Source organism: Lynx canadensis, chromosome X, assembly GCF_007474595.2.
Source record: "Lynx canadensis isolate LIC74 chromosome X, mLynCan4.pri.v2, whole genome shotgun sequence".
NCBI lineage: Eukaryota > Metazoa > Chordata > Mammalia > Carnivora > Felidae > Lynx > Lynx canadensis.
The window spans coordinates 95,068,979-95,129,926 of NC_044321.2; the positions used below are offsets into that span (position 1 = coordinate 95,068,979).

The 60,948-nt window shown below is 45.5% G+C and overlaps 2 protein-coding genes across 3 annotated transcripts in view; one reads left to right on the top strand and one right to left on the bottom strand.

Moving 5' to 3' along the window:
* Positions 1 to 2,346, top strand: part of PGRMC1 (progesterone receptor membrane component 1) — an 8,501-nt gene extending 6,155 nt beyond the window's left edge. Inside the window, exon 3 of the mRNA XM_030305302.1 lies at positions 985 to 2,346. Within this exon, the coding sequence (XP_030161162.1) occupies positions 985 to 1,088 (104 nt within the window). The 3' untranslated portion in view covers positions 1,089 to 2,346. The remainder of the gene's footprint in view (positions 1 to 984) is intronic.
* Positions 2,347 to 5,573: 3,227 nt separating this feature from the next.
* LOC115507115 (A-kinase anchor protein 17B) lies at positions 5,574 to 58,698 on the bottom strand. Of its 2 annotated transcripts, none has more exons than XM_032592163.1 (7): positions 58,575 to 58,698; positions 37,564 to 38,038; positions 32,163 to 32,228; positions 16,517 to 17,285; positions 14,900 to 15,030; positions 12,494 to 12,728; positions 5,574 to 10,192 (listed from the first exon to the last, which is right to left on the bottom strand). In XM_032592163.1, exons 4-7 carry the CDS (start codon positions 17,267 to 17,269, stop codon positions 8,552 to 8,554), a joined length of 2,760 nt encoding a protein of 919 aa, XP_032448054.1. In that variant the 5' UTR covers positions 17,270 to 17,285; positions 32,163 to 32,228; positions 37,564 to 38,038; positions 58,575 to 58,698; the 3' UTR covers positions 5,574 to 8,551. The 2 variants fall into 2 exon arrangements, with proteins under 2 accessions (XP_032448054.1, XP_030161159.1); XM_030305299.1 differs by having other exon boundaries at positions 12,461 to 12,728.
* Between the last annotated feature and the right edge of the window lie 2,250 nt (positions 58,699 to 60,948).

Consider the following 60,948-nt stretch of genomic DNA (forward strand, 5'->3'; position numbering starts at 1 on the left):
GTCTAAGAAGTGCTGGTCCCTAACCACTGCTTTCTGACTCCCAGCGATGCAGTTTCCGTCCCCACAGTCCCACAGAACTTCCCTTCCTGAAGGTTTCCAGGGACCTGCTTCTTGCCAGTATTAACTTCACTCCTCCCGCCCTTGTAGAGCTCCTGTCACATGCCCCCGCCCCCCGGGGGGGCCCCCTCTCCAGAGTCCCCAGCTCCCGTTGGAACTTCATTAACTCGTATTTCCAATTTTGCTTTAAAGTAGCTTGCATCCTTCCCTTTCCATTCCCATGGACGTCCTGCTTACTCCTGGCCCTTGTTCCTTCGCATACTGATCTGGCCGCCTGGGCTCCCTGCGCTGGGCCTCCTTGCTGTCATCTGCCTGGTCTGCCAAAGCGCTGGTTTCCCACGCCGTTCTTTTGTCATAAACCTTCAGTGCCCTTTGCCACCTGTAGACGAAGTCCAGACGCTTCGGGCCGGCTGTCCGCCACCTCCATCATATTCGCCCACACTGCTTAGCCAACCTTCCTCCCGTGCCGTGGAGCTCTCAACTCGGTCTCTCTGATGTTCCCCAGATGTGTGCAGCCTTGCCTGCATGCCTCCGTACGCGGCATTTTCATTTTCTGAAATCCCTCTTGCCTCACGTCCTCCTACGCGTCCTCCCAAGCATGTCGTCCTTCGTGAGGCGTTCTGAAACCCTTCCAACTAACTCCTAGCGAGCCCTGCTCTCCCGCTTGTGCACACAAACACGACTCTGCGTCAGCCTTCCCTTGCACACTCCTCGCCCGACACCGCCACCCCTTCCGTGTTTCTTCTGAACAAAACTCTTAATTCCCGGTCACCAAGGGCTGTGGCATAAGACCTTCCTAACAGAGACCTTCAAGAAGCCCGGCACATCGCCGCATAGACCGTAGGCCTCTAGTGAATGTTTGCAGGTGGGAGGTAGTGGTTCTGGGTAAGGCACGAGAGCGATCATTTGTGTTTTCTTTGCCTCCAGTCAAGTATCATCACGTGGGCAAGCTGCTGAAGGAGGGGGAGGAGCCCACCGTGTACTCCGATGAGGAAGAAGCAAAAGATGAGAGCGCTCGGAAAAATGACTAGAGCGTCCAGTGGAAGCATATCTATTTTTGTATTTTGCAGAATCATTTGTAACATTCCAGTCTGTCTTTAAAACATGGTGATTTCCGATATTTAGAAACGTTTCGAACTTGGCTGTAAGTTTTTGTAATTAACATCACTAGTGACACTGATACACAATTAACTCCCGTCTCCCAAGTGCATGATGCGTTTGTGTGTCGCAAATCCAGACCGTGAACTGCAGGGCCGTAATACAGATGTTATTACCGTTCCCTTCTCTCTCTAGTCAGTACGGGCCGACTTTCAGTTTGTTTTTCCTGAGACAGGCAAGACTTGGGTATTCCCTCCCTGCCCAAGCAGGTAAAGATGTTAAGTGTGCAGAGCCCTTCCAGCAACCGAGAACAAAGGATGAACTTGCAGTCCTGACGTTCTCAAGACAGCAAATCCCTCATTTCTCAATTGACTTAGCTGCACGATTTCTGTTTTATCTACCTCTAAAGCAAATCTGCAGTATTCCAAAGCCTCTGGTATTGATTAAAGAAAGCTGTCCATTAAAAAAAAATTTTTTTTTTTTTGAAATCTCAAAGCTGGGCTCAGTTGGGAAAAATACATTCGCTGTGTTTCTAGACCGCCTTACGATTTTTTTTTTTTTTTTTTTTTGTCCTCTGGACACTCAGATGCCCCCGCTAACACAGCGGTACACAGTGAGGCTTGAAATAGGATCTGAACATTAGAAGGGAAGCCTTGGAAGAAATCAGCCGGCTTGCCTGAAAAGCTAACTCGACGAAGAAAATGTAGGGACCCTCTTCCCCATCCCCACGTTCACGGTGGGACGATGGTTATCCGACCCGGTTTGCCGTGAGGGCGGGGGGGGGGGGGCGTGCCGAACAGAACACGCGTTTGCTCTCCCGGCAGCCCTCGCGCCCACCTCTGGGGAACGAAGAGAGTACAGGTCGCCGTAGCCACGCGGCTCTCAAAATCCATTCGTTAAGGTAACCGTCATTCTTCCGTCCCGACAAAAGTAGCCGCCACAAGAGGAGTCGGGCCGGGTGTCTAGGTCTCTGATAACTGGGTCTTTTCGGTTAACAATAAACTTAGCTTAAGTAGACTGTACAGTCGTATGAATTCGTAAAAGTATATGAACTAGTGAGGTCTCCAACCCTTGTAACTGTAGTTGAATAGTCCTTGTATTTTCTTGTGAACCGTGTTTAATGGTTTTACCTCAGATCAGAAAACAAAATGAAGTGCTTTGGTCAGTTAATAAAAACGGTCTTACCCAGTATAGTGTGGTGGGTTGTCTTTTTTTTTAAACCTCGGAAATCAGATTCGGTCATTTTACTTTAGCTTAATACTCAGTTTCGCTCCTGAGGTGTGTGTGTGTATTCAAAAAGAAACCCGTTAAGGGGCAAGACCTCAGACCCTCACACCACAAACCAAATACCAGCTTATCTTGTGAAGAAGTAGTGAATTGAGTGCCTGGGGGTGGCTCAGTCGGTTAAGCGCCTGATGGGTTCAGGTCATGGTCTTGAGGTTCATGAGTTCAAGGCTCACGTTGGACTCTGCACGGACAGTGCGGAGCCTGCTTGGGATTCTGTCTCCCTCTCTCTCGGCCCCTCCCCGGCTTGCTCTCTTTCTCTCTTTCTCAAATAAAAATAAACTCAGGGGCTCAGTAGGTTAAGCGTCCGACTACGGCTCAGGTCATGATCTCATGGTCTGTGAGTTCGAGCCCCGCGTCTGGCTCTGGGCTGACGGCTCAGAGCCTGGAGCCGGCTTCGGATTCTGTGTGTCTCTCTCTCTGCCCCTCCCCTGCTTGTGCACTCTCTCTCTCCCTCAAAAATAAACATTAAAAATAAACCTAAGAAGACAGTGAATCGAGATTAGCCAAGCTGCCTTAATTCCAACATACAAATGGACATTTTTTTAAAAAACTAGTGAATTTATTTTTTGTGACTTGTCAAATTCTGCCTCAGAACTTTTCTAAACTCCACGGCAGACCTCTGCCTTCGGGTCCGTAGCAAGGTTATTAAGGGGTAACTGCTGATGGCATTAGCAAGTGCCAAGGCACGGTTGGTTGTTTCCGTTTCCAGATACCATCTGACCAGGAGAATATTCAGGAATTCTTTCACGGTAGCTAATTCCCCTCCTGGCAAAAGATCAGATTTGCGTATGCAGTTGGTTGTATAAATACAGCCTATTAATATTAGTGTTTTGCCATTTTGACGTTAAAATTGGCAGAGTTTTCTTACGAGGGATGTACTCCCTGGACGAAAGAGGGCTTGCAGCTTTCCGGTTTTTCTGTTACCAAACATTGCCTATTTCTTTAAGTTTTTACTTATTTATTTCGGGAGTGGGGGCAGAGAGGGGGAGGGAATCCCAAGCAGGCTCCATGCCATCAGCACGGAGTCCGATGCGGGGCTTGAACTCACAAACCAGGGGATCATGGTCCGAGCCAAGATGGAGTCAGCTGCTTAATCAACTGAGCCACCCAAGTGCCCCTGTTTCGTTTTTAAATGAGCTCTTCCCCCCCCCGCCCCGCCCCCACTAGGTTTCATGCAACTAATACTCCAGTTGCCTGTTTCGTGCCAAGCACCCTATTACACTGTGTGCTTCTGGGAAGGGGTGGGAGGGAGAAGTTGGGCCACCTTGCAGCCTGAAATCTTTCACATGCGAAGATCAGGCTGCTCCTTTTTCTAAGCTAAACGGGTGTGTCCGATGCCAAGAGGACAACATCCAGGGCCCTGTTAAAGTTTCTATCTCAGATAGCCCGATTCCCCACCGTTGAGAATGAAATCAACATTGTATTGATTACATGTAAAAGGATATTACTAGAAGGCAGGACTTCAGTCTAGAAACTTCTCAAATCCAGCTAGCATATTCAGAAGCCACGTTATGTAAAAGGTGCCATTTAAGATGGGGGCGTGGAGGTTACAGGCACCCGGCCAGTGGGGGAGGTGTGAGGTGAACATCTGCTTGTTCCCCTGCCTTTATCCAGCCCCTGCAGAGGCCCTGCGCTCTCGGGAGTAGCGTCCTAAGCATTCTCTCCGTGTTTGCCGCGCCTCCCCATATCTGTGGCTTCTCTACATAACAACACGTTCACAACACGTCGTCGGAGGGCCAAACAGGCTAATCCTAGACCCAGAACAAGCATCCGGACAGCCCTTGCTGTTTCAGAGAGAGAGCTTTTTGACCCCCCCCAAAAGGGACCCTTTCAGCTGTAAAGCACCCAGATTGTACTAAGGTACAGGCAGCCTTTGTTACCGAACACTTCGAGGCAGCGTGCCGGACGCTTCACGTGAAAATACAGGTGACACCCGAACGGTCAAAGATTGACCAGTGAAGCCCCCGAGACGCCCCCACACCCCCACTTAGTCCCGGCTATTGTAGAACTTGAACACTGCCACCAGGTGCTGAAGGGGTGAGATGAGATGCCATGGAGTCCGTTTTGCTACCTTCGAAGATTGATAAAACCTTTGCCGGGACGCCTGGGGGGCTCAGTCGGCTGAGCGTCCGACTTCGGCTCAGGTCATGACCTCACAGTTTGTGAGTTCGAGCCCCGCGTCGGGCTCTGTGCTGACAGCTTGGAGCCTGGAGCCTGCTTCGGATTCTGTGTCTCCCTCTCTCTCTGCCCCTAACCCACTTGCATTCTGTCTCTGTCTCTCTCAAATATAAATAAGCATTAAAAAAAAAAAAAAAAAAAAAACCTTGCCGAAGGGAGGATAGTCTTAAGTCCAGATACTATCATTTCACCTTCTCCAAACTGAAGATCAAACTGTGATCTTCAGTTGTGTGAGCTCTGACACAGTTCCCAAACAGCGTCATAAAGGGAAAAATTGCATAGAAGCAAAAAGCCTCTTTTTAAAAATTTATTTATCTTTTCATGTTTCTTTTTGAAAGAGACATAGAGACAGAGCAGGAGTAGGGGAGGAGGAAGGGAAGAGAGAGAGAGGGAGACGGTCCGAAGCAGGCTCCAGGCTCTGAGCTGTCAGCACAGCCCGACTCGGGCCTCGAACCCACAAAACGTGAGATCACAGCCTGAGCCGAAATCGGTCACCTAACTGACCGAGCCACCCAGGTGCCCCTGTAATTTTTTTCTTAATATTTGTTTTTGAGAGAGAGTGGGAACAGGGGAGGGGCAGAGAGAGAGGGAAGCACAGAATTCAAAGAAGGTTCCAGGCTCCGAGCTGTCAGAGCTGTCAGCACAGAGCCCGACGCAGGGCTCGAACCCAAGAACTGCGAGATCCCAACCTGAGCTGAAGTCGAGTGCTCAACAGACCCCCACATAGGAGCAAGACTAAAACTGGACATGGATAGGGGCGCCCGGCTGGCTCGGTCGAAGGAGCGCGCAACTCTTGATCTCGGGGTCATGAGCTGGAGCCCCATGCTGGGTGTAGAGAGAACTTAAATGAGTGAACGAAACTTAAAAAAAACAACCCCAAAACCGGGCACGTAGATTTTCACAGAAAATGTAGATGATGCACGTGGTAAATGAACAGGCAGTAGGTAGTCACTATGACCATTTTATTTTTAATATATCTGAAAATTAAATATGTATTATTTCTCTAACAATGCAAATGAGGATTGACAACATTAGTGCAAAGCGGCATCCTACAAGTAGAAACTCACCCCGCCCCGGTGAAATTATTAGCGTTTAAGAGTTCACATTCTAAACAGTCTTTGCCACACAAAAAATGCGTTTATTTGGTTCTTACTTTCAAAATTACCAGGTTACATGGCTTTCTACCTGAGAAATTCAAACAAATTGAACAAAAATACATTGACAGGTTTTTAGTTTTCGTAAAGCACTATCAGCACATACGAGGAAAAACATGGAGATGTCTGTCTAAAAAGACAAAATTTAAAGTTCAGGCCCTTACTTACTTAATAAGACATAGAAAAAAGATGTGAGAAAAAACTCTTGCACCACTTAAATAACAGCACAACAAAGAATAACTAAGTAACTAGAACTAATAGAAAGTGATCACAATATTTTCGGTTCTATCTCATTCCTTACTAAGCCACTCACTCCATTGAAAAGTATAGGATAAATTGTTCTCTTCCTCATTTAAGGCCTATGCGCGCACACACACACACACACACACACACACACAAGAAGTTTATTTAAATCTAAAACTCATTACTATAAGACATATAAAAATTGAAGGTGGTACAGAAAGTAAACATGAAATCAGTATTTTTACTAACTTCTAGGTCCCAGGATGGTATTTAGCAAACAAACAAAACCAGACAAAAATATTAGATAGAAGTGACTTAGCACCGGTTCTATTATACCAAAAAAAAAGAAAAAAAATTGCACATGCTGTATTCTGCAATTTATTTTTTATGCCTGGTTACTGAGCAGCAAATTGTTTTCATGCCCCAAAATCTCTGCAAAGAAAAATTATCTAGTGACAGCAGACATGAAGATTTGTTTTCCAAACAACCATAACTGCTTTCCATTACGAACCCATAGTGTTCTTGGTTTCAATGGCATGGAGCATGAAAAAAGAAGGAGGCAGAGGAGGAGAAAAACACCTAGTTACCAAAAGCTGTCTGACAAAATACAAGCTCTTAGCACTTTAAAAGGCTACTCTGGACAACAGTACTTTGAACATTAATAGTCACTGCTAGTCTTCAGAGGAGAAAAGGCACTCACCCCACGAAACGATTTTTCAGATTTGACAAGCCAAACCTAGTTTTAACGGCAGAGTCACTAGGTTGAAAGTGGAACCGAATACAAGAGAACCAACGAACCGTCCGCTGGTTATCATCTCCTTAATGACAAACACAATCCGCTACATTACTTGTAAACTTTTGCACGTACTAGCGTAGCTCTCTTAAATGGGAGGAGAAGAGATCAATGAAACAACGTGTGGTTCTTACTTCCGGTAACTTAGAAGATCTTGTGGCCCCTTTAGAGATCAGGTTGCTCGAGTGGCTGGCTGGTTATGAGCACGTAACGTGCCTCGTCACTCGGGGCAACCACACTGACTGGCATTCCACCTTGGCTCTACCGGCTGGTACTTTTCCACAGAATATCAAGTTAAGACTGAAATGAATCATGTCACGGGGAGATGTTGCCTTCCACTACTTCTGTGAATGAAAATCACCCTCTCGTCCTGCCAGCCAGTCTGATCTCATTGATGTCTTCAACTGCCGAGTCAGGGATAGCTTGGCTGGGGGTGGGAAAAAAAAGGTCATCTACTGCCCCTGAGGGTCCTAAATCCAATATAAGGCGGAATGAATCAGCCGAGCTTTTAATAGAACATGCACTGCGTTAAGATGTAAGTCTTTATGAATCTATAAAATATCTCAATTTAAAAACATAGTCAAGAAGTCCAAAACCAGTAGGTAAAAAGAGAAACTGCTTATGTTACGAGTTTACAAAGCCTTCACACGTACCATTTTTCCCCAGCTAGAAAACTAGGGCTTTGCCCTCGACTCCTAACTCCATGGCGTTATTGAGGATTGGGGAGGCACTTGTTAACGTGTTATCAAAAGTCAGTTTGGGGATAGTCAGCGGCTTTTTACAAACTGATGTCACCCAACCCTGAGTGAAAGGATTACATAACCTGAAATGAAATACTGCCACGTCCTGTCCTCCCAAAGTGCTGGTATCGGTGCCCCAGGATCTTTCGGCATTTCCTTTTGCAAATCCCACTGGTTCTTTTATTTCCATTCTCTTGCTTCTCTAGGATGGAATGACGTGGGGTTCTTCAAAAAAAAAAACACACACAAAAACAAAAAAGAAAGAACAAAACAAAACTCTGCAAATGGTCCACCATCCGTTTAAACGTCAAGGGACAATCCGAGCCCCTTTTGGTTTCGTCTTCCAAATTTTGTTTCTAAAAGGACAACTCTGAGTACTATGAACATATTTAAAAGATTAATTTCCCTCTGGTGGGTGGTCACGTAACCTTCCGATGTCGTGAAGGAGTCTCTGGTATGTCCTTGCTGTCATCCCTTCTGTTACCTACAGCCATTTCTGGATAAAAGTCAGGAAAGTTTCGTCGCTGCACGTGGTGTTTCTGACCAAGGCTAAGAAGGTATAAAAAGACCTTATTTCATTCGCTGTTGTCCCTTTTGAAGGTAAATGACACTAAATGATGCTGTTAGAACAGCTAAAGAGCCACAGAGGGCCATCTCAACTCCTCTCAACGTTCATTTGCTCCCTCGCTGGCACCCAGTTAAAGTCGTGGCTGAACCGTAGAAATGTCTGTCCTCGGATCAAGAAGTTTTGCGGGCACACTGTTTTACCAACCTTCAGAATCTGGATGTTTTTTATTTCTAAAGTTTGCCAGCACACTGGCAGTCATTTATGCTTTATACTTTGGCAGGAGAAACAAGGGTTTTGCATTTGACCTTGCTCAAACTTCTAAGTGTCGCTCTCTTGCTCTGTAGTTGCCAGCTACATCGCTATATTTGGTTTTAAATTTTCTTCTTGCAATTTGTTTGCTGCGAATGAGAGCGTTTCCTGAACTGAAAGAACTTCAAAACATTTGATGATACAGAGGACTAGTGTAGCCGTTTTGTGAATAGCTTCCATAGTCCGCGTGCTCCTGACTGTTACGTCTAATATAATAATTATCAGAATTCAGCCTGAAATCTTTAGAATTCTCGTATCTTTTGAACCTTCTCACCTCCTGGTTGTAGTCTGGCCTCCAGGGGGTCTCTCTTCTTCGGGGGAAACCCCTCAAGTAGAAGACATCGGCGCTGTTTGATGATGTTATTGGCACATGAGGGGACCTATAGTTCACGTTCTGGCCGAATGTGCTATCATCGAACCTCCTCCTCTTTTTTACCATGTCGTCTAACAGATCACTGGGGCGGGATCCACGGTAGTCGCCTTCATCAAACAAATATTTGGGGGCCAGTGTTTCCCTGTTTCGGCTGTTGTTCTTCTCACCTCTCATGGAACCGTTTTCGCCTTCAAGCCATGGGCATGTCAACTCATACCTGGACCTCTTGACTGGTTTCCAAAGCTCATATTTAGAGTAGCGTTCCTCCCCCTCGCGGTTCCACTCTGAACACCAGGTCTGCGGACTTGACCTAACTTCTTGATCGCTAGTGATAATTTCAGCAGCATCAAGAGATCTTTTTTCTGGGGAGCTATCATATGTAGTCACAGATTTCTCATTGTCTTCTTTCTTTATGCTAAGGATTTCACTGAAGCATTCAGAATCACTACTAATTTCCTCTAAGAAATCGGTCAACTCCATTTCTACGTCTGCTGACCTGTTGGGTGAGGAATCCTGGCTTTGACTGGTGGATTTGGAAACTCTGATCTCGTAAGCATAAATCTCTTCCGACAGATGGCTCATTGCATCAGTTGGGGACAAATGACCACCAGCCTCACTGGCTGTGTCCTTGCAATGATTTAACTCCTTGCGACTTTCTTTGGCATAATCCACTCTTCCTCTCTTTTGTGGTTTATGCTCAGGACCCCGAGTACAAATCTCTGAGCAGCCATCATCTTTTTGAGCCTGTCGTCCTGTTGCCAGGGTTTGCACTGGGCTCGGGCTGGTGGAGTGATAGTTACGTTTTCTCAAAGTGACTCGAAATCCATTTCCCTTAGCATGGACAGCCCTCTGCCACTCACGCGTGCTTTCTGGGCCACTTGGTTCTAGGCAGATACGGGCATAGTTTGGAGGTTGATAGCAGTTTAACATGTAATCAATAAATTCATCTGTTTCATAGATCTTCTGTTTCCTGCCACGCCCTCGCTCAAACAATCTGTAGGAATCGGATTTATGAGAACTGCTGCGGTCTTCTTTCTCAAGAGGCTGACCTTGGACTGTTGCGTTCTGCAGAGAACTCTGGTCAGAGACCCAACTCTCATCGTATCCATTGGCTAATGATTTTCCAGCTCTTGCTCCTCTAGCTGAAGAGCTTATTTCTTTTCTCCTGAGGTGGAGGGGAGATGGAGGCAAGTGAGCCCTGTTGATTTTCTTCATTTTTTCTTTTTGTTTATGGTGTAACTTGGCAACCTGATATTTTGGCATTTCTTCTTGATTCTGAAGGTACTGGCTGTGTAGCTCTTCTTTCTTCAGAGTTTCCAACGTGTTCCCTGGAGTGTGGTTCGCGCTGGGGCTTGGATCGTCTACCCCCTGCGGGTGAAACTGGGTGGATTCCTTTAAAGAAAAAGGTTAAACATCTCACATGAAAACTGTAACGGTTTAAACGTTTCAAAGAAAACTGGGCTTTCTGGCATGGTTCTGAAGTGGTTTCTAAGCTGTAAGGTGGATCCAGACTAGGAACACAACATCGCGCTGAGAAAAGAAGCGGCACGAACGAAGCGTCTCGGGCTAACGCAAACACTAGGTCTGTGCTCGGCCGTTTACACGCCTTCAGAGCACACGACCCTTTTCTTTATATGTGCGCAAACTGGCGAGCGTCTACTGTTCCGGGTCTTACGCTAGGGGCTGGGGATAGTAAAAGAAGACATGCTCTACAGCCTTCCCAGAAAATCCTAGAACAAGAAGAGACTGATGGGTGAAATGTGTGTCTAAAAGGGAATCGCCTGGCCTAAAACATGAACCGCCTTTCTGTTTTTCGTTCCAGCCTCTTCCCGTGGATTGTAGGGGAGGATATCCCTGAGCTGTCCCCTCTCACCTGCTTCATTCAGAAGCAAGAGGACAGGTAGAAAACACGGCCATGCCAGTGGTTCTGCCTGTGTTGTCTGCTCTGCACAACCAAAGGGCAGGTTAAAGGTGCTGCCCACGGGCCCCACCCCTCGGGGAGAGTGTGCACCGTGCCCTCACTGACGGCTCGCGTCAATCGGGACAGTGCCCACCCGTTACCCGGGATCCAAACCTGAGGACCGCACGCAATCAGTATGTGGTATCAGTGGGGCCAAGAATTAGGCACCACACACGTGTAAAAAGGTAAATTCTTTTTTTTTTTTTTAATTTTTTTTTTCAACGTTTATTTATTTTTGGGACAGAGAGAGGCAGAGCATGAACGGGGGAGGGGCAGAGAGAGAGGGAGACACAGAATCGGAAACAGGCTCCAGGCTCCGAGCCGTCAGCCCAGAGCCCGACGCGGGGCTCGAACTCACGGACCGCGAGATCGTGACCTGGCTGAAGTCGGACACTTAACCGACTGCGCCGCCCAGGCGCCCCGTAAAAAGGTAAATTCTTAAAAAGGGGTCGCCCCCAGAGATCAGTAAGGTAAATTTAAAAGATTCAGCTAGCCTTATTAGAAAGTCTATGTGAGGGGCGCCTGGGTGGCGCAGTCGGTTGAGCGTCCGACTTCAGCCAGGTCACGATCTCGCGGTCCGTGAGTTCGAGCCCCGCGTCGGGCTCTGGGCTGATGGCTCGGAGCCTGGAGCCTGTTTCCGATTCTGTGTCTCCCTCTCTCTCTGCCCCTCCCCTGTTCATGCTCTGTCTCTCTCTGTCCCAAAAATAAATAAAAAAACGTTGAAAAAAAATAAGAAAGTCTGTGAGAGTTTTCTGATCTCGATTTCACTCGGGTCGGTTGTCCACACTAACGAGAGGCCTCTGATACTGAGGCCATTCACTCTTCGTCTTTAAAAACACTGAAGGGGCGCCTGGGGGGCTCAGTCGGTAAAGCGTCCAAATTCAGCTCAGGTCTGATCTCACCGTCCGTGAGTTCGAGCCCCGCAAGGGGCTCTCTGTTGTCACCGAGGAGCCTGCTTTGGATCCTCTGTCTCCCTCTCTCTCGGCTCCTCCCCTGCTCTCCCTCTCTCTCTCTTGCTCTTTCTCTCTCTCAAAAAAAAATAAATAAATAAAATAAAAACACTGAATATGCATTTTTAAATTAATAATTTGGGAACCTTTCTGACCTTCACTCCAGGATATCTGTGGAGCCTGGTTATCTTTAGGTCAGTAAAGTGGGGCAAAAACCAAAAACAACAACAACAACAACAACAACAACAACAGCAAAACCCAAAACTCCAAAACGGAAACTCTCCAAACAAAACAATTGCTCTGTGATGTGAGAAATTCCTTAGCAAATAGTTTAAGACTAGACTAACATGAACCTGCTACCCTAAGGTCTCTGTTCAAGGTTCTTCCTTCCCATCCAAACCTGTTGCAGATGAACGGACAAGTTAATGGAAGGCTACCCACCTAACACCCCTTCCCTCGCCCTGGCGCCTTCCGTTATATCCATGAGAAACTCAGAGAAGATACACTAGCTATAGGGCTCTGGGTCAGACCCTCCTGGAGTTCGGGAACACACACTGTGCCAGACCGTAAGGGTGAGACACAAGGGCTTTGGACAATTTGGGTACCTCTTTCGCAAATCCACAACTGGGCTACTGGAGATCAGCCTATTGAAAACGAATCCCAAGGAAGGCAAAGAGTCTTCCATGGAGTCGATTTGAAACAGGCCACTGCTTCGGCGTAGAAGTGTGCCTCACAGAGATCAGTACCTACCAAAAGTGATGGCTGATCGAGAAAGAGCCTTACTGCAATTTTCCTCAAGAGGACGCGTAGCAACCGAAGGGCCTCCCCCCTCCTCTGAGCCAGCAGGCACTTCCTCTCCTCCCACTCTTCCCAAGAGTCGGGCTCACGCGCAGCTTCAGCTTTGGCTGGCTCCTTCTGTTTCCTTTGCCGGTGTCTGTCTCTTTCCTTCAGGGCTCGCCGCCTGACCCTGGCCCTCCTCCTCTTTTCCTGGGCTCTCCTCTCCTCCTCTTTTCTTTTCCTGGACAATGATGAAGATTCAGTCATTCAGAAGGTATTTATTAGGCATTTGCTCTCCTTCCAGCTCCCTCCCCACTGCCCCGGGGAGGATGGATCATTTAGGTTTCCAGGAATCACTCAGTGCGAACCCCAGGGCCTGACACAGACAACTTAGGGAATAAGACACCACGCATGGGGCACCGGGGTGGCTCAGTCAGTTAAGCCTCTGACTCTTGATTCCGGCTCAGGCCATGATCCCATGGTTCGTGAGTTCGAACCCTGCGTCGGGCTCTGTGCTGACAACGCAGAGCCTGCTTGGAATTCCTTCTCCCTCTCTGCCCCTCCCCTGATCTCGCCCTCTCAAAATAAATAAATAAACTTTAAAAAAAAAAAAAGGCTCCATGTGCATCAGTCGAAACAGAAGGACACAAAATTGAGCTGGTTGGTTAGAAGCATGTACAGGAGAGAGTGTACAAAAGGAAGGCTACAGAATTCAAAGGAGGGGCTTCTAGAAGTCCCCACTTTCTCAAACCACAAGCAGTCCAGCTCGTGGACTCAGCTGTCGCAGTGCTGATTTCATTTCTCTTGAGACCAAAACCTTCCGTGGAATTGACTTCACCTTGGCTTATAAAACAGGGAAGTCAAGGCACTCAGAAAATCTTACGGATGAGAACTGGTACTTAACACAGTACACTATCATAAAAACATACTGGCTTAGAAAAATACAGGCTTTGGGGCACCTGGGTGGCTCCGTCAGTTAAGCGTTGGGCTCTTGATCTCAGCTCAGGTCAGGGCCTCACGGTTCGTGAGTTCAAACCCCAAGTTGGGCTCTGCGCTGATGGCGTGAAGCCTGCTTGGGATTCTCTCTTCTCTGCCCCTTCCCTGCTTGTGTTCGTTCTCTCTCTCTCTCTCTCTCTCAAAATAAATAAATAAACTTAAAAAAAAGAAGAAGAATATGGGCTTTGTTTATAGCTGTTCTCTGAAAAATGAAACTGTTTTGGTTAGGCCCTTATGGAAACGTGGGGAAGGAGAAAGAAGGGACAGTTACCTGAGTGAGGACTTAGCCAAAAGCTGAAGGATTATCTAAACTGCATGTTTTGTCCAGAAATTTGGGGCGACAGTTACCTTGACTGGGCTCAGTTTCTGGCCAAGTTTCACAGACATGATCTCAATCAACTCCTATTACCCCACCAGCCAAAAAAATGAAAGGTCCATGAAGGGGTACCCTTTCTCTCCTTTTTTGAACAGCTATAATTCACATGAAAGACTGCAAGAATAAACATGGAAGTGGAGGGGCCAAGAGGTAAGACTTGTTTGTTTTTTTTTAATTTTTTAATGTTTATGTTATTTTTGAGACAGAGAGACAAAGCGTGAACGGAGGAGGGGTGGAGAGAGAGGGAGACACAGACTCTGAAGCAGGGTCCAGGCTCCGAGCTGTCCACACAGAGCCCAGTGCGGGGCTCCAACTCATGGAACTGTGAGATGATGACCCGAGCCGAAGTCGGACGCTTCACCGACCGAGCCACCCAGGCGCCCCACGTAAGACTTATTTTGAGAGCCCTGTAGTTCCAGCCCATTTGTACCTTCTTGGCAAACCTTTGGCAATCCAATCGCCCTTTCTAGGCCCAAGTCCCTAATTTCAAGACAAGGAGAAGCTCAAAGAAATAAACATGGGGGCTCCTTAAATTCACCGAAAGACCTTAGGCCAACAGGAAATAGAATGCCAAGAAATACATGCCTTCCTGCCTGTCAGTTGGTTTGACTGCTGAGCATTTTGTGGAAGAAAATCTTTTCCAGTCCCAAAAAGAATTTGTTTTTATTTAAATTGGTAGGCAAGGTAAAATTTGGTAAAGTGGGGGGGGGGGTAAATTGGTATACTTGTTAATTTGGTGGGCTAGGATTTTCATTATAAAAGCCCCTGATCCTTTCTTTTTTAATCCTTTCTTCCCAGATATCTTAATCTAGCTCATTACTTGTTCTCCCTGAGGAACCTTCTTTTCAAGTTTCCTGTTTTCAGTTGTTTGGCCATTTTGATTTTGTAACAGCACAGTCGGAAGACTATAGGCTTCCACAGAATTTTCCAATCTGCAGCAATTCCTACTGCCCCCCACCTCATTGTCACCTATTCACCCAAAGGGAAAAATCCACTCATCGGAAGTGAAAAACCCTCTTTGTTAAAGTCGGTCTCCTCACCTCGCAGCCTCTTCCTCGTCTCTCCTCTTTTCTTTTTTCCTTTCTTCCTCTAGTTCTTGTAATTTTAGCCTTTCTTGATTTCTCCTCCTTATGGCTCCTTCGCTGAAATGTTTGGTCCTATCAAACATAACCTGCCCACAAACAATGCAGAGCTTCATTAGAAAAGTTTGCCAGCTGGCTGGGTATGTCCCAGGTCAGTGAGATGGAACGGGTATGTACATTACCATCCAAAACCCAAGGAGTTCAAAATGCCCTCTCTGCATCCCAGTGTCCAGATGGTTCCGCTGCTTCGTGGTCACCTGCCAAACAGCCCTGTCGAATTTCCTTTGGCAGAACCCTTGAGGAGCTCTAATATAGCTATAGATGACATCACGGTGTCATTTTGGGCACAGGGTCTGAGGGATGTGAGTATATTACCTCTGGTCTGTTATAGCAATCAACTGAGTTCATGTATTTTTTTTTAATCATCAGAGACAAAAATAGTCAAAAAATGGGGGGGGGGGGGCAGAGGGGGCGGGGAGCGAAGAGGCAAGAAAACTGACCTAATGGGATACAGACATCGGACTGTAGTGATTATTAAGCTACTTTGCAAATCTCAAAATACAGTGAAAGTCAGATCGAGGCACTACAAACACATTTGCTCGAAAAATAAAAGGAGACAGAAATAGCCCTTTAAATATACACAAGGATGATAAACACCAAATTCACAATCATGGCTATCTTTGAGGGGAGGAAGGGGAACGGGGTCTCATCTCACTGGTGATGTTTTCTTTTGTAAGCCGGGCAATGGGTACATGGGTGGTCACCATGGTACGTGTTATATCTTTTGTCTGGCTGAATAGCTCCTAATTTAAAAAGATATATTTTAGGGGTGCCCGGGTGGCTCAGTTGGTTGAACGTCTGACTCTTGATTTTGGTCATGATCAAAGGGTTGTGGGATCAAGCCTCAGGTTGGACTCTGTGCTGAGTGTAGAGCCTGCTTAAGATATTCTCATTCTCTCTCTCTCTCTCTCTCTCTCTCTCTTCCCCTCCCTCCCTCCCCCCTCCCTCCCCCCCCGCCCCTCTCCCCCACTTGCACGCACTCTCTCTAAGAAGATGGCCAAGCATTCAGACATCGATGAGGTGGCATGACTGGACAGACAGGATGATCTTGAAAGGTAAGCATCCAAGCTTGTTGAGGTTACGTTCCAACAATTTACCTGACAGACATCCTGCAAATGTAAGCTGTTGCCCCAAGAGGACAGAGGGAGTAAACCGCTCTCCTGTGGTTTCAAACTGCATGTATCCCTCTCTCTCAGCAACTCGTCAAATAGAACAGGCATACGAGACAGTTCCATAAGGGCCAGAGGAATTCTTCAGTGCCCTGGAGAAGTTAGGGCAGAACCCCGGATAATAACAAAACCCCAGCCAGCAGCATGCCTGCTAGCAGAGAATGTTCAAATCCGGATTATTTTTATTCCTAAACATCCATTTATTAGTGACAACACAAATCTCCACATTAGCTGTCAATCAGAGCCTGGTGGGGTCTAAGGAAATTTATTCTAGATGCTTCCTTCCAGCTTTTGCTCAGGACCACCTGGACAGTGGGGAATGAAAGAAATTCTGGCTCCTTCTTACCTTGATGTTACAGGCCAGAGCTTTCCCATCATCTCCTTTGAGCATTAGCTTCATACCTCGAAGGGACTCCATGGCTTTCACAAAGTCCGTCGACTCCTGGTACTGTATAAAGGCCTCAAACGTCTGCAAGCCGAAGCCGAAGCCCCCGAAGTTCCCACCAGTCGTCACTTCTCGGTAGGGGTCTAGCATAGGGATATCCACATTCTTGATCTTCCCAAAGCTTTCAAAGACCACCCGGAGGATCTCTTCACAGGGCTTCTCCCCGCTGGAACCTTTAGGTGCAAACCATTTGCAGGGCAAGCCTTCAAAATATATAGAGTCGGGGCTCTTATCCTGGTCCTGCTCTTCAGCCCCATCACTCGATGAGGCCTCCTTCTCCCTGGGGAAGCGCTCCCACTCTCCCTGGGCGTCCGTAGCCACTACTTTTAAGTCTGTTTTCAAACCGTTTAGCTTGATGATCTTTCCATGTAACTTTGCCTTCAAGATCTGAACCAGACTTCGCGTTTCGGCCTCCCCCTCGAACCGGATGAAGTCCTTGGTACTCTTAGAGAGCCGGACTGTGGTGAACTGATCAGGGCAAATTAGGCTCTTAAGCTGGTCGAGAACTTCCCAGTTGGAGAAGGGTCTCATGGGTTCTGAGCTCTCTGGGAGCAATACATTGATCATCAGTTTTGCTATGGGCTTGAGGTAGAGGTGCTGAGCTGCACAGAGCTCTGTGGCCTCAGAATTATCATACACCACGGTGACCGTCATGGTAGCCCCCGGAAACCTTAGAGGGTGAGAGAGAACATTTTCATACAGATGGAGCAAAACACGGATTTGCACTTCGAAGGCTGCTAGCATTCCTGGACTTCAGGTCAACTGATAGGGGAAAGCGCACTTTGGGGAGAATGAAGACAACAGCTCGCATTCGTTTAATGTGTTTTAGGGGTTTCAAAGTTTCCGTATACAGTTGGCCCTTGAACAGGACGGGGGTGAGGGGCACCAACCCCCCTCACCCTCATGCGGTTGAAAATCCACGCATAATTTTGGCCGCCCCCAAACCCAACTACTAATCGCCTACTGTTAACCAGAGCCTTACCGACAACAGAAACAATCGAGGGACACATATTTTGCATGTTATATGGATGATATACCGTATTCTTACAATGAAGTAAGCTAGAGGAAAGAAAATGTTCTTAAGAAAATCAGAAGGAAGGAAAAAAATGGGGGCGCCTGGCTGGCTCAGACAGTGGAGCATGCAACTCTCGATCTCGGGGTTCTGAGTTTGAGCACCGCATTGGGTGTAGAGGTTACTTTAAAAAGAAGAAGAAGAAGAAGGGGCACCTGGGGGGTTCGGTCGGTTAAGTGTCTGACTTCGGCTCGGGTCATGATCTCACGGTTCATGAGTTCGAGCCCCACGCTGGGCTTTGTGCTGACAGTGAGGAGCCTGCTTGGGATTCTCTCTCTCTCTCTCTCTCTCTCTCTGCCCCTCCCCCACTTGCGCACTCTCTCTCTTTCTCTCTGAGTGAATAAATAAACTTAAAAAAAAAGAAGAAAAGGGGCGCCTGGGTGGCTCCGTCGGTTAAGCGTCCGACTTCGGCTCAGGTCATGATCTCACAGTCTGTGAGTTCGAGCCCCGCATCGGGCTCTGAGCTGAGCGCTCGGAGCCTGGAGCCTGCTTCCGATTCTGTGTCTCCCTCTTTCTCTGTCCCTCCCCCACTCACGCTCTGTCTCTCTCCCTCTCTCAAAAATAAATAAACATTAAAAAAGAAAAGAAAATCATAAGGGAAAATACATTTATGGTACTGTACTGTATTGATCGCAAAGAAATCCGTGTATAAATGGACCCGCACAGTTCAAACCTGTGTTGTTCAAGGGCCAACTGTACTGTGTTTCAGTTTCCTTCACTGAAAAATTGAGATTCTAGGATTTCTGAGAGGATTCAATGAGCAAGTACATGTGAAAGCTTAAGAATAGTGCCCGGCACAAAGGAAGTTCTCAATAAACACAAGCTATGATGATTCTTTATTTGTGGCAAAAGTGTTCTTTTATCTCATTTGATTCACGAAGCAACCTATAAGAATTTTCATGCCTGTTTTACAGATAGGGAAATTCAGACGGATTCAGAAAAATTCAGTGACTTGCCCATACATTGAGACCCCAAGATTACAAATCTCCAATCTATTGCATGATTGATCTCAAAGGTCAAATCCCAGAAAAACTGGCTGGGGGTACTACAGAAACGAGGCAAGGGTAAAACACCCATAGCGCATTCGGGAACACGCACCTGATTTAGCATCCTTGGTCCAGGTTGGTTTCTAGGTCTTACGTGGACATATCCACTCGTATGCTCCCAGTCTATTGACATGAACTAAACTGAACTCTAAGTTCCAATGCAGAAGAACCATCCTCTTCTAATGAATGACCAAGTGAATTTGCCCTTGACCTAAAAATCCCCCAAACATGAGTGCCTGCTGGCATTTCCTATTAACAAACTCTTTTAAGCTGCCCAAGGTGCCCCAAGATTACAAATACTGGGAATCAAGGATTTCTGCTCCTATTTGCTGACTTCAAATAGCACTTTCCAATAAAGGAGTTTTTTCTAAAGTGGATATATCCAGAGTCTATAAAACCTGAGTTTCTCATGTTTTATGTCAACTTCCAATGTCAACTTCTGAGAGGTTTAGACTCAAGCATACATGGCCAGATGATAGAAATTCTAACACAAAATCCACTACTAAATCTTGGTTAACTTTGTAGGTACATAATTCTTTAATAACTGTCCATAAAGGACAGTCCAAGTCAATTTCCTTGAGGAGACAAAGTTTGCGTAGACTGTTTTTTTAAAGGCCTCCAAAGGTTATATCTAAGATATTAAGGTTCTTAGAAATTCTTATAATAGCAACACTGAACTGGGGTGTTATGAAAACAAACATGCTCTCTTTCTCCAAAAACATTATCTAAATAGCAAAATGAGGAAAAAAATCCAGTTACTTTGCTGCAACGTGCAACCTAAATGAGAGTCAACGCTAAGCTCCTTTAGGGGAGAAAAATTAATGTGATATTCAACTAAGATACACAGAACTCCCAAATTCATCTACAGTCAATAGGTATTTGTTTACACAACCTAATTCAAAGCAACAGCTTTCAAAAAACCTTCCAGAAAAAATACACACAGAGTAGTTAACCACTTCAAAGTGATCAGGTTCGTCGTGCTCTCCCCATTTATTCCAGTGACAAGCCTTTGTCTTAAACATTTCAGAATGCTTCCTTTTGGATTGATTTCAAAGTCTGGGTTACATTCTTTTAAATAGCCTTGACGGGGGTCAATTTTGAAATTCTTTTATCGTGGATTTGATATTTAGAAATTATCAAAAATTACCTAGAATTGGGGCGCCTGGGTGGCTCAGTCGGTTAAGCGTCTGACTTTGGCTCAGGTCATGATCTCACAGTTTGTGAGTTCGAGCCCCGCATCGGGCTCTGTGCTGACAGCTCGGAGCCTGGAGCCTGTTAGATTCTGTGTCTCCCTCTCTCTCTGACCCTCCCCCCGTTCATGCTCTGTCTCTGTCTCAAAAATAAATAAAAATTAAAAAAAAAATTACCTAGAATCAAGAACGTTGAATAAAATGGTTGACTATAAAGAACAAACTGATTTTCTTAACTGGCTTATAACCGCCTCCCCCCAAAAAAGGAGATTCTAATAAAGGCTCTGATTCTTGCTTTTTTAATTCGTGGGTACATCGTTGGAATGAGTGCAGAGCTTTGAAAGATGACAACTTTGAAGGACAACAGTCATTTGAATGTGGTGATATAAGAGTTGTAAAAGTAATCGCAAGTTTCCACCCAGCCCCATATCTACACTCTGCGATGTGACTTTGAGTTACTGCTATCAAGAGATAGAGTCAGGGCGCTTGGGTGTCTCAGTTGGTTAAGCGTCTGACTCTTGATTTCGGAAGATGTCCTAGACCAGCCAGCCCCCAGCCAACCCACCAACTGACCACTGACACGTGAGCAAGTACAACAGTCCTGCCAACCTATAGACTTGTGAGAAACAATAAATCCCTGTTGTTTAAGCCACTAAGTTTGGGGATGGTTTGTTATACAACAATAGCTAACTGATACATGTATCGAACTCTTAATTCGTTTCAAGATATACAATTACAAGGGCACCTGGGTGGCTCAGTCAGTTAAGCGTACGTCTTCAGTTCAGGTCATGATCTTGTGATTTGTTTTTTTTTTTTTTTTTTTTATATGAAATTTATTGACAAATTGGTTTCCATACAACAAACACCCAGTGCTCATCCCAAAAGGTGCCCTCCTCAATACCCATCACCCACCCTCCCCTCCCTCCCACCCCCCATCAACCCTCAGTTTGTTCTCAGTTTTTAACAGTCTCTTATGCTTTGGCTCTCTCCCACTATCTTGTGATTTGTATAAGTTCAAGACCCGCGTCGGGCTCTGTGCTGACAGCTCGGAGCCTAGAGGCTGCTTCGGATTCTGTGTCTCCCTCTCTCTCTCTCTGCCCCTCCCCTGCTCGCGCTCTGTCTCTCTCTCTCTCTCTCAACACTAAATAGATACACAATTCCATTTAATAGTCTTTACACAAACGAATAAAAAGTTATAAAAGCCAATTCCTGGGAGAGTTTTGGGAAGAAAAAAACAGGCATCTTCATATCTTGCTAGAGACCATGTAAATCATCTTTTTCTAGAATAATTTAGCCAAACAAACCAAGAATCATAAAAATTCTCATCTCCTTTATCAAGTAACCTGCTCTAGAAACTTATCCTAGAGAAATAATTTAAAATAAGAAAAAAGCATGGGCGTCTGGCTGGCTCAGTTGGTAGAGCATGCAACTCTTGATCTCAGGGTCATGAGTTCAAGCCCCACACTGGCCAGGGAGCCTACTTTAAAAAACAAAATCAAACCTGCTCAAAGCCACTTATTACAGTGTCATTTGGATATAATTTTGTGCAAATTATGTATGCACAGGAATAAAGTCCAGAAATTGAGTTATGAATTTTTTGGAAAGTAGTTTTTCTTTTTAATTTTTTTTTCAATGTTCATTTATTTTTGAGACAGAGAGAGACAGAGCATGAATGGGGGAGGGGCAGAGAGAGAGGGAGACACAGAATCGGAAGCAGGCTCCAGGCTCCGAGCCATCAGCCCAGAGCCTGACGCGGGGCTTGAACTCACGGACCGTGAGATCGCGACCTGAGCTGAAGTCGGACGCTCAACCGACTGAGCCACCCAGGCGCCCCGGGAAAGTAGTTTTTAATGAAACATTTACTGATTTAATCAAACTTTTAATAGATGCATTTTTAGTCACTTGTTTAAAATTATGACCAGTATAAATAGATCTTATTTAAAAATTTCTTCTACTTAAAATTAAATTCACAAAGATGACTAAAAATCATCACCGTTTTGAGATTTAACATATGCCTCACACCCCTCACAAGGATGATTTCTACATAACAAAACAAATTTCTATACTTTACCCACATCTCTCCACTTTCCTGAAGTGTAAAAAAAAAAGGCTCTTATCAAGTTTGGAGAGAAATGAGCCAAATACCATTTTAAAGTGTTTGATGAACCGTGTTTTTGACAGTTTTCAAAAAACTGGCTATCGCTTCCGTCTCACACTGAAGCAAAAATAAGCAGTAAATTCTACAGCAGAAGCCATAACTCGGATGACTACAGCCAACACCAAGACGGTCTCAGTGAACAAAGTAAACTGAGCAGAGACTGAGGAACGGGCCAATCTCAAAGGGCAAGTCCTCCTCAGCTCCAGCTGCAATGAGGGAAGAAGGGCCAGGACCGGCCAGAACGCCCGTGTTTTCCAGAAGCACCAGAAATCCAGGTCCTTACGTGAAATCTGATTTTCAGATGTTGGCAATCAATTTAAACGATTTAAAAGCAGTGCAGAGTACAAATAAACACATCTACAGGACTCTCTGGCGTGCTAGTCCTTGACCTCTCGGCTCTAGAGTATTGTTCTCAGCTCTTTCTCCAGGGATAAGACCCTACACCTGGATTAGGAAGCACCTAAGCTATTTTCTGACCTTCCCAAGATTGGTCTTAAAAACACAAACAAACAAACAATAATGACCCCCTTTAAAGTTCCCAACGCAGGCCCCCCCCCCCTCCGAGTCGGAGGAGCACGTGACTCTTGATCTCGGGGTGGTGGGTTCCAGCCCCAGGCCGGGTGTACAGATGACTTAAATAAATAAATAAACTTTTAAAAAATAAAATAAAATCCCCACGGCCAACTCCTGGCTCCCCCAAACAGTAACAATAATGAATTAGACAGTTGTCCTCATATCTTTCCCTGTTGTTCGTGGGCTTTAAAATTAAATGTTCATGAATATTTCATCTTAAAATACTCTCCCAGAATAGGGAGCTAATTTTCCAATCTTAATTTTTAAAAATACTGAGGCATATGTCAGTTCATAATGAACCTATGGTCCACTGAGGCACTAGATTTTTTTTTTTTTTTTGGTATTGTTGCCAGGTTCCATTTTCTTCTTGAAGCTGCTAAGGGATTAAAGCTGCTACTTTCTCATCTGTCTTGGGGACCATGTGATTTCTTGTCTGTTTCCCTTTGGGTTATTGTTCCACTCTACCGCATAGCCCTTTGGCTAAACAAGGACTTCCTTCTTTATAAAATTTCAGTGGCTCTTGACAGTCTCCCGACTGTACATCAGTGAACACAACTATTCACACAACTATTCACATCAGTGTACACAACTATTCGCTGTGCCTTGGGTTTTCCCTGAACTTTTGGTTGTGCCTTTGGGTTTTTTTTTTTCTATACGCAATATTCTTCAGCAAATAAATCATGTTTAAAATGGCAGGTGTAGGGGCGCCTGGGTGGCTCTGTCCGTTAAGCATCTGACTCCCGATTTCGGCTCAGGTCATGATCTCACAGTTGATGAGATCGAGACGGCGTCAGGCTCTGGGCTGACAGGGCTAACCTACTGGGGATTCTCTCTCTCCCTCTCTCTCTGCCCCTCCCTGACTCCACGCACACACACCCTCTCTCTCGTTCTCTCTCTCTCTCAAAATAAATAAATAAATAAACAGTTAACTCTCTCTCACAATAAATGAATAAACTTTAAAAGAAAAGGGGGGGGGTGCCTGGGTGGCTTAGCAGTTAGGCATCCAACTCTTGGTTTCAGCTCAGGTCATGATCTCACGATTCCATGAGTTCAAGCCCCGCATTGGGGTCCCACTGATGGTGTAGAGCCTGCTGGGGATTCTTTCTCTCCCTCTCTCTCTGACTCTCTCTCTTTCTCTCAAAATAAATCAATAAACATTAAAAAAAACAAACATTTTTTAAAAATAAATAAAATGACAGGTGTAGATGAGCTCCTCTGGGAATGAGAAAACACAGAACCAATCCCCATGGAAAATTAACATTTAGAAGTCAGCATGAGGAGGAGGTCTCAGCAAGAAGACAGAAGAAGCTGGGGCGCCTGGGTGGATCGGTCGGTTAAGCGTCCGACTTCAGCTCAGGTCATGATCTCACTGTCGTGAGTTCGAGCCCCGTGTCGGGCTCTGCGTTGACAGCTCAGGGCCTGGAGCCTGTTTCAGATTCTGTGTCTCCCTCTCTCTCTGCCCCTCCCCTGTTCATGCTCTGTCTACCTCTGTCTCAAAAATAAATAAACGTTAAAAAAAAATAAAAAAAAAAAAAGAAGAAGACAGAAGAAGCAGCCAGACATGTAGAAGTGTTTCAAGAAGGAGGATTAGTCAGTGGTGTTGACTACTCCTAAGAGGTCAAGTAAGGTACTGGGGGCACCTGAGTGGCTCAGTCGGTTAAGCATCCGGCTTTGGCTCAGGTCATGATCTCACGGTTTGTGAGTTCGAGCCCCGCATCGGGCTCCGTGCTGACAGCTCAGAGCCTGGAGGCTGCTTTGGATTCTGTCTCCCTCTCTCTCTGCTCCTCCCCCGCTCATGCTCTGTCTCTCTCTCAAAATAAATAAACATTAAAAAAAAAATTTTAAAGAGGTCAAGTAAGGGGAGAATAGAGAAGTGTCCACGAAAAATGTTTTTAAGATTTTATTCTTAAGTAATCTCTACACCCAACGTGGGACTTGAACTCACAACCCCAAGATCAAGAGTCACATTCTCTACCAACAAAGCCAGCCAGGCCCCCCAAAAAAGTGTCCACTGAATTTGGCAGCATTAGAGGCTGTTGGTGATCTTAGCAAGCATGGTCTTGTGGACTGTTGAGGGCAAAATCCAGATTGTATTAAGTTGAAGAGTTTAAAAGAAGTAGAGAAGCAGAGATGGTGTGTAGATTAGGATTTTAAGAAATGGAGCAGGGGCGCCTGGCTGGCTCAGTCAGTAGAGCATGTGACTCTTGATCTTGGGTCATGACTTCAAGCCCCACACTGGGCGTACAGCTGAAGAAGGAGGAGGAGAAGAGGAAGAGGAGGAGGAGGAGGAGGAGGAGGAGGAGGAGGAGGAGGAGGAGAAATGGAGCAGTATCTGGAGAATATTATAGGGTCAGCTGAGGCTTTAAGGATCAAGGGATATAATGTATGAGAAAGTGATTTGGAAATTGTAACTTGCCACATATGGGTAAAGAGAAATCCAGAAAGAAGATGGCTAAGGACACAACCCAGGGGGACACCCTCATTTAGAGAATGGAGTGAAAAAGACCTACTGAATCAGAATTTCAGGGCATGATGCCAAGAATTTGAATAGTCTTAAGCTCATGCTGTTTTGTTTGGAAATGTTTCGTTTACGAAGAACCTCACCATAACTGATAGAACCATTCCTCTTGTGGAGGGTCTGGGTTATTTTCACCTTGTTTCTATTGTGGATAATGCCTTTATAGTATACAGTATAGGGATAAGATTGTGGGTTCTAGAACCACACTGCCCGGGTTTACATCCCAACTCTCACCACTTACTAGCTGTAATTTTGGGCAAACTGTGTAAGCCATGCATATGTCAGTCTGCTCAATTTAGTATAAGTATCACCACAGTGTATCATTTCATTGATGTAAGGACCAAATGAGCAATTGTAAAGCGCTTAAAAACAGGGCCTGGCACACAGTAAACACTTAATAAACACGGGCTATTATTGTTAATATGTATCTTTGTGAATCTAGAGTCAAACTTCTGTTGAACTATTTCCCCAGGATAAAATTTCAGGTTGGGATTACTGCATGTGTGGAACTTGAGAAACAAAGCAAAGGAAAAAGGAGACAAACAAAAAACCAGACTCTTAAACACAGAGAACAAACTGAGGGTTGCCAGAGGGGTGGCAGGTGGGGGGATAGGCGACATAGATAATGGGAACTGACAGTGTACTTATGGTGATGAGCACTGAGCAGTGTATGGAATTGTTGGATCATTTTATTGCACACCTGAAACTAATATAACACTGTATGTTAACTATGCATCAATAAAAAGGGATGACAAAACAATAATAAAATAAAAAGACTGAGGCATGGAGAATATGGTCAATAAGATGGTAATAGCACTCTTTGGTGACAGATGGTGACCACACTTATCGTGGTGCACACTGAGTAATGTATAAAGTCATTGAGTCATTATGTTGTACACCTGAAATTAATACAACACTCTATGTCAATTATACTTCCATTAAAAACGTGTCTAAAAAACATATATCGGGGCGCCTGGGTGGCTCAGTTGATTGACCAACTGCAGCTCAGGTCATGATCTAGCGGTTCAAGAGTTCGAGCCCCACATCAGACTCACTGCAGTCAGCGCGGAGCCTGCTTCGGATCCTCTGTCCCCCTGTTTCTCTGCTTCTCCCTCCCTGCTCTCTCTCTCTCTCTCAAAAATAAATAAACATTGGGGCACCTGGGTGGCTCAGTCAGTTAAGTGTCAGACTCTTGATTTCGGCTCAGGTCATGAGCTCACAGTTTGTGAGATCAAGCTCCTATCTGCTGACAGCACAGAGCCTGCTTGGGATTCTCTCTCTCTCTCTCTCTCTCTCTCTCTCTCTCTTTCTCTCTCCCTCTCTCTCTCTCTCTCTCTCTCTCTCTCTCCGCCCCTCTCCCCTCTCAAAAATAAATAAATAAAAGCAACACTTTTTGTTTTGCTTCGTTGAAGGATTTCATTTTTAAGTAATCTCCACACCCAACATGGGACTTGAACCCACAACCCCCCAAGATCAAGAGTCACATGCTCGGCCAACCAAGCCAGCCAGGCCCCCCTAAAAGCAACACTTCTGAGACCACCTATTCCTTAACAGCTTTGCAGAGGCAAACGAGAGCTCCTCCAACCTTAAAAAATTGTAGTCATTCAACAATGTTTACACAGCATGCATTCCAGCAGTATCTTGTGTATACAGCTTTACCAAGGCATTTCACTCAACGTGCTCCCAATGCCAGGACATTTCTAGCAGATTCTCAGAGAAAAAGATTGCTCTCTCTAGTCATCTGTCCGCCTCTTTTTCCTTGCCTCTATACCCAGCGGCAAAGCTGACCAAATCGCAGTAGCATAAGAGAACGGACAAAAGAAGCCAGTCTTGAGATGCTCTCACGAGTGTAAAATGGTTGTTTTAACCAGCAGTGAAAATTCCAGAAATTCTGCATCCAAGGTCCCTCTAATACCTTCCTTCATCTCAGAAGATACTTAGAGAGATTCCTCTGCTACATCTCAGGGCTCTCAGATCAAAAGTATAACTTTACAACTTTAAAAGCATTTGAATCATAAGCATACGTGTCCATCATTCATTCTCTCTCGCTTTTACTCACACTCATAAATATTTGCTATCGGAGTGCCAGCAAAGCCATTTCAACGAGGCATGTTTTTAAAAACAGTGGGGAAAAAAATAGGACCATCTGCACAACTCCATATCCTCTTTCAAAGTAGTTCTTTGCTGCCTTTCTTTTTTCTCCAGGCCTTTGAACCTTGAAGTTAGTCATTTTGAAAGCATTTAAGATGTATAAAATTATATCAACATATTTATAGGCAGTGGGGCAGCCGAGACGCATATGGATCAAAGCAACCTAGCCAATTTCCAGGCTCCTGGCTAGTACACAGTCCCAGTGAGCCTTGACCAAATAGAAATATTCCCTGGCTCTCCAGCCAAGAGGTCATGGATAAATATTCACGTGTTTTGACACATCATTAACCCAAACAGCAATTTTAAAACCGAGGCTGACCATATGCTCTGATCTTGAAAAAACTAAAAGTCACGTAATTAAAATGAGTGGCAGTAACAGGAATAGAGCCAATATAGGACGCACAGAATGACTAAATTTCCAACTCGAGATGGTCCTAGAGGGCTTATTGGGGCACTGGGGGCTTTTGGAACAGACAAAAAGGGACTTTTGGAGAGCCACAGCCATTCAGCAATGATACATTAGTGGCCATACCGGAGTCCTGCTGAGGGAGAATCTCTTCTGCCAGCACTCAAAAGAAAATCTGTTCTAAGGTATAGGAGGAGAATCGTTTTATTCTGTAAGCTTCAGGTGTACAACATTGTAATTTGACATGCGTATGCACTACAAAGCGATCACTCCCAAAAGTCTAATTACCATCCAACACCCTACAATTGACCCCCTTTACCCCTTTTGCTCAACCCCCATCTCCTTTCCCCTGTGGTAACCACTGATCTGTTCTCTGTGTCTATGGATTTGTTTTTGCTTTTGTTTTGTTTGCCTGTTTTCATACGGTTTGGTTTTTAGATTCTACATATGAGTGAAATCATATGTTATTTGTCTTTCTCCTTCTGACTTATTTCGCTGAGCATAATACCCTCAAGGTCCATCCACGTTGTCGTAAATGGCAAGATCTCATTTTTTATGGCTGAGTACTATCCCATTGTGTGTGTGTGTGTGTGTGTGTGTGTGTGTGCATATACATATCTCCCACATCATCTTTATCCATTCATCTTTTTTTTTTTAATTTTTCAACGTTTATTTATTTTTGGGACAGAGAGAGACAGAGCATGAACGGGGGAGGGGCAGAGAGAGAGGGAGACACAGAATCGGAAACAGGCTCCAGGCTCCGAGCCATCAGCCCAGAGCCTGACGCGGGGCTCGAACTCAGGGACCGCGAGATCGTGACCTGGCTGAAGTCGGACGCTTAACCGACTGCGCCACCCAGGCGCCCCTATCCATTCATCTTTAATGGACGGTTAGGTTGTTTCCTATCTTGGCTATTGTAAACGATGCTGCAATAAATAGAGGAGGGCCTGTCTTTTCAAATTAGTGTTTTCATATTCTTCGGATAAATATCCACGGCAGACTAGCTGGGTCATATGGCAGTTCTAGTCTTAAATTTTTTTGTCCCTACTTCAAGAGGTCATACTAATGCGTCCTTTGTCTGATAATGTTTGTAAAAGCAAAGTGTTTCTAAAGCCACTAAAAAAAATCAACCCAAAGAAAGACTTGTAGCAGGCCTTTCCATGCAAATGGATTTACATAACTCTATATATTGGTGAGGACAGGAGCAAGGGAGCTTTTTTGGGGTGTGGGGAGGGGGGAGCTATTTTTTTTATTTTTTTTTAATTTTTTTTTCAACGTTTTATTTATTTTTGGGACAGAGAGAGACAGAGCATGAACGGGGGAGGGGCAGAGAGAGAGGGAGACACAGAATCTGAAACAGGCTCCAGGCTCTGAGCCATCAGCCCAGAGCCTGACGCGGAGCTCGAACTCAGGGACCGCGAGATCGTGACCTGGCTGAAGTCGGACGCCCAACCGACTGCGCCACCCAGGCGCCCCATCTATTTTTTTTTAAATAAGCACACAGCAGTGAGCAGAGCCAGCTGACCAGTCCTTTGGTCTTTTGCCCCCTTCTCAGCACCAGAAACATTCTTGAACACCCCTCTCCAGACGCTTCCAGCCAGGAACACAACTTTGTATCTTGGATTAATTTACCATAACGCTACTACAGTAGACTTCTTGCTTTCTCTTCTTGTGACACAATAAAAGCTACCAGGGATTTAAAGCAATGCGGCTGAGTAGCTTTCTTTTTGTCTCACTCACTGAACAGTCAGGACATTATCCGTGGGCAATGCGTTTCACGAAGGCACCCGGGTTTTACTTCTCAGTTTTACCTTCACTGTCTGAAAATTACCAGCAAAATCCCTGCCCGCAAGTCGCCACCTACCGGGGAAAAGCAACCTCTCCGTGAGCCGGTGCTTGGTACAACTAAGCAGTTTCTCAAAGCAGCAGTATTTCCCAACCTTTTGAAAATCCCAAGGCAAACTTATTTGAACACGAGTCCTATGAAGAGGATATCGCCCAATACCTTATGGCGAAAATGTGATCAAGGAAGGAAAGATTGGAGAAGCCACAATGCATGTGAACTCTTCATGGCGGCCTGCTGTGTCGTGGCATCTTGACCACAGAACACTGCCAGGCAGAAAGAAGTGCAAAGTCAAAAGAGGATGGAATGGTTTTAAAAAAATAAGACAGGGGCGCCTGGGGGGCTCAGTCGGTTAAGCGTCCGACTTCAGCTCAGGTCACAATCTCACGGTCCGTGAGTTCGAGCCCCGCGTCGGGCTCTGGGCTGATGGCTCAGAGCCTGGAACCTGTTTCCGATTCTGTGTCTCCCTCTCTCTCTGCCCCTCCCCCATTCATGCTCTGTCTCTCTCTGTCTCAAAAATAAATAAACGTTAAAAAAAATTAAAAAAAAAATAAGACAGCGGTATATTTATGACTTTCAGCATAAACAGCGAAAACAGGTGTCGAGGTGGTCAACACGTTGCTCATTTTTCGTGCCTACGGCAAATTTCTGTAGAAATTCCATATAGAGAGAAACCCTACACAAGTGCTAGAAAGACTGAGTATATATTTGGTAAGCTAGTCCCCTTCTCTAGGGATTTGCATTTTCCAATTAATCTTTTTTATTATTATTATTGAAAGAGCACTACACAGGGGCGTCTGGGTGGCTCAGCCGGTTGAGAGTCTGACTCTTGATTTCGGCTCCGGTCATGATCCCAGGGTCGTGGGATCGAGCCCCGCGTCAGTCTCTGTGCTGTGTGGAGCCTGGTAAAAATTCTCTCTCTCTCTCTCTCTCTCTCTCTCTCTCTCTCTCTCTCTCTCTCTCCCCCCCCCTCCCTCCGCCCCTCTCCCTGGCTCATCCTCTCTCTCTCTCTCTCTCTAAAAGAAAAAAAAGAGAAAGAGCACTACCCTTCCCAAAGGAGCACCACTACCACTCTATCTTTGTGCACGTTTTTTAACAAATTATTTCCTCAAAATGTGTTCCCACGTCAAGGGGCAGGAGTGAGCTTATAGGGCTCATGACAGATTGGCAAATTGTTCTTGTGAAGGATTACGACAATTTATCACGACCGTAACCTTATTAACGTGCCCGAGTCCCTTGTAGGCTTGCTGACACTGGATCGTTTCCATTTTTATTTGTGCTACCTTTATTGGTAGGTAACGGCAACTTGAAGTGGCTTGAATTCGCACCTCATTTTTCTTAAATTAAGTAAAAAGTAAAGGTTGGCTTCAGCTTACGCTGACGTCCAACAGCCTATCCAACGTCTCCAAGCTGAAGGTTTCGTTCGCATCCCCAGCTAACAAGTGCAACAGATCTCTTCATTTCCATGCCCCTCCCAACTGCCCCCCCACCTCAAACTTGACCCCCCACCCCACCCAGCGATTCCCATCGTCCTAAACACAGCCACCCACCTCCCAGGAGCTCAGGCTCAAAACCAGGACCTGTCCCTCCCTCCCGCTCACATTCAACCCTTCAGCAAGTCCTTCTGATCCCACCTTTTTTTTTTTTTTTATGAAATTTATTGACAAATTGGTTTCCATACAACACCCAGTGCTCATCCCAAAAGGTGCCCTCCTCAATACCTTTACCACGTTCCAAGGCCACCTCCATCACCGCTGCTGCTCTCCGGGTCCAAGCCAGCGCCATCTGGAACCTGGATGACTGCCACAGCCTCCCAACCAGTCTCTCCTTGTCGTCCTTGCCCCATAGAGTCTATGCTAAGTGCCGGTCAAAACGGTTTTTTTTTTAAACCTCAAGTCAGATTGTGTCACTCTGTTTAAAACCCTCCAGTGACTTTTCATCATGCTCTGAACAAAATTCAAACTGCTTACCCTCAAAACCCAGCCCCTGCCCACCCGGCTCAACACACTGCGTGCCCCTTCTCCCCTACTGCCCTTGTTCTCTCTCCATCCAGCCTTCTTACCGTTCCTCGCAGATCCAAGTTCACGCCACAGGGCCTTTGCACTTGCGGTTCCCTCTGGCTGAAGTGCTCTCTCCCCTAACATTTTCTCATGGCTGGCTTCTTCTCATTTCTCACATTTGGCTCAAATGCCACCTCCTCAGAGAAGCCTTCCCAGAACACTATCTTAAATAGCACGGCTCCCCCCCGCCCCCTGTCATGTTGAAGCATAGCACCCCATCTTATTTTCAGCGTGACACTGAAATGCTCGATTATCATGTGCGTTTGTTGACATGGTTTTTATCTGCCCCGCCCCCACCCCTAGTCTGGAAGTTCCACGAGGGCAGGCACCGGCCTCTGTCTGGGTCACCAGTTTATCTTCAGAGCCTAGAATGGTGCCTGGCACGTCGCGGGAACTTCAGAGTGCTAAACCTTAACCTAGGAAAACCTAAAGAGGAACAGTGAGATGCTGAAAAGCAGGCCCGTGTGCCCCTTCAGGCTCTCAGAGCCATCAGTGAGCGAATGTCGTCGAGATCAACCAAGTGTACCTACCAAGTGACGATTCCGTTTGAGACACTTTGGGGGCTACAGCAAGAAGTCGCCCTCGAAGATCAGAGTCTAGAGAGAAAAAGGAATGAAGACGATTAACTGGAAGCCGAGGAAGAAAACGGTGAGTGATGAAGCAGAGGATATTTCTGGGTCACCGAGAAGCAGAAAGGGTTCGAACAGCCTTTCGCTTGAAATGAGTGTTCGAATTCCTGGGAATACGCATCCAGGGGGTTTTGAACGTCCCGGTAACTGCTCCCTTCAAGAGTGTTGGGACACGCGTAGGAACAGCCGGTTGTAGTTGTCACAGGGGCTGGCACAGGGAAGGGCACTGCTGCCACGTGGCAATCTGGGAGTCAGGGGGGCTAGACGTCCTGCGGCGCCTGGACAGACCGACACAAGGGAGAACGCTCCACCCCAAATGGCAAGGCAGAAATGGCTCGCACCTATCCATCCAGAACACATGGAGTGCCTTTGGGGACTTCTCGATTAATGGGGTTTTTTTTTTGAAGGATGAAGGAGAACGGCAAGGCCAGCCCAAATGCCTCTTTGGGTCCCTAGCACAGCGGGATTCAAAACCCCAGCCCAGAAGAGAGGTTACCACCTCTGGATAGGGCTCAGAGTCTGACCATCAGACCGTCCCCAGTGACACCCACGACATCCCCGTGTGGCACGTTTATTCGCCTTTCACAGAGTCAGCTCTGCTGCGTGTCCAGCAATTCTCTAACTACACAGTAGGACAAGAAGCTAATCCTGAATTAGAATCTTCCCGAGGGGTGGCTTGTCTCCCTCAAGCGGTGGTCTGGGTCAGTGGTCCGGTAGGTCCCAGGACTGGGGGGATGTGGGACACTCAGACCCCCGCTAAAGCAGTTAGCATCTGCCTTCCGCAGGCGAGATGCAGACCAAGCCTTCTGGTGTTTCAAGAGAAACTGGAAATCCTGACTTTTATTGAAATCGTTCAGTTTTTATCTTTTAAAAAATTTTTAAATTTTACTTAAATCCAAGCTAGTTAACATATAGTGTCATAATGCTTTTGGGAGTGGAATTTAGTGATTCATCACTTACTGTAACACCCAGTGCCCACCCCAACAGGTGCCCTCCTTGATGCCCATCCCCCATTTAGCCCATCCCCCCACCACCTCCCCACCAGCAACCCTCAGCTTGTTCTCTGTATTTAAGAGTCTCTTATGGTTTGCTTCCCTCTGTTTTTATCTTATTTTTCCTTCCTTTCCCCTATGTTCATCTGTTTTGTTTCTTAAATTCCACATCTGAGTGAAATCCCATGATATTTCTCTTTCTCTCACTGACTGATTTCCCTTAGCATCATACCCTCTAGTTCCACCTTTCTTTTTCTTTTTAAGTAATCTCTACCCACAACGTGGGGCTCGAACTCACAACCCCGAGATCAAGAGTCACATGCCCCACCGACTGAGCCAGCCAGGTGCCCCAAGATCTTTTGGTTTTTCACTGTTGACCCCTGATTCAATGGCTTTCTAAAATATCGTGCAGGCTGAAGCACACCCCTCTAAGGCTGACCCAGGGACAGCCCTTGACTCACGGAAAGCCCATGACTCACGACAGGAGCTAAGATGGCCTCTGCAGGCCCCCTCCTCCCAGTGTTACTCCCCCTCAAATCAGTGCCATTCATTCTCTGATATGTATGCTAGCTGGGATTCCCTGGGCACCGGGGCCAGCAGGCTTATTCCACTGTCACTTTTCTCTGCGCTTAACAGGAGTCGGGGTAAAAACCCCTTCATGCAATTTACTCCATGCCTCCAGTGACTCCGTGCTTTGAGAGACACCCCCCCCCCCCCGCCCAAAAACAGCAGGGCACAGAAAAATGTGACTCCTGGAATGCCATAATCTTTAAAAAGCAACCAAAAGGGGGCGCCTGGGTGGCTCAGTCGCTTAAGCGTCCGACTTGGGCTCAGGTCATGATCTCACGGTTTGTGGGTTCGAGCCCCACATCGGGCTCTCTGCTGTCAGCACAGAGCCCGCTTCGGATCCTCTGCCCCCCTGTCTGCCCCTACCCCCCCCCAAAATAAATAAACATTAAAAAAAATAACGTGGGTGGGTACAGGGGCTTCACTTTAAAGTGGGTGGGTTTAGGGGCGCCTGGGTAGCTCAGTCGGTTAAGCCTCGGACTTAGGCTCAGGTCATGATTTCACGGTTTGTCGGTTCGAGCCCCAGCCCCCCACCTTCCCCCAACCCCCATCCTCCCCCACCCCACCCCCATCCCCCTTTGGGCTCTGTGCTGACAGCTCGGAGCCTGAAGCGTCCTTCAGATTCTGTCTCCCTGTCTCTCTCTGCCCCTCCCCCACTTGTTCGTTTTCTCTCTCTCTCTCTCTCTCTCTCTCTCTCTCTCTCTCGGAAATAAATAAATAAATAGCTTTAAAAAAAAGGAAAGGCAACCGAAAAACCAGAACTTGGGGGATCCCAACTAGATTAGCCCAAGGCGGGGATCTCCTCAGCATGAACGTCCCAGGCGCGCCGCCCAAGTTCACGCTAGGTCAACGGTACGAACTTTGAAAGTTACCTCAGAGGCCGGCGGGCAAACGGCCCCAAATGGGGGCCACCCTCGAAACCTTTACCCTCAAACGAGAAAAGACCCCGAGAAACCGAAAAGGCCCCCCAAGGCGACCCGCCCCGGCGCTGGGAGCCGCGCCTCAGGGTCGGCCGCGATCAAAAGTGCTCCGGGAACGGCCGCCTTCCGAAAAAACGGCAAAAAGGGCAGGACGCCACACGCAAAGCCGAGGGTCCCCAGGGCCGAGGCTACCCCGTCTCCCCCCCCCCCCCACCCCGCCCCGAGTTCGGGGACGGCAGTTTCTCCCACAGCTTCGGCCTCCCCACCCCGCTTCTTCCTCTCGCCGCGCCCCCTGCCCCCCCTTCCCTGTCCCCCTGCCCCCCCCCGCCCCCCCACCCCGTTCCCACCTCGGGACCCGGTCCCAGTCAGACAGGGGAAGGGATTATCCCGCCCGCCGCCCCGGAACACCTCAAGTGACACTCTTGACAAGTCCCTGAAGCCAAAGGGACCCGGTCACCCGCGGGGCCCCGTTAACTGGACGGGGCCGGGCGCGGGGGCGGCAGCGGGGGCAGGAGGGGGGGCGGCCCCGGCCCCCACCTCGAACAGAAGAGGGCACCTTCGGTTCCCAGAAGCGGGAAGCCGCCGCCGGCGTACCCCGGGGGAGCGCCTCGAGTGACCTCTGTCGGAGCAGCGGCCTGAGGGGGCCCCTGAGCGCCCCCTAGTGCGGCGCCGGGGCCCGGCGCGGTCCAGGGAGAAGGGAGAGGACCAGGGGAAGAGCCCAGGCGCATCTCTGGAAAGCCCGACTCTGTGGGGGCAGGTGGGGCGGCCCGGGCCTCCCGCGCCTCCCCTCCCCAATCTCCACCGAGGGTCCTTCGTGGCCCGGTCGAAGCGGTACCAGAGCTTCCCCCCCACCCCACCCCGCCCCCCCCCTCGCCTAGGCCGGGGCGGCCGGCGGGGGCCCGAGAGACGCAGCGGGACGTGGCTGCCTGTCAGCGAGAGCCGCGGAGGGCATTTACCCGGAGCCTGAGGGGCCGCTGCGCCTCCGCTCGGGTCTCCGCTGAGGTAACGGGACCGCCGCCGCCGCCTCTTCCCGGCCGCCGCAGTCGCAACCGCCAACGCTCTCGATCGCTCTCTGCGACTGTGGCCCGCGAGGCCAGCTGTTGAATGGCCGCGTCCAAGCCGGCGACGCACGCGCGCGCCCCGATGCCAACGCCCCGTGCGCCCCCTCGCCCCGCTGCGGCCCTGGCGAGCTCGCCGCGGCTGCTTCCCGACTCCGGGATCCCGGCTCCCGGCAGCGGGCTCGCCCACCCGCCCGTCCGTCCGCCGGCTCCCTCCCACCGCCTGGTGGGCTCTCGCCTAGCCAATTGCCGGCCCTCGCCGGCTCCGCCCCCTGGCTGCGATCCCTCAACTCGCCCTCTGGACCAATGGCAACGATGGGCTAGTCCCGCCCCTTCGAATCCCCCGGGGCCAATCGCCTTCTCCTGAGGACCCGTTCAAGTTAACCCCGCCCCTCTCGTGCGGCGGAGCTGCAGCCAAAGTTGATCCCACTGCGCGGTTGCTCCTGACGATTGAGAGGCTTCGCCCGGGCTCCCCCCACCCCCAACCTCCCCCCCCCCCCCCCCCCCCGCGCCAAGTTCAGTGATTTCAAGGCTGCAGCTCACCTGGTCTGCCGACCCCCACGCGACCTATTCTGAATAAGCGAATACTTAAAAAGCTAATGAGAGAGGTACCGTTGTCCATCTCATCCCTGAGCAGGGCCGCTGCGAAATGTACACCGTCCTGGCCACAACTCACACATCACAGGGTCAGCAAGAACCTCGAAGGTCATCCGCTGACTCTGTCCCCGCATTGCTGTGTGTCTTGCTTGTGTTTTGTTGTTGTTGTTGTTGTTTGTCCCACGTACAGGGGCTCTGCCCTCCAGGCTGGACAACTTCTGGTGACAAGCACTCACTGGCACCAGGGACCGCCACTTGGGTCGCGTGAGACTGAGTGAAACCGGCCCCCTGGTAACTTCTACCCCCTTGAAACCACACAAAGGCAGCTTGGCCCCTCTTCCCACGGGGGTCCAACAATTTGAAGGCAAATCTGGCCCCACAGTTCTTCCAGGCTCTGTTGTTACAAAGAACGGAGTTCAAGTCTCTCCTTCGAGTTTACGCCAATTCCTTTATAGCTTTCCCAAGTGGAAGGTGGGAAACGAGTCTCTCTTCCGCCCCCCCCCCAACCCCCAACCCCAGGGCACAGACCCTTCTGTACAGAGCAGACCAGGACAGTCACATCCCTTGTCTAGACACTAGATTTTTCTACTCAGAGCTCCCCTAAGATGGCATTTGCTTTCTTGACGGCTATATCACAGCCAACGAATATTAGATTTACTGTCAACTAACCCCTGGGCTATTTCTCACTGCTGCTGCTATCACAAGGCTCTGTTTTCTACTTGATTAGCTGGTAAATGTCATTGGGTTTTGCTGGGGGTGGGAGGGGAGTGCTAATTTCACTCTTTTCTCTCAGGACCTCTTCACTGGCTCATTCGGTACTTAACATCTCTCCATCTGTCTTGCTACCAACGCCAAGTTCAGGCCCTCATCCTGTGTGCACAACTGCCTCCCCACAGGACACCTTACCTCTAGGCTTGTCCCCTCCCGGTGGCCTCCCAATGCTCCTCTCCTCATCCATTTGACACCAGAAGCCACAGTCGTCTCTAAAACACGAAGATAATCCTGTTACCCCACCTGACCTAAAAGCCCACCCCAGCTTCAGATCCTTTCCTACTCCTTCTCTAACCCACCCCCCCCCCGCCTTCAATTCCAGGATAAGATCCCAAACCCCCGAATAACATGTGAAACCCTCGGTGATCTGGCCTCACCTGCCCAGCGTCTGTCTCACCTGCACCACAGAGCACTCTATACTTCAGATCCGCTGAGCTTCCTTCTGTTTCTCAGATGAGCCATGGTCTCGACACTTCTATGCCTCTGATACAAAGTCTGGAATAACCTGTCCCCTACCCTCCTAATCCTGACCTACAACACATTGATGTATTTTATTCATTCATTGAACACATATCCTGAGCACCTACGTGTGTCAGGTATGGGGGAGGGGGTATAACAACGTGATTTCTAAATATTTGATTCGATCCCTTCATCAGGTGCTTCCAGTATAATGATTCTACTTCCATTCACATTGCCACATAGACATCAGGCAGCTATTTGTAATGATTGGACTCCAGATTCATCCAGGCAACTGAGATTGGGATTTTCTTCCTTGTGAAGTATCAGCGAATAATATTCAAACTCAGTCCATTAAGGTTGGCATTTCCAAGGCCGGAGGTTACGGCCCTTTTCTTTCATTTCCTTCACCTTAACTTAGGAAAAAAAAAAACAAAAAAACGTAAGATTAATATATTCTGTATTTGAGAGAGTATGTGCTTATTGTGTATGTTGAATTCTTTTTGTCTTTTATTTGTCTTTTTTAAGATCAGGATAAATCAGAGGAGCTTTGGTGGCTCAGTCAGTTGAGCGTCGAATTCTTGATTAAAGTTCACGTCATGAGCTCACAGTTCGTGGGCTCAAGCCCAGAGTCAGGCTCTGCCTGACAGAGAGGAGCCTGCTTGGGATTCTCTCTCTGCCCCTTCCCCATATGTGTGCACACACACTCTCTTTCTCTCAAAATATACAAACATTTTTTAAAAGACCAGGGGGGCTCCTGGGTGGCTCAGTCGGTTGAGTGTCCGACTCTTGGTTTTGGCTCAGGTCATGATCTCTCAGTTTTGTGAGTCTGAGCCCCATGTCGGGCTCTGTACTGACATCGTGCAGCCGGCTTGGGGTTCTCTCTCTCCCTCTCTCTCTGCCCGTACCCCACCCGCACTGCCTCTGTCTCTCTCAAAATAAATAAATAAAAACTTAAAAAAAATAAAAAATAAAAAACATCAGAATAAATCAATCCAACACATTGTACACTTTAAAGTTACACCATGTTATATGTCAATTATATCTCAAAAACTTAGATGAACAATTAGACCCAGATAGCAATTTGTAACATACCATAGGCATGGATGTTTCTGGATCTGAAGAGAAAGGACATGAACAGGACTGACTGTATGTTATCAAAATGAAGCCATTGGAATCATGTAATTACAGAACTTCAGTGTTAGAAGGCACTTTTAAGTTAATTTAATCAAATTTCACCCTAGATGCTAGAAACTACTATGTGGGCAGTTTTTCAGGTTCTTTACAAAGTCCTCAGCTCCTTGGCCTCTGAAAGCAGGCTGTGTTCTTACTGTTCAAATATTGGCTCTGCACGACTAAGGGATTTGAGGGGCACCCAGAATGCTTCTCTGTCCATTTTTTTTCCCCCTCTAGGATTAGACGTGTCCTCAGGATCTCCTCTTTCAAAATGCAAATAAAACCTGGGCACCTGGGTGGCTCAGCTGGTTGAAAGTCCAGCTGTTGATTTCGGCCTGCGTCCTGACCCCAGGGTGGTGGGATCAAGCCCCACACTCGGCATGGAGCCTGCTTAAGACTCTATTTCTCCCTCTCTCTCTCTCTCTCTCTCTGCCCCTCTCCCCTGCTCCCACGCATGCGCTTTCTCTCAAAAAATTTAAAAAAAAATTTTCAAAATGCAAATCCCACTTGGAAGAGCCACATGCCAGTATGTGTTAGTGATTAACATTTAGCATAAGGAAGACAGCATAGCTCAATAGAAAAAAAAAACTTTTTAAGGTGCCTATCCCAATTTGCAGTTTTCAGAGTGGTTTCACTTACTTTATCATTTTTGATCCTCAGAGTGACCTGAGTAAATACCTCGTTTTCCATTCTACAGGGGAGGAAGCGAAGACTCATCGACTCATCTACGTTAAATCATTCCTTGAGGTATTCAAATTTCAGCTCTGCTGTTAACCTTGGGCAAGTGACCGACCCGGCACCCTAGGTCTCAGTTTCCCCATCACTAAAATCAAGTGAGATGCTTTGCAAGGTTTCTTTCAGCTCGGTCTGTCATCTCCCCCATCCTGCTGGCTGCGATCAGGACACTGGGGCCCTGGGCACTTTCACGGTCGCAGGAAATAATTTTGGACCAGAGGTACCTTTTGGAAAGGACGCGCATGCTCCAGCGTGAGAGCAGTGAACACTAGAAGGAGGAAAACCTGAGAAAGGACAGACCAGAAGCCCAGAACTCCAAACTTAACCTATGCCTCAGGTCCATGATGCAGTCGCTTCCATTAGAATTTTGAATTAAAAATTCCAACCCATCTGCCCTTAATGATTAAAGAACCGTCTATGTTGGGGCGCCTGGGTGGCGCAGTCGGTTAAGCGTCCGACTTCAGCCAGGTCACGATCTCGCGGTCCGTGAGTTCAAGCCCCGCGTCAGGCTCTGGGCTGATGGCTCAGAGCCTGGAGCCTGTTTCCGATTCTGCGTCTCCCTCTCTCTCTGCCCCTCCCCTGTTCATGCTCTGTCTCTCTCTGTCCCAAAAGTAAATAAACGTTGGAAAAAAAAAAAAAAAAAAAAGAACCGTCTATGCAAACCTTAATTAAAGTCTGCTTGGGAGGGGAAGGGGAAACAAAAAAGTTAGAGAGGGAGGGAGGCAAACCATAAGAGACTCTTAAAAAACTGAGAACAATCCGAGGGTTGATGGGGGGTGGGAGGGGGGGGAAAGCGGGTGATGGGCATCGAGGAGGGCACCTGTTGGGAGGAGCACTGGGTGTTGTAGGGAAACCAAGGTGACAATAAATTTCATATTAAAAACAAAAGTCTGCTTGGGCAAACTGTGTGATATTCAGATAAAAATTACCACAACAAATTCCATAAGCCTGTTGTGCACCCCCTGCGTACTCCATATAACAAAAGAGCGTATAAGAAGCCACAGCCTAGATCCTGAGAAACTTAACAGGAACCCATGGGGGAGGGGAAGGAAAAAAAAAAAAAAAAGAGGTTAGAGTGGGAGAGAGCCAAAGCATAAGAGACTGTTAAAAACTGAGAACAAACTGAGGGTTGATGGGGGGTGGGAGGGAGGGGAGGGTGGGTGATGGGTATTGAGGAGGGCACCTTTTGGGATGAGCACTGGGTGTTGTATGGAAACCAATTTGTCAATAAATTTCATATATATAAAATAAATAAATAAATAAATAAAAATAAAAAAATAAAAAAAATAAAAAAAAAAAAAAGAAGCCACAGCCTAAAGGGAGCCTTTTGGAAGGAAAGCCAACAGGCAAAGGGATGCACTCTAATAATTTATGCAAGTCGCGGATGCCACACTGCCCCTCCCCCCCATTCATTTGCTGACAGCACTGAGATGCAGCTGATCTAATGACCCCGTATTTGCTTAATCTCACTAAGCAAAGACAGGCTTTATGCCTAATATAAAAGGAATTTAAGATGCCAGGTGAGAAGCGGTGATCTTTAAACTGGTTGCGTAAGAAACCGAAAGCTAATTCCTGAGGTCATAAGCCTCCTTAATAGTCTGCTCTTTTTGGAGTGTTTAAAAACATGTTTAATTAGAGTAGAATCAGTTTTCCATTACAGCCACCTAATCATTTTTTCAGTAAATGGTTCAAAAGTCAAAAGAAGTACCACACTAACCTACCTCACTGAGTTCTTACAAGGATTTGTTCATTGGTTTTAAAGGGTTTCGGAAGGCTTTAAAAAAAAAAAATTTTTTTTTAATGTTTATTTTTAAGAGAGAGAAAGAGAGCCTGAGCAGTGGAAGGGCAGCGAGAGAGGGAGACACAGAAGCCGAAGCAGGCTCCAGGCTCTGCGCTGTCAGCACAGAGCCCGGCGTGAGGCTCGAACCCACAAACCATGAGATCATGACCTGAGCCGAAGTGGAAGTCAGACGCTTAACCTGACTGCGCCCCCCAGGCGCCTCCCATGGGCTTTGGAAGTCTTATAAAACAGTGGCCAAGGAATCAGGACACCTAGATTTAGTCCAGACCCCATCTTCAGTAGCTGTGTGGCCTGTAGTGATTTATTTTTTCCTCTGGGGCTCAGTTTCTCCACCTGTGAGATGAGGGGGATTGGGCTAGATAATCTCCATATTTTTGATCTAACTTTTTAACACTCCAGGATTCCCCATCATTATACATAGACCATTTTTGTAGTAGCTTAAAACAGCAATCATCTTTTGGTTTTCCTCCAACTGGGCTCCTGGAAAAATTCTCCCAGTGTCCTGGTGCTCCCCGGACACAGTCCCTTACATATACTGCCCCAGCGAAACTGTCCCCGTACGAATAGAGGAAAATATGAAATATGAATAAATATGAATAAATACGTATAAATCTGAAATAGAAAGAACGGGAAAAATAAAATCTAGACTTTCACATCCATGAACAAGTAAAGGGAAGCCATTCCTCGGTAACGGCAGACCCACACTTTCCTCTCCCCATCTTTTTTTTCCCCCGCTTTTCTAAAGATTTGATTACTTGCCTCTCCTCTAAAATGAATGTGGGGCCCTCGCTGCCAGCTTTAAAAACACTGTGACTATTTATAAGAGAATTTGAGAAAAGGTGTTTTAAAAGGAAAATGGGGGCACCTGGGTGGCTCAGTCGGTTAAGCATCAAACTCTTGATTTCAGCTCAGGTCATGAGTTCGAGCCCCACATCGGGCTCTGCCCTGGCTGTGCAGAGTCCGCTTGGATCCTCTGTCTCCCTCTGTCTCTCTGTCTCTGCCCCCCCCCCCGCTCTCGCTCAAAAATAAATAAACATTAAAAAATAAAATGTAGGATTTAGTGTCAGATTGCCTGAGTTTGACTCAAGGAGGACTTACTACCTTGAGTGACGTTGAGTGACCTTGTGTGACCTTGGCCATGTTACTTAATCCCTCTGAGACTGTTTCCTATCTATAAGGTAGCAATAACACTAGTTTTTTTTTTCTACCTCATAGAGTAACTTTCAGATTAAATGAGCTACTCCGTGTAAGTGCTTAGAACAATGCCTGGCACATTGTAAGCACTCAATATTAGCCATAATGTAAAATGTTAAACATTTATTATAAATATCATGTATGCATGTGGTAAGAAAAATAGTACAAAAGGCTTTATTTTTATTTATTTCTTATTTTTCCCCTCCCCCCCAGTACAAAAGACTTTAACATAAAAAGTAAAGTGAGAACATAGAAATAGTTTTCCCCTTTTTAACTCCCAGCCTTCTTTCTTTTTTTTTTTTAAATGTTTATTTATTTTTGAGAGAGATAGCCTGTGAGCGAGGAAGGGGCAGACAGAGAGGGAGACGCAGAATCTGAACAGGCTCCAGGCTCCGCGCTGTCAGCACAGAGCCCTACACAGAGCTCAAACCCATGAACCACGGGATCATGACCTGAGCCTTCGTCGGACGCTCAACCGACTGAGCTACCCTGGCGCCCCTCCCAGCCTTACTTCTTGGAGTAATCCCTGTTAACAGCTTCTGACGTATCCTTCCAGAATTTTTTAAGGACAGACTCAAACATGTATCTTTCAAACACAGAATCTTGGCATACACACCATTTTTCACCTTGTTTTTTCACTTAATGATCTCCCTTGGGAATCTCTCCATAGCAAACATCTAGATTTACTCATTTCTTTAGTGTGGTGAAAGTGCAGAACCTGAAATTGACCCTTTTTATCATTTTTAAGTACACAGTTCAATATATATATAATATATATAAAGAATACATATATTGAATATATATAATGTATATAAAGAATATATATATTGAGTATATATGTAATATACATAAAGAATATATATTGAATATATATAATATATATAAAGAATATATACAATATGTATATTATATATATTGAATATATACAGTATACATATATATGTTGAATATATATATTGAATATATAAAGAACATACATATATATATTCATACTGTTCTAAAACAGATCTCCAGAACCTTTTGTCTTGCAAATCTGAAACTCTTATACCCATTTAACAACCCTTTTCCCTGTCCCCCAGCCCCTGGCACCACCATTGTGCTGTTTGTGTGAATTTGACTAGGTTAGACATCTCATAATATGTGGAATCGTATAGTATTTGCCTTCCTGTGACTGGCTTCTTTCTAGCATAATGTCCTCAAGGTTCATCCATGGTGTGACACGTGATGTCCTTCCTTTTCAAAGCTGAATAATACTCCATTGTGTGTGTAGACACCGCATATTATTTATCCATTCATTCGCCAGTGGACATCTGGGTGGCTTCCACCTCCCGGCTATCGTGAATAGCGCCGCTATGAACATGATGTACAAATATGTCTTCAAGACCTTGCCTTCGATTCTTTTGGATACATACCCAGAAGTGGGGTTGCTGGGTCGTACGGTGGTTCTAGTTTTCATTTTTTTAAGAAAGCTTTACACTGTTTTCCACAGCAGCTGCACCATTGTATATTTCCACCAAGAGGGCACAAGAGTCCCAATTTCTCCACATCCTCACCAACACTTGTCATTTTCTGTTTCGTTTTGTTTTGTTTTGTTTTATAGTAGTCACCCTAACAGGCATGAGGTGATTTACTCTTTGTTGTTAACAGCTACACAGTGTTTCATGGTACAGAAAAAAAACCTCTATCAACGGACAATTCGATGGAGCCTGGTCTTCAACTATTTCAAATAATGCTACAATCAACATCCATGCGTGAATCTCTTTATACACATGTTGGGTACTTTTTAGCAGGGGAATTGCCAGGACAAAAATGTGTGCATCTGGGCTAACTTTGGTAGTTGTTTTTGGGTAGCTTGTTTTTTCCAGCTTGACAAGAAATGGTTTATTAAGGGGACCTAAGAACAGAAGCATGTCCCGGACGCCTGCCCGAAGAGTAGATCTCTGTAACCCCACCTTCTGTAAGACCTGCTTTTATAATCAGGGAGGCTGGGGAGTACACACTGGAAGGCAGCCCGGAGGAAATGTTTGAGAACCATAGTCATATCTCTAGAGCCGATCAAAGATGTTGTGCCCTGGGAACTATTTTTTTTTTTTAAGTAATCTCTACACCCAACGTGGGGCTCGAACTCACGACCCCAAGATCAAGAGTGCCATGCTCTACCGACTGAGCCAGCCAGGTGCCCCTTAGTAACTTTTTATTAAAAGATAATTTCAGACTTAACAGGCAAGTTGCGTGAACATCCGTGTTCCTTTAACCCAGTTTCCTCAATTGCTAACAGTTTGTTCAATTGCTTTATCATTTCCTTTGAATAATAAGGTATTCCTTTTTTTCCTGAAGTATTTGGGAATAAATTTTACCCACGATGTTACTTTAAGCCTAAATACTTCAGCATGTATCTCTCAGAACAAAATATTTCTCTTCCGTAAGGACAGCACAAATATTAAAATTGGGAAATTAATATTGATGAAATACTGCTGTCTAACCTGTAGACCATATTCATACTTCTTTAATTGCACAAATAATATTCTTCATAGCAAAAAAAATTGGGGGACGGGGTTTCTGGGATGCAATTCAGAATCAGACCTGACATTTGTCGTTTCCACCTAGCCTCCCTTAGTCTGAAAGAGTCCCTCCGACGGTCTCTGCCTTTCAAACCAAGCCATTCTTTTCATTATTGTTTTTTTTAAGATTTTATTTTTAAGTAATCTCTACACCCAATGTGGAGTTCAAACTCACAACCCCCAGATCAAGAGTCGCATATTCCACTGACTGAGCCAGCCAGGTGCCCATTATTATTATTATTATTATTATTATTATTATTTACTATTATTATTATGAAAAAACCACAAACTTTCAGAAAAGTTGGAACTACAGCACAGAATGTCCTGGGTGTTTCTTCCTGAACTATTTGAGTGTGAGTTACCAACCCGGTGCCCCATTATCCCTGAATAATTTGTGTGGGTTTTGTGTCCAACAAGGACATCTTCCTATTTATGGCACAATCGTCAAAATCAGGAAATGAACATTAATAATTAACATCGAATCCTCAGGTCCCACTCAGGCCTCATCGGTTTCCCCCAGATGGTCTGTGATAGCAAAAGTTCCGAACCATATGGTGCTTTTCACTGTCACATTTTCATCTCCATTAGTCTGGACTATTTCCTTGGTCCTTCATTGACTTTCAAGACCTTGGCACTTACGAAAACTACAGGCCAGTTCTTTTGGAGAATGTCCCTCAGTTTGGGTGGGTGTGATGTGTCCTCATAATTAGGTTCAGGTTACACATCTTTGGCGGGACTGTGACAGAAGTGACACCGTACTCTGCATTCCACCAGGCGGAGCGTGATGTCTACATGTCCTGATGTTTCCCCACCCTTATTCTTCGTCATCAATAAATATATCGCGGGAAAGTGCTTTGAAGCTGTGTAAATCTTCCATTTCCCATCAAACTTTCAATGTCTTCATCTGTTTATTTATAATGGTATAGACTGGGGGTTTCTTATGGATTACTTTCATTGTTTACTTTGCTACTCGAGTTGTCCTAGGTTTGGTCACCGGGGGCTCCTTTGAACTGGCTTCTATGTCCCTTTGACATGTCCCCATCATTCTTTGAGTGCTTCTGGCGCAAGATAGTCCAGGATCATCTTGCACTTTCACTGCCTCAGTCCTGAAATTAGCCACCTTTCTGAGAAGCTCCAGTTCCCTTTAGTGGAAAATAGCATTTAGGAGCCAAATCTGGGGGCGCTTGGGTGGCTCAGTCGGTTAAGCGATCAACTGTAGCTCAGGTCATGATCTCCTGATCTCCATGATCTCCATGATCTCCGTGATCTCCATGATCTCAGGTTCATGGGTTCGAGCCCCTCATCTGTTGGGGTGGAGCCTGCTTGGAATTTTCTCTCTCTCCCTCTCTCTCTGCCCCTCCCCCATTTTCTCTCTCTCCTTTCTCTCTCTCTCTCTCTCTCTCTCTCTCTCAATAAATGGAAAAAGAAGCCAAATCTGGGTGCTAGGTGTAGATATTGCTATCAGTGTGTTGCCTCTCTCTGGCCCTCTCAAAGTCTCCACTTACGCATCTTTACTCACATGCTTAAACACACACACTCACACTCACACACACACACACACACACACACACTCACAGATCTTATATCTATAGCTATAGCTATCTCTATCTCTATATCTATCTAACCATGAGTTCACTCTGATATATCCCATCCAACACCACTGCACTCATTCCAGTCTGGTGGCTTTCTGTATTTGTTGTGACAGTGAGATAACTAGTTTCTTTTCTTTTCTTTTTTTAAAGTAGTCTCCACACCCAATGTGGAGCCAACATCCGGGCCTGAAATCACAACCCTGAGATCAAGACCTGAGTTGAGATCCAGAGTCAGATGCTTGACCAGCTGAGTCACCCAGGCACCCCAAGATAACTAGTTTCTATTATTCTTAATACAGTTACTCACTTTATCAATCCCCCTGTATGTAACTGTGCTGGGAAGTTCTTTTCTATTTATGTGTGTGTGTGTGTGTGTGTGTGTTTATCTATCTATTTATTTATTTTAATGATCTTTAACCCCAACATGGGGCTTGAACTCACGATCAGGAGTCACATGCTCCACTGACTGAGCCAGCCAGGTGCCCCTCTTTTCTTTTTTAGCAGTAACTACCATTTATTGACTGCTTATCATGTGCCAAGCACTATCCTACCGCTTTACATGCAAAATTTCGTTGAGTTCTCAGTATACCCTATGAGATGGGCATGATTATCCCCATTTTAGACAGGAAATTGAAGCATAGAGAGAGTAAATGGCTCAAGGTAGGATAGCTACCAGGGATTAAACAGATAGGATGGAACTGGGGTTAAACAAAGATCTAAATGACTTCCTAAGCACTGTGCTGTTCCTCCTCCTCCTCCTCCTTCTTTCTTCCTCTTCTTCCCCTCTTCTCCTTCTTCCTCTTTTTCTTCTTCTTCTTCTTCTTCTTCTTCTTCTTCTTCTTCTTCATTGTGGTAAGAACACTTAATGTGAGATCTATTCTCTTAACAGATTTTTAAGTGCACACTAAGCACAGTGTTATACAGCAGATTGCTAGAACTTATTCGTCTTCCACGATGAAACTTCATACCCTTGAACTGCAACACTGCACTCCCTCCTTCCCCAAACCCCTGCGAACAACCATTCTACTCGCTGCTTCCATGAATGTGACGATTTAGATGCCTCACATGAGTGGAATAATGCAATATGTGCCCTTCTATGACTGGCTGATTTCACTTAGCATAATGTCCTCGAGGTCCATCCACGCTGTTGTTTATGGAAGGATTTCATTCTTTTTGAAGGCTGAATAATAATCCACTGTGTGTACAGACCGTATTTTCTTTGTCCTTTCGTCTGTCAGTGAACACCTAGGACGTTTCCACATCTTGGCTATTGTGAACATGGGAACACATATCTCTTTGAGATCCTGATTTCAATTCTTTTGGATATATATCCCCAGAAGTGGGATAGCTGGATCATAATATAGTTCTATTTTTAATTTTTTGAGGAGACTCCGTTCTGTTTCTCCATGGTGGCCACACCACCCAAGCGCCCAAGGGTTCCAATTTCTCCTCCTCCTCACCAACGCTTGTTATCTGGTGTCTTTTTTGATAATAGCCACCTTAACAGATGCGAGGTGTTTTTGAGCTGCATTTGCCTTATGATCAGTGATGACAATCACTTCTTCTTATACCCAGTGGCTATTTTTATGTCTTAACTGAAGAAATGTCTACTTCCATTTTTTGCCCATTTGAAAAATCAAGTTATTCGATTTTTTTTTTGTTTTTCACTTATAAGAGTTTCTTATATTTTTTGTATATTAACCCCTTCCCAGATATATGTTTGGCAAATATTTTCTCCCATTCCATGGGTTGCCTTTCCACTATGTTGTTTCCTTTGCTGTGCAGAAGCTTTTTAGGTTGATATTGTCTTATTTGTCTATTTTTGCTTTTGTTGCCTGTGCAACACCAAAGGTTTCATAGCCGTGAAACCATCGCCAAGATCAATGTCATGAAGCTTTTCCCCTGTTTTCTTCTATGAGTTCTACTGCCTCTGATCTTACATTTAAATCTTCAATACATTTTGAGTTGGTTTTTGTGTATAAGAGAAGGGTTTAGTTTCATTATTTTGTACGTGGATATCTAGTTTTCTCAACACGATTTGTTGAAGACACTGTCCTTCCCTCATTGTGTATTCTTGGCACCCTGGTTGAATCTTTACTGTACATGGGTTGATCTCCGAGTACTTTATTCTGTTCCACGGGCCTATGTGTCTGTTTTTTATGCCAGTATCATACGGTTTTAATTATTGTCACTTTGTATTTTGAAATCAGCAAGTGTGCTTCCTCCAGCTTTTTTCTTCTTTCTCAGGATTGGTTTAGCTCTTCATAGCCTTTGGTGGCTCTTTATGAATTTTAGGATTGTTGTTTCTAGTTCTATAAACACTGCCATTGGGACTTGCACAGGGATTGCCTTGAATCTGTAGATCACTTTGGGTAGTATGGACAATTTTTCTAAAATGTCCCTCAATGATCTCTGCCCAGTGGTATTCTCCCACTTGTGTGACCACTTCCCCTTGACCATGAGCTGGATCTAGTGAATCCCTCCTAATGATAGAATTCAGCAAATTTTGTAAGAAAAGTTACAAGAAGATTCTGGCTCCTAATTTGCTCCGGCTTGCTCACTTGCACTCTCTCTCCCCCTCCCTTGCTCTCAGGGAAGCTAGCCGCCCAACGGAGAGTCCCATGTAGCAAGGAGCTGAGGGAGGCTCCTGGCCAATACCCACGGAGGGACTGAGGCCCTCAGACAACAGCTCACCAGGAACTAAATCTTGCTAACAACCACATGGTTGCTTGGAAGCAGATGCTCCCCCAGCTGAGCCTTCAGATTGTAGCTTTGTGAGAGACTCTGAGCCAGAGGCATCCGGCTGGGCCGGGCCGGGCCCGGATTCCCGACACACAAAACCTGAGCTGAGAGATGTTGGCTGTTCTAAGCCACTGAGTTTGTGGGTAAATTGTCCCGTGCAACTAGATAACTAATATGGTAACCAATCTCCCATTTCCATTACCACCCTCCTTGACATGGAGTCTGCTCGTCCTGTTTGGGGTCCCTCGTTCCCCGTCAGGGGCTGCCCCCCTACACAGATTTCCTCCCCACCCAGCTCAGGCTGACACTCCCTGGCAATGACACTCCATCATGACATGCCCTCATGAGATGCCCTCATCCATCCTCCCAGGCTCTGCTTCCCACACCGGGCCGCCCTTCCCCGAGGATACCTGCACCTGCCTGCTTGGACCCTGGCCCTTCCTACGAGGCCGCCCTCCGCAGGGACACCCCCCTCACTGTGCTCAGTATCCAACACCCTAATCGGACCGTGGATGGCTACCTTGTTCTGCTTCCCCTAATGGCTTTCGAACTCAATTTTTTTAGGAAAGTGAGGCAGAAGGACAGAGCGTGTGCATTTTTATTTCCAGCGTATATATTGCCAAATTACCCTCCAAAAATCTTACATCCATTTACACTCTGGTCTCTCTCTCCTCTCCTTGTCTCACAGGGTGCTGGTTGGTTTTTCCTTTCTAGTGCTGGTTCTAGGTTTTATTCCAATGAAATGTCAAGTCGTCCAATTCTTTTCAAAAACAGCTGCTGGGTCTGTCTGCCCTGACATATCTAAATAGAGATCATTTTCCCCTTAAAATGCAAATCCTCTCTCTCACTCTCATTGACAGTTATGGGTTTCTGTCCTTGGTCACTGGTTTGTAATGTGGACAACTCTGGATATTTGTATCCAGAGAAGAGCAGTACGCCTTCCAACAATTTGTGACAAAGATGGACATTTATTTTTTTTTTTTAAATGTTTTCAGTTTAGGGGCGCCTGGGTGGCGCAGTCGGTTAAGCGTCCGACTTCAGCCAGGTCACGATCTCGCGGTCCGTGAGTTCGAGCCCCGCGTCGGGCTCTGGGCTGATGGCTCGGAGCCTGGAGCCTGTTTCCGATTCTGTGTCTCCCTCTCTCTCTGCCCGTCCCCCGTTCATGCTCTGTCTCTCTCTGTCCCAAAAATAAATAAAAAACGTTGAAAAAAAAATTTTTAAATGTTTTCAGTTTATTTATTTATTTTTGAGAGAGAGAGAGAGAGAGAGACAGAGACAGAGATATCCCAAACAGGCTCTGCACCGTCAGCACAGAGCTTGACATGGGGCTCGAACTCACGAACCACGAGATCACGACCTGAGCCGAAATGAACAGTCAGACGCTTCACCGACTGAACCACCCAGGCGCCCCACAAAGATGGACCTTTAAATTGTAGGCCTACAGGAACTTTTTAAAAAGGGTTACCTGGCCCTTTGTTAAGTTCTGAGTGAATATATATCTAGCCGAGAAGGGGCTATTTCTGTCTCAGCCCATCTCTTCACTTTCAGGTTGCAATTTGTGCATATCTGTGTGTTTACTCTACCTGAAGCCCTAGCGTTTCTGGTTTTACGTCTTCATCCCTGAAGGTAAAGTAATACTTGTAATTAACATTTAGAAAGCACTTTACGAAACACTGTTAATTCATCTAGTCCTCACAAGAGCATGACGACTTTGCTGTTACTGCCCCTATTTAACACGTGAGAAAAAACTGAACCTCTGAGTGCACGACTTACCCAAGGTGGTCACACAGCTGGTTAGTGACAAAACTGGGGCTGGAACTCAAGCCTGCTAACTCCAGACCCTGAACTCTTCCCGCTCCATTGTACTACCTTTCAGGGTTCTTCTCCTTCAAGGAAGTGTTCTTAAAGGCTTGAACTGCCCTTCCAAACTGGAGCCTGAATATGTAGAAACCTCTGTCCAGCCTGGCAAACTCTATTTGGCCAGGCCAAATCCATTCTTTAGAAGTGATTTGTACTTGGATTTAACTGTAGCTCTTTATCGCATCATTAAAATAATGTTTTTAAAAAATGTTTATTTATTTACTTTGAGAAAGAGAGAGAGAGAGCACGAACACGGAGGGGCAGAGAGAGACAGAATCCCAAGAAGGCTCTGCGCTGCCAGCACAGAGCCCAATGTGGGGCTCAAACCAATGAACCATGAGATCATGACCTGAGCCAAAACCAAGAGTTGGGCGCTCAACCGACCGAGCCACCCAGGTGCCCCAAAATTACAGTTTTACTGAAAGCCGGGGTAGCAATACTTGTGTCAGACAAAATAGACTTTAAAACAAAGGCTGAGGGGCGCCTGGGTGGCTTGGTCGGTTGGGCGTCCGACTTCGGCTCAGGTCACGATCTCGAGGTCCGTGAGTTCGAGCCCCACGTCGGGCTCTGGGCTGACGGCTCAGAGCCTGGAGCCTGCTTCCGATTCTGTGTCTCCCTCTCTGCTCCTCTCCCGTTCATGCTCTGTCTCTCTCTGTCTCAAAAATAAATAAATGTTAAAAAAAAATTAAAAAAAAAACAAAAAAAAAACAGAAAGAAAAGAATTAAAACAAAGGCTGTAACAAGAGACAAAGACACTATACGATAATAAATTGGACGATCCAACAAGATACAGCAATTGTAAATATTCACGCACCCAGCACGGAAGCACCTAACGACATAAAACAGTTAATAACAAATATAAAGGAACTACTTGGTTGTAATACGATAATAATAAGGGACTTAACACCTCACTTAGATCAATGGACGGATCATCCACACACTGGACTAGATGCCCTTGATAGATATATTCAGAACAGCAGAATACACATTTTTTTTCAAGTACACATGGAATATTCTCCAGAATAGATCACACACTGGGGCCCCGTTGAGCATACGAACGACTCTTGGTTTTGGCTCAGGTCATGATCCCAGGATTGTGGGCTCAAGCCCCACATCAGGCTCTGTGCTGAGCGTGGAACCTGCTTAAGATTCTCTCTCTCTCCTCTGCCCTTCTCCCCCACCCATGTGCTCGCTCTCTCTCTCTCAAATAAAAAATAAAAAATAAATGAAAAATAAAAAGAATAGATCACACATTAGGCCACAAAATAAATCTCAACACATTCAAGAATATTCAAGTCGTACCAGGCATCTTTTCTGGCTACAACACTATGAAACTCGAGGTCAATCGCAAGAAGGAATCTGGAGAGACCACAAATACCTGGAGGGTAAAGAACATGCTACTAAACAATGAATGGGTCAACCAGGAAATCAAAGAAGAAATTACAGGGAAAGAAATGAAAATGAAAATGAAAATACAATGGTCCAAAATGTTTGGGATGGCAGCAGAAGCAGTTCTATGAAGGAAGTTTATAGCAATACAGACCTCCCTCAAGAAACAAGAAAAATCTCAAATCAACAACCTAACTTTACACCTAGAGGAGCTGGAAAAAGAAGAGCAAACAAAACCCAAAACCAACAGAAGGAAGGACATAATGAAGATTAGAGCAGAAACACATGATATAGAGACTAAAAAAACAATAGAACAGATCAATGAAACCAGGAGCTGGCTCTTTAAAAATATCTACCAAATTGATAAACCTCTAGCCAGACTCATCAGAGAGAGAGAGAACTCAAATAAACAAAATTACAAATGAAAAAGGAGAAATAACAACCGATACCACAGAAATACAAACAATTGTAAGAGAATATTATGAAAAATTATATGCCAACAAATTAGACAACCTAGAAGAAATGGATAAATTCCTAGAAACACATTACCTACCGAAACTGAAGCAGGAAGAAATAGAAAATTTGAACAGACCAATTACCAGCAATGAAACTGAATCAAAAAAAAAAAAAAACAACCAAAAAACCTCCCAACAAACAAAAGACCAGGACCAGAAGGCTTCACAGGCAAATTTTACCAAACATTTAAATAAGAGTTAATACTGGGGCTCCTGGGTGGCTCAGTTGGCTGGGATTCTGACTTCGGCTCAGGTCATGATCTCCACGGTTCGTGAGTTTGAGCCCCGCGTCAGGCTCTGTGCTGACAGCTCGGAGCCTGGAAGCTGCTTCGGATTCTGGGTCTCCCTCTCTCTCTGCCTCTCCCCCACTTGTGCTCTGTCTCTCTCTCTCTTTTCTCTCTCTCTCTCTCTCTCTCTCTCAAAAATAAATGGATATTAAAAAAACTTTTTTAAAGAGTTAGTACTTATTCTTCTCAAAATATTCCAAAAAAATAGAAGAGGAAGGGCAACTTCCAAATTCATTCTATGAGGCCAGCCTTACCCTGATACCAAAACCAGATAAAGACACCACACGAAAAGGGAACTACAGACCGATATCTCTGATGAGCATACATGCAAAAATCCTCAACAAAACACTAGCAAGTCAAATCCAACAATACATTTTAAAAAAATCATACACCATGATCAAGTGGGATTTATTTCAGGGATACAAGGGTGGGTGAAGAGTCACAAATCAATCAATGTGATACGTCACATCAATAAAAGAAAGAATAAAAACCGTAAGATCATTTCAATAGATGCAGAAAAATCACTTGACAAAGTACACCTGTTCATGATAAAAGACTTCAACAAAGTAGGCTTAAAAGGAACATATCTCAACATAATAAAGGATATATATGAAAAACCCACAGGTAACATCGTCCTCAATAGGCAAAAATGGAGAGCTTTTCCCCTAAGGTCAGGAACAAGACGAGGATGTCCACTCTTACCGCTTTTACTCGGCACAGTCCCAGAAGTCCTTGCAACAGCCATCAGACAGCAAAAAGAAATAAGAGGAATCCAAATTGGTGAGGAAGAAGTAAAATTGTCACTATTTGCAGATAACATGATACTCTATATAGAAAACCCGAAAGACGCCACCAAGAAACTACTGGAATTGATAGATGAATTCAGTAAAGTCGCGGGATACAAAAGCAATGTACAGAAATCCACTGCATTTCTTTTTTATTATTATTTTTTTATTTTTGAGAGATACCGAGCGCGAGCAGGGGAGGGGCAGAGCGAGAGGGAGACACAGAATCCGAAGCGGGCTCCAGGCTCCGAGCTGCCAACACAGAGCCTGACGCGGGGCTCGAACGCACGGACTGTGAGATCATGACCTGAGCGGAAGTCAGATGCTTAACCGACAGTGAGTTCGAGCCCTGCGTCGGGCTCTGTGCTGGCAGCTCCAAGCCTGGAGCCCGCTTCGGATTCTGTGTCTCCCTCTCGCTCTGCCCCTCCCCTGCTCATGCTCTCTCTCTCTCTCTCTCTGGCAAAAATAAATAAACTTAAAAAAAAATTTTTTTAATGGGCAGAAGACATGAATAGGCATTTCTCCAAAGAAGACCTACAGATGGCCAACAGACACATGAAAAGATGCTCCACATCACTCTTCATCAGGGAAACACAAATCAAAACCACAATGAGATACCACCTCACACCTGTCACAATGCCTAAAATCTAAAACACAGAAGACAACAGGTGTGGGAGAGGACGTGGAGAAAAAGGAACCCTCGTGCACTGTTGGTGGGAATGCAAACTGGTGGAGCCACTGTGGAAAACAATTTAGAAGTTCCTCAAAAAGTTAAAAAACAGAACTACCCTATAATCCAGTAATCACACTACTGGATATTTACCACCCCCCCACCACCACCACAAAACTTAAAAACACTAGTTCAAATGGATATATGCATCCTTGTTTATTGCAATATTATTAACAATAGGCAAATTATGGAAGCAACCCAAGTGTCCATTGATAAATGGATATCAATAAATAAAGAAGATGTGATATGTACATATCACACATAAGATTTTATATATATATATATATATACACACACACCACATTGTGGTATTCACATTGTGAATATTATTCAGCCATAAAAAAGAACAAAATCTTGCCATTTGCAATAACCTGGATAGAGCTAGAGAGTATAACGCTAAGCGAAATAAATCAATCAGAGAAAGATTTCATTCATATGTGAAATTTAAGAAACAAAACAAACAAGCAAAGGGGGGGAAAAGAGAAAAATCAAGAAACAGACTTTTTTTTTTTTTTTTTTTTGAGTAAACTCTAAGCCGTACTTGGGGCTTGAACTCATGACACTGACATCAGGGATCGCAGTGTTCTACAGACCAAGACAGCCAGGCGCCCCCAAGAAACAGATTCTTTTTTTTTTTTTTTAGTGTTTATTTATTTTTGAGAGAGCGAGAGAGACACAGAGGTGAGCGGGGGAGGGGCTGAGAGAGAGGGAGACAAAGAATCCGAAGCAGGCTCCGAGCTGTCAGCACAGAGCCCGACACGGGGCTCGAACTCACGAACCATGGAGATCATGGCCTGAGCTGGAGTTGGGATGCTTAACCCACTGAGCCACCCAGGTGCCCTAGACTCTTAACTATAGAGAACAAACTGATGGTTCCTGAAGAGGTAGGTGGGGGGGTGGGGGAAATAGGTGATGGGGATTAAGGAGTTCACTTGTCTTAATGAGCACTTGATGTGTGGAATTATTGAATTGGTATATCATACACCTGAAATTAATAAAACCCTGTATGTTAACTATACTAGAATCAAAATTAAAACCTAACAAAAAAGAGACAGTTTAAAAAAATGTCTTGGGGATACTAAGATGATTACTTATTGAAAAAAATACAAATATAAATAAATTGTTATACTAAGCACAAAAAATATCCAAGACCTTCATCAGCAACACCATGTTGGGAACTATTTTTTTGTTCACTGGTGAACTTCAATTTATGAAGATAGACCAGATGCCAATGAAACAAATGAAATATCCTTCAAAGGGGACCAGTTAAATAAATTGCAGGACAAGAAAATACTGTATAGATGTTAAAAAAAGAATAAGGCAGATCAATATATGAAGTGATTTCCGAGCTATGTTGTTAAGTGAAAACAAATACAGACAAAAAACAATGTGAATAGTATCCTACCGTTTGTGACACATGTATATGTATGTGTGTGTATTTGTACGTATACATATGTGTATGCATATATTTGTATATGCATAGGATAATAGAATATCTCTGGAGGGAAACACAAAAAAATGAGATAGTAGATGTTCCTGGGGAGGACAAAGTTGGAAAGGAGGCTTATTTTTCACTGTCTATCCCCTTATGCCATTTTTTTATGTCATGTGAGTTTTTGTAAGATTTTATTTTTTTAATGTTTATTTATTTATTTTTGAGACAGAGCGAGAGAGGGCGCGCACAAGTGGGGGAGGGACAGAGAGAGAGGGAGACACAGAATCGGAAGCAGGCTCCAGGCTCTGAGCTGTCAGCACAGAGCCCGACACGGGGCTTGAACCCACCGTGAGATCATAACCTGAGCCGAAGTCAGAAGCTTAACCGACTGAGCCACCCAGGCGCCCCTGTAAGATTTTATTTTTAAGTATTCTCTACACCAAACTCGAGGCTCAAACTCACAACCCCGAGATTAAGAGTCGCACGCTCCACCGACCAAGCCAGCCCCGTATCATCTGGATTTTTATCACGTGGCTGGATTGCCTGTTAAAAAATATATATATATTGTTTTGTTGGGCTGAGCACCGGGTGTTGTGTGGAAACCAATTTGACTATAAATTTCATATTAAAAAATATATATATATTGTCAGTTACATAGTGCTTTGCCATTTTTAAAGTATTGTTACATATGTGATTTTGTTGACTATACATGCAGCCCAAGGTGGTCAGTCTTACATCTTGCCGATAGAGACCTTCAAGCTGGTTCCCGCATGCCGAGGCCACACCTACGAGAAGAGTCTCTCCCTCTCTCCCGCCAGCAGGGCCCCCAGCTCCCCTCTCTCACCCCTTCTAATTAATGCGACTAGGCATTGTGTTCCATAATTACAGGGTTTGTCGGTGAAATCAATAGTTGCCTCCCTTGTGACAATGACATTTTAGTTCCATCATTCTCCCCAGAGCCTGGCAGCTTCTCGGAGCCAACAAGACTCCCAAGGTTATTCACATGTCCCTTTGCCCTCGCTCATTTTCACGCATGCAAGGAAGTGAGCGGATTCTCAGTTCACACGATCTCAGACACCCTGCCCATTATTATTTGGAGATAAAATGACAATCAAATGTATATTTTGAAGGCTTTATTGAGGTACAGTCTGCATATTACAGAATCCACCATTGTGCACATATGGTTCTTTAAGTAAATGCAGAGTTGGGCCATCTCAAAGATATTTTTTTAATTTTTTTGAGTTGACTTGAGAGAGAAAGAGAGCACAAGCAGGGGAGGGGCAGAGAGAAGGAGAGACAGAATCCCAAGCAGGCTCCACGCCATCAGTGCAGAGCCCGATGTGGGGCTCGAGCTCACGAACCATGAGATCGTGACCGGAGCTGAGATCCAGAGTCAGACGCTTAACCAACTGCACTACCTAGGCCCTCCTCAATTTTGTATGATGGCCTTAAGAATCTAACATAAAATACCCTAGATCATAATAAGTCTCTTTAAAAAAAATTTTTTTTAATGTTTATTTATTTTTAAGAGAGAGAGACAGAGCGCGAGACGGGGAGGGGCAGAGAGAGAAGGAGACACAGAATCCAAAACGGGCTCCAGGCTCTGAGCTGTCAGCACAGAGCCCGATGTGGGGCTTGAACTCACAAATCACGAGATCATGACCTGAGCCGAAGTTGGACGCTTAACTGACTGAGCCACCCAGGGACGCCAATCATAATAGGTTTCTCATGTGACTTAATTTCTCCCTTCTGACCTTGACTCCCAAATCTGTTTCCTGACCTACCACTTAATCGAGGACTTCTAATTCTACTATTCCTTTAAAACCATAGCATGTCAGAGTTGCAAGGGCCCTTAGAAATCAACTAGACACGAGAGACTGACATCCACATAAGGTACACGATTTACCAAACATCCAATCCTACAGCAGATAAATAAATGGCAGTCAGGACAAAAATCCAGGATGCTTGTTCCTAGCCCAAAAAACTTCCCATTACAGCACAGAGCCTCTTAAGTATTGCTAATGTCCTAGAAATCAATAAATCAACCGCCGTCAATCAATTCGCCCAGCTAAATCTAAAACTTTGAGGATGGAAGAAGGGCTTGGGTTGAGGGTGGGTCTAGAGAACAGGTAGGAAGTACAAGCTTTTACCTTCACAGTCCTTCCAGATGAGTTTCCTTCTTAGCATTCAGCACAGTTAACCGGGAAAACGGGCTCTTTTCCGTCCAGAGTAGGACCTTATAGTTACCAGTCAGTAGTGTCTATCCTTGTTATTATAACTTTTACTATTGCTGCATTTTCTCCTATCTTGCTGACAGAAATGGTAACAGATGAAACCGCATAAACACTACTTCCTGCTTTTGCCACAAATTGTGCTAAAATTAGCCTCTATTCCCCAGGGATTTGAACCAGGGAAAGCAACTTACTTTCTCATATTGTTTTTCTAGCCATCGGTCTATGGCAATTAAACACTTGGTGATAGAGAAGTTCACTTTATATTTTTGAGTGACCAAAACTGAAAATGATCTCTGTGGTCAGTTATAATGACGCTTGATGTCACCATAGTAGGAGAGCCCAGGCCAATGGTAGCTTGGGTTGGTTTTATGTTTATTTATTTTTGAGAGATTGGGGGGGTGGGTGGGAGGGGAATAGAGAGAAGGGGACAGAGGATCCAAAGCAGGCTCTGTGCTGACAGCAGAGAGCTCGATGCGGGTCTCGAACTCACAAACCGTGAGATCATGACCTGAGTCGAAGTCGGACACTCAACTGACTGAGCCACCCAGGTACCGCAATAATCATTTTGTTTTGCTTTCTAGATTTTTTTTAATGTTTATTTTTGAGAGAGACAGAGACGGAATGCAAGTGGGTTAGGGGCAGAGAGAGAAGGAGACACAGAATCCAAAGCAGGCTCCAGGCTCTGAGCTGTCAGCCCAGAGCCCGACGCGACGCGGGGCTCCAACTCACGAGCCGTGAGATCATGACCTGAGCCGAAGTCGGACGCTCAACTGACTGAGCCACCCAAGCGCCCCTGTTTTTTAGATTTTATTTTTAAGTAATCTCAACACCCGACATGGGGCTCGAACTTACAACCCCAAGATCAAGAGTCACATGCTCTACAGATTGAGCCAGCCAGGCACCCACAATAGTTTTGAGGTACTAAATGTGGCATTCTGAACTTAATGAGAAGACTCTAAAGTGTTCAGATTAAGGGGCGCTTGGGTGGCTCAGTCAGTTAAGCATCCGACTTCGGCTCGGGTCGGGATCACACGGTTCGTGAGTTCGGGCCCCGCATCGAGCTCTGTGCTGACAGGTCAGAGCCTGAGGCCTGCTTTGGATTCTGTGTCTCCCTCTCTCTCAGTCCCTCCCCTGCTTGCACTCTGTGTCTCTCTCAAAAATAAACAATAAACGTTAAAAAAATTTTTTTTAAAAGAACAATAAAAATTTTTTTTAAAAAAAGAATGAACTGCAAGTCTTATAAAAAATAAAATAAAATAAGGGGCACCTGGGTGGCTCAGTCGGATAAGCATCCTACTTTGGCTCAGGTCATGATCTCATGGTCTGTGAGTTTGAGCCCCACGTCGGGCTCTGTGCTGACAGCTCGGAGCCTGGAGCCCGCTTCGGATTCTGTGTCTCCCTCTCTCTCTGCCCCTGCCCCACCCACACTCTACCTTTCTCAAAAATAAATAAAAAACATTATATAAAAAATAAAATGTTCAGATTAAGATGGGCTCACGTCAACTAGTTTCATATTTTTTATTAGAAATCATACTTCCCTCTTAAAAAAATCTATGCCCCCCCCCCAAGGAATTCCTATTTTAAGAATGTATCCTAAGAAAAAGCAGAGATTTATGCACAAAGATATTCATCACGATTTCTTTATGAATGAAATACTGGAAATAATTAGGAGCAATTGGAGGTGTTAAGTAAAATATGATTATTCCATTAAAAGGAATTTTATACAGCCATTAAAATTCATTTTCCATTAGGTGCTTGGGTGGCTGAGTCCGTTAGGATTCCGACTCTTGATTTCAACTCAGGTCATGATCTCACAGTTCGTGAGTTCGAGCCCCACGTCAGGCTCTGCCTGGATAGAGAGGAGCCAGCTTGGAATTCTCGCTCTCCCTCTCTTTCTGCCCCTCCTCGGCTCTCTCTCTCTCCCTCTCTTAAATAAATAAACATTAAAAAAATTTGCTTTCCCAATATATCTTTCATTTTTAACAGCTTTACTGAGATACAATTTATTACCATAAAGTTCACTGATTTCAAGTGTAAATTCACAGCTTTTTAGTGTATTTACAGAGTTGTTGGAATTATCATAGTAATCTAATATTAGAACATTTTCATCACTCCAAAACAGAACCTTGTACCTATCCATGGCTCTCTATACCCCCAATGTATAAATTGATAAGGAAATACAAATGAAGGGCGCCTGGCTGGCTTGGTCTGTAGAGCATGCGACTCTTGACCTCGGGGTTGCGAGTTTGAGCCCCACGTTGTGTGTAAAGATTACTTAAAAATAAAACTT

Bases quoted from the DNA above. Each gene is read 5' to 3' on its own strand.
- LOC115507115 (XM_030305299.1), bottom strand. From the start codon at position 17,269: ATGACGGTCACCGTGGTGTATGATAATTCTGAGGCCACAGAGCTCTGT. The intron at 15,031-16,516 runs GTAAGAAGGAGC...GTTTGTGGGCAG, and splicing joins CTCTGGCCTGTAACATCAAG to GTTATGTTTGATAGGACCAA. The intron at 10,193-12,460 runs GTAGGTACTGAT...TTTTCTTTAAAG, and splicing joins TCGATCAGCCATCACTTTTG to GAATCCACCCAGTTTCACCC.